A 61,368-nucleotide genomic window follows, 5' to 3' on the forward strand; every position below is an offset into this window, starting at 1 on the left:
AGAAATATTCCCTTACTCCAGGGTATTCACAAAACCCAACACATTGCTCAAGGGGAAAAAAAGCTTGTCATGCCACGGGTTTTCTCCATGGAGCATGACTCAAGCCCATTATGATTTGTGTTTCATCTCAGGTACAAAACTGCAGTGGGTGAACTCAGAGGCTGTGTGGCATCTGGGAGGACATACTACAAGTGGGCAAGCTCCGGCATTAGGTTGGGAGTCCCTCTGCAGCACTGGTTTGTGCCTGTTGCAGTGGAAATCTCCCCTGCAGAGCTCCAGCCTTGTCTATTTAGGTATTTCTACCCAAGCTTCCCACACAGCAGCGCGGGGTGAGGAACCGGATGAGTAAAATAGCGTTTGAACGTGAGGGAGGGAACAGGGGTAGGAGAAAATAACCCTTTGAGTAATTTATGAGGCACATTTATTGCTGTTATTTATAGATCTCTGTGGGGAATTCACATTGTTCCCTACCATCTGACATTATTTGGCAGTTGAGTGGTGCCTGCAAAACAAAAATACCCTAAGCCCCCCCAAAAAACCCTCCTCCAATGCCACAGTTTTGATTAATAATCTTGAAAGCTCAGTGTCAGCAAGTCCTCACACTGTCCCTTCTCTCCTCTAATGACTTACAGCTTAAAGGTACAAGGGCTTGATTAAAACTCTCATCATAGTAAATCAATGGTAGCCCAGGAAAAAGAGGTCCTTTCCCTCCCTCTTTCCAGAGAAAGTTTCCTCACTTGTGCTTTTCTGGCATTTGATTTTGCATGTGTGCAAAAACACTAAATCAATGCCATCAGTAAAGCACTCACTGGGGGTGCTTAGTCCTGACCATGGCAAGCTGAAAGCATGCTTTATTATGCATGCGCCTTCAATGTTATTTTTGGAGAGATTAATGAGTTCAGGTGCAGTAAAAATAGTGTACTGCAAACAAGCAAATTCCTCCTTAGCATACTGGAAGGATAAAGAACGACATCTGCACGAACACAACCTCAGCGATACCCACGAGTGAGGCTAAGCAATGGCACCACTGCTGTGCCTGTTTGGGACTGTGGATGTCTCGAGTGACCTTGACTGTTAGGAGCTGTTAATCCCAGCATTTACCTCGGCTGAGGCAGGAGGCACATCTGGAGAGGAACAGGAGAAACCTTCCAGCCCCAGTTATGCCTGTACATGGGTACAATATGTGGATCTAATTATAGGAGTATGGTTCGCAGGAGGCTGGAAAGTTGATGTTGATTCGTCCAAGCCTCCATGCTAGCAGAGTGAGGAAGGGCTCGTTTCCTTGCCTGGTATCCTATGAGAGGCAGAGTTTTTTCACTGTTTCTTAAAATATAAAACCTCAGGAGGCTTCAAGCTGTCTCTTGGTCACAGTGCAGCCCCCTGAGCCCCTGTAGGGTCTTTCCTGCACTCAACCAGCACAGATGCTGTGAGTTTGCTAAAGGAAAGGACAAAATACAACTGGCCTAAAGCAGAAACGTGGGATGGTAGTTCATGACAGAATTGGCCCAGAGCCTCGGAAAGCTTGGTCCTATCACCAGACAAGCTCTAGAGAGGGTAGGAGAGAAAAGTGGAGCAAACCACAGGGTCTTCTGTAGAGCTTTGGCCAATCCAGAGATAACTTAGGTCTCGGTGTTGAAATGTCCAGCTGGGCTTGAGTCCTCTGGGCCTTCACATTTCTCTCTGACCAAGAGGTACTATGAAACAGCCCAGGAAGGAAGGCCACGTGAAACCTCATGATGTGTCTGCTCTTTAAAGTATCACACAAAGCAAGCTGTTCCTGTGAGCTGCCAGGATTTGGAGCCAGAAGCCTGAGTGTAGCTGATGAGCTCTGACATTTGAATGTCACATAGTCCCAGTCCAACCTCCAGTTGCTGTCTGATTTGGCAAGTGGCTTCCCCTCCCTGCCCCAGAAACACAACGTTCACCTAAGGTGACATCCACCTCCAAACCTCTCTACCTTTGTCTACGTTTGTCCTAGAGGAGGAAGAAGCTACAAAGTGATGCATAAATAAAAGAGAACCTTTTCCTGCTTTGTTGATGTCATTAAGGGAGAGAGATGCAGGAGTTTTCATCATGCTTTGACAATCTTGTAAACAAAATCTTGCAAGGATCTGTAGAAAAAGTCTGTGGGGTGAACTAAATAATCTTTAAGGTCACTTCCAACCCAAACCATTCTAGGATTCTAGGACTCTGAAGGGGCTATTAGAAAATCACTATTAAAACTAGAGCTTTGCTGCAGAATTTTGTCTGTGAATTAAAAAATGCAGTGAAAAACAGATGAATTCTTATTACACTTACAGTCAATTTTGATTGGGAAAAAAAAGAGATTATTTCAGTTGTGTATGAACTAGCAACCTATCTAATGCAGGATAAAGTAAGATGTGGCAGGTTTTGGTGCTGGAATGCGTAACAGATATAGAAATGGCAAGGCCTGTGTACTTTGGATTTAAGTAGGACCACATCTGTTTGTGCAGGAAGTAATGGGAAGAGGAGGGAGAAACAGCCCCAAGAAACGAATAGAAACGGAGCTTAAATACGTGTATCTGGTGCCCTCCTGTGGAAATGAGCAACTTCGAGGACTGCAGCAAATAGCCGGTGATTTTAATGAGCAGAAGTGTTTCTGGGTTAGCGATTACTATTTGGACTTACAATAAGACTGATAGAAACTTCAGCTCGGTTAGCAATTTAACTAATCATTTTGCAAAGAACTCCCGTGTGATTTTCTGTGCTAACAACAGAGACAGCTTTACATACCAACTGATCACACTCCACTCCCATATCACCTAACTGGTAGTAAACACCAGTTTGTATTGGAACGCTGTACTCTGCTCCTATTTTAGGGACTGGCAGAAACCAAGACGTGGCTGTTGCACGACTGAAATTGAAATGTATGTGTACGATCTTAAATAAAGTTTCTGAACACTTGTCTCTGAAATCTGAATGAATCAAAGCAGAAAAGGGTGGTAATCATCATGCTTTGGAATGGAAATTCGGAAAGCAGAGCAAGCTGTCATGGGACAAAACTGTCTAGGTAACACTGATCTGTGATCTACTTTATTTGCAACCTTCCAATACCTAAAGGGGCTACCAGAAAGCTAGAGAGGGGCTTTGGACAAGGGCCTGTAGGGACATGACAAGGGGAATGGCTTTCACCTGCCAGAGGGGAGATTGAGATGAGCTCTGAGGCAGAAGCTCTTCCCTGTGAGGGTGCTGAGGCGCTGGCACAGGGTGCCCAGAGAAGCTGTGGCTGCCCCATCCCTGGCAGCGTTCAAGGCCAGGTTGGACACAGGGGCTTGGAGCAACCTGCTCTAGTGGAAGGAAGTTGGAACTGGAGGAGCTTTAAGCTCCCTTCCAACCCCAACCAGCCTGTGATTCTATGGAAAAGAGACTCCTCATTTTCTATATGCACTTACATATACCAGCAACAGGAATCCACATCCGTAGCCAAATCCTGACGAACGTAGGATCATTGGGTCAGATCTTCCAACAGTTTTACACCGTGTTATGTAGTAAATCTGTAGTAATGCAGTCTCATCAGTTCAGGCTAGCCAGGCTGTAAGTCAGACGAATAGCAAAGGGTCAGGGAGGGGAAGGCAATGCCCCCTTCCTCAGCACACAGTAGCTGGCTAAGCTTATCAATAGCCAGTGTGATGTTGGCTGCAGATCTATTGCTGTCATCAGTCCTTGGGACATGCTGCATCTCTGCAACAGGATGTGGCAGGACGTGGGGTGGAAGATGGCCAGAGGTGGTTTCAAACAGTGCTACTACCCCAGAGCATAGTCCCACATAGGTTTTAGTGGGATCTTCTACTGTGGGAAGTACTGGCGAGAAAAGAAAGGCAGGCCCATTCGCATCAGAAGCAGGGAAAAGAATTAACCATGAAGATTAATCCATGGAATAAATAACCAAGAGATTTGCTGCCATTCGAGGCTTCGCAAGTCAGCACTGAAAGACTCACTCTAAGGTGTCTGCCAAGTTTTCTTGGTTAATGGTCAAAAAAAATGCTTGTGAAAGAACAACACACTCAAGTGCATAATGGTAAATCCACAGTGAGAGTGCCAAGGCTGCAAGTCAATCACAACTCACCAGAGTTAGCAGAGGGCAGCTTCTCTGGTCTGTGTTACATGGGAGAAAAACAGATAATCCCCTCTTGTTGTAGAGCAGTCAGTTGGCAAAGTTTGCAGTTTTACAAGAAGGAAGAGGAATAGGAGCAGCAAAAAGGGAAACGGTTCTGCTGCAGATATTAGCCAGCTCGTGGAAAGGGATGGTGGCGGCGCAGCTTAGTGCTGAACAGAATTAGTTTTGGTTATTTTCAAGAAAATAAATGATTTGGTTTTCTCTGAGTGTTGGATTTATTGTTTAAGGGAAAAACTTTTCCTGCTACCCGTAAAAACAACGCAGCAAAAAATTGGGTGATTTTCTAGGTTAGAGAGGAAGAACCATTAGTGGGGGTTTTGTACTTTGTTACTATTTTCTCAATGCGAAAAACGTGGGAAAACTAATATGATAAACCAAACAATTGTTCATTCTTTCCCTCTTTTTCCCCCTCCACCAGTAGCTACTTATGCAGGGAATGGCTGCACAAAGCCAAAAAAGTTATTAACCACAGGGGCAGGAAATGGCACAGAAGAAAGAGAAGCATTTCAGAGGAAGAAAACCCCCGCCTTTTATTCAAATCTTCCTTACCTCTGCTTGTGGACAGCAGACTTCGGTGAGAAAAGCCAAAATCTGTTTTAAAAAAGAATATTTAGGGTTTTTTTTCCTGTAACTAAATTGATTGATAGACAATGTTTATGGCTTGCTCTGTATTTCATTACAGAAGAGTGTCTTGTTAGGATTAAACTATAACAGAACACATTCAGATGATTCATATCTTTTTAACATTGAAATACTACCCAATATATTAATATAATAGAGAGGATGTATGTGTATGTCATTTCTCTGTCACAGTAATCATAAGCCCTGTGCATATTCTACATTTATTACATCCTACATCATTCTTTAGATGATCCATGTGCCTCCAGGGAGTTTTGTCATCTTCATTTCTGCATGTCCTGCTGCCACCTCATGGCAGTGAGCTCAACCTTCACCTTCCCTCCTAAAAACGGAGGGGAAACTGGTCCTGAAGCTGCTATCCCTATAGAGTAAGCAGCTAAAAGCACTAAATGCTTTAATTTTTAGTCATAAACATCTTGGGAAATTTAGGTTAATTAAAATTAGCATTAGTTAGTAGGATTTTTGTCCTGCACAAGCAATCTGTAGTCATATATAGTATCTTAGGGGCCTGATACCGTGTTCCCAGCCCATGAAAAGTGCCAGTTATGGCAATCCATGGCAAAGGTTACCCAACAGTGCGGTGTTTTGAAGTGCAAAGCAAGCAGGTCCCTATTGCCAAGGAGCCTCGGGGGGGTATGCACTCAGACACCCTCAAATTACTGTGGTGGAAGGTATTCAGCTGCAAAAACATTGGATTTAACTGGTATGAACAGTGCAAATTAACCTTGTCTGCTGCAGAACCAGTTGGGCTGGAGAGAGGCATATATATATGTTTTTATATAAATATACAATGTAGATATAGATATGAATGAGCCCTAGGTCAGAGAAGCCTTGGCTTTGACAATGCTGCACCAGGTCTCAGCACACGCTGAAGCAGGACAGCTGATGCAAGGACCAGTGACAATTATTGCTCCCAACACCCTGCCACTAAGGAATAAATCAAGCCACATTGTCCTCAGCTCTGATAACCCACCTCTCCTCATGAGCTGACGGCCAATGTTCCAGGTCACTGAGGCAAATTCATTGTCTACTTTCTTTCTTCTCCTTTTAGCCACTAATTTTACATCAATGTTAAGATCAGATGGACCTGTACTGAGTTTTATGCATGTGGAAGATCAGTCCATGGGATGCCTGCAGAGAACCAAATCAGCACATACTTCATGAGCCATGAGCTAGGTCTCACTGCTGCCAGCGTAAGGAATTACCTGGATTAATGTGTTGACAAAATACAGCTACTCCTGTGCTCTTCTGCAGCAGCAAACCAGCACTGCACCACTGACCTGAGTATCTTCCTGAGATTTCTCACTGCTTGGCTCCTCAGTACACATTAGGTTTAGATCTGGCTGTTGATGACTTCTTCCTGACCTCAAAAGCTTCTATACGCTTCAGTTCATACTTTTTGGCCTGTTCCAACATGGACCAGGTTCACTGAGTCCCTGGAATTTATTTCCTGGGGAAGAGGATTCATCTTTTCCAATTGAGGAGCTGGAGGAGGAAATAATGATAAAATAAAAACAAATGGAGGCTCTGCAGATGTGTGTTAACTAAACACCAGTGCTTTAGGTTGAATCTATCTTATCTTTCACTGGGATATTATTGTTGGACAAGCTAATAAATCTCATTCACAGCTTCCCATCAACCCTGTTCTTTGAGATATCACTGCATATATGCTAATATCTAATTTAAGCTGCCAGTAGCCAAGCAACTGCACGTGTGGTGACAAAGCCAGGATCCCCACATTAACCTTAAGTCTTTTTATTAGTGGATGACCATCACCCCTTCTCAATAGATAAAAGGAAACCCTCTTAAAACTTCCTACTGGATAGGGATGCCAGGTTTAAAGCCCTGTGGAGAAATCTAACTGCATTTCCCAGAGCACTTCAACACTTGGTTTTGTTCAGATGAGGAACAAGAGCGAAGTGTCACTGCAAAGCGCATTGCAAACTCCAGCTGTGCTTGGATTTGGGGAAAGACCACCGAGAGGGTGGTGGATGCAGGGATGCAGCAACCAAGAGTCTGAGCTGCTGGGAGTGATGCTGGCTCTTTCCAAGCCCTCCCGCAACCCGCTGCCATCTCACAGCATCCCTGCAACGCAGTAAAACCCAATCACCACCAGTTTCACTGGCACTATTCCAGCCAGCTCTAACACTCCCCATACAGTTATCCGTGTGTGGCTTCTATTTACAGCTGTACTTTCTCTCCCCTCCTCCATCACTTTTAGGAGGGTCCAAGCAGAAACACATTGGAGGGCTGAGGGCTACGCCAATAGTTTTAGCTTCATTTGTTGGCATTTCATCAGTGATCTCTGCAATGCGGAGGCAAATGTCTCTGCTTTGCCAAACGCTGTTTTAAACAGACAACTGCCCTGAGAAGAGGCTCCCTTTTCTCTAAAGGAAATTACACTGTAGACCACTGGTTCCTCTTTACCGTCTTCCAAGGAACCCTGGGACCTTATCTTCACCTTTGCTGCTGTACATCTCACTCCTACACAGGACCATTCACAGCTCAGTTTTTATCTGCTGAAGGCACCAGTCAAGGTACACAGTTACACAGAACACGTATCGCCTTGAGACACAGATGCACCTAAGTGAAACAACAACATTTTGTCTTTATTAGGAGTTCCCATGGTAATATAACACAGAGTTCTTAAGGAATAAAACACAAGACTTGGGGTTGGGGTGGTTTGCTTTTTTTTGCCATTGAGACAATGGTCAAATATCAGTACTTCTTTTTGTCTACACACATGATCAGCTTTAGCACTTACAGCTCCTCCACTCATGGTTCACAATCACAAATCCAAGGGTTAAATCCAGCTAGTATTAAATCCTACTTTTCTTTACTTTTAGAGCTTCAAGTCACTGCGGTTAATTACTTAAGTCATCATCTTTTCTTTTTCTTTAAGCATTTACATATGACATTCATTAAACAGACACAAAGCAGACGAGCTCTCACAGGAAAAAACATGCTTACACAGCCTGCAAAATATCTTTTTTTTGTGATTTTTTTTTTCCTCTTTTTGAAGAACGAATTCAAACTAAAAAGTCATCATGAGGCAGTGAAGGAAAACAAAAACTAAGGAAGACTTAAGTGAATACTGAAGAGCCGCAAGTGTTTCGCAGAATTCGAACGGATCTGCAATCCTTTTCCTCCCCAACTTGTTCCAATTTGATTTTAACATACAGGTGAAAAATAAAATGAAAATAGCTGCAATATATATTACGTTCACGGATTACTTTAACAAACAAAGTGCAAACTCTTTTATGCAAAACTAAAAGACCCAAAGAGTGAAACCTAAATGCGAAATGCATGGATGAATATGGCGATGGTTTTCCTAACTTTTGCGTTCAAAGGGGCCTGAAGGAATTAGGTGCTGAAGCTGGGAGGGTTTGGGTACCTAAGTAGCTTCCAGATCCTTTGCAAATCCCAGCATTGATACTTCGTAACAACAAATTTGGTACTTGTTTCTTAAAAGCCTTCATATATATAGTTTTTTCCCTAAAAGAACCTGTAAACACCATTTAAGAAAATACAACTATGGAAAAACAAGGTCAGTGTACGTGGCCAAGTACAGATAGAAGAGAAAGCAGAAGATGCAGCCAAGTGCCAGGGCAGACAGACAGTGGAGGTAATGCTGTGTTAGCTGTGGGTGGCAAAGCTCTCTGTGCTGAGACAGGCCAAGTCCTTGGGACTACCAAGCCCTCCAGCTAAGTGTAAGTGGGAATCTAACGGTGCAGATTTATTCTCCATGTCCTGAAAATAATAAGCCTCCCATACCAGGGCTAAAACACCTTCAATCCCAGAAGATAGCTAAATGCCAGATCATGCTGACTGCCACACAAACTGGGGCTCCTAAATTCGTTGAAGGACCACTCATGGCCTCTGGTTTCTCAGATCGGAGGCAGCAGGCATCTGAAGAAGGGTGGGGAACCACCAGGCCTTCCAATGAGTATTTGCACAAAGGCAGATTCCTAAAGGAATGAGCGACTGTGAAATTCGTACCACGTACGAGAGATTCTCAGCTGCTGTTAACCCATCGAGACTCCCAGTTACAACAGCTGGGCATCTGGACTCGAACTGGAATTGCCACAGATGCTCGGGCACACACTCGACTGACTGGGTTTTCGATGAGAGCTAAAGATAAGCTCTCCTAAAGTTCTGAATAACCACTCATCGATGGCCAGGAAGGGGGAATGTGGCTGCTACAGAAACCTTGCAAGCAACATGTTGCTCTTTGCCCACGCTTATCGATTTCCATCTATCTCCAGGAACAGAAGATAAACTAACTGCTAAAAGCTTCTCAAGAGACTCTATCTCAGTTCCTCAGCTGGTGTCCAGCCCCTTTGCACCAGCTCAAGACCTAGTACACTGAAGTGAAGATCATAGCTTATGAACCTGCTCTGCGCCTTCCTATTGCAGCTAAGTGGCAAGCATTGGCTGGAATGATGCAACCAAGGAATACCTGAAGTACCAGGGTGGCAGTGACACTGGTGGGAGTCTGTAACTTGAATGAGGTTCAGGAAGGACCGGGAAGAACAGGGGAACCCCCAGTTCTTAGATAAGGCTTCGTAAACACAATGAAACAAACATATTAAAAACACACACACGAACATAAAAAAAACCCAACCCAAATGTTTCCTCAAGGACCTGATTTGCAGCAAAATCCAGAAGGAAAAAAAGAAAGAGAAGAAAAATAAACCAAGAGAACCAAAGTCCCCAAGGATTCTAGCTCACCCGATGGCTGGGTGCGATGTGCTCTGTCAATTCCTAGTGCTGGGTCCTGCTTCTCTCTCGGCAGCAGACAGCAACCTCAAAGGTGGTAGTGGGGAATGGTTACAGACAGGCTGGGATTCGTGTCCCTCCGTGTTTGCCTAGCTATTCTGCTGGAACACAGAACCCTACAGAATATCCAGTTTAACACCCTTAAACTACTCTTCTGCTTGACATTAAAAAAAAATCAAAATAAAATAAAATTTAAAAAAAAGAAAAAAAAAAGCTTTAACATTTATTATTTATTTATTCCTTTTTTTTTGTGTGTGTCTTAAAGGCAGCTCCCGGGAAATTCACTTTATCCTTCCTTTATTAAAAGAAAGATGCTGAATGGGACAGAGGCCACGGATCTCAAACATCCTCTTTTACATTTACTTTTGCATGTCAGAGGTGTCAAAAGAGGGTTTATTTCTTTAAATGTGTAGGGGCTGAAGGGGGAAGTGAGAGGGGGTGGTGAAGATGAGGAGGGAATCTGAGGGGACTGAAAGAGGCGCCTTACTTCAGCCCCCCCTCACTGGTTGCCCGCAGTAACCGTCACAGGCTCTAAAAGGATCAAGAAGGGTGTCGAGGTGCCCCCGGCCCCGGTGCGCTGTGCGGGCGCAGAGGGCTCGCTCCTTAGCCCAAGCTGGTGATGTTGGCACGTCCACCCGGTGGTGCCACGATGCGCTGGGTCGTGCGGCGTGGGATGTTGTCATCGATCTGTGCCCCTGCAGCAGAGAGAAGCAATGTCAGGTCCCCCCCAGGGCCAGTGAGGGCTTTAGAGGAGTGAACTGCAGGACAAGGGAGGTGGGAGAGCACTGCTGCATTGAAACCCATTGAGACCTCTTAAGCCAGGCTCCAACTGTGTCCTTCCTTTGGAGGAAAAGCCCTTACTGGCCTCCAGTGCCTTCACTGATCTCAATAATGCAGATCAGTTCCCAAAGGCAAGTGCAAGGAGGATGGTGCCAGACTCTTTCCAGTGGTGCCCAGCAACAGGATGAGGAGCAATGGCCATAAACTAAAACACAGCAAGTTTCACCTCAACATGAGGAAGAACTTCTTTATGTTGAGGGTGGCAGAGCCCTGGCACAGGCTGCCCAGAGGGGTTGTGGAGTCTCCCTCTCTGGAGACATTCAAACCCCACCATGGACACGTTCCTGTGTGACCTGCTCTGGGTGGCCCTGCCTTGGCAGGGGGTTGCACTGGATGATCTCCAGAGGTCCTTTCAAACTCTAATGATTCTGTGTGATTCTGTGAATTAATTCTGCTGAAACCTACTCTGCATTACTGTCTCCTGAGCCACCCAGCCCTGCACAGGTAAGAGCTGGCTAAATGGTTTTCTCTTGGTGAGCCTTTGCATTCCTTTTTATAGCTTTCCCTTATTGCACTGGAACAGCACGCTGAGAAATCAAATCTGCCACATACCAGATCCACAGCTGGTCTCAGCTGGCAAAGCTCTGCTGAACTTTGTGCCATCTGCCCAGTTCAGAACACTATGGGGTACTCAGCATTCATGCCACAGCATGAAAATAAGCAGGACTTTATGACAGAGCTCCTATACTGCTCTTCCTTCCTTCCTAAACCTAGAAGTGTTCAAGGCCAGGTTGGACGGGGCTTCAAGCAATCTGCTCTAGTGGAAGGTGTCCCTGCCCGTGGCAGGGGGTTGGAATTGGATGAGCTTTAAGGTCCCTTCCAACACAAACCATTCTAGGATTCTAGGATTCTATGGTAAAGGGATAACCTCCAAGCTAAATCCACCCCACAGTCTCATTGCCTTCCAGAATTAATGCAGGGTATGGATGTATTTCAAAGCAATATATAATTTAGCCCTGTAGAAGTATGTACCAGACAAGCTGAATCCAGACTGGTGCAGGTTCCTCACGGGTGGGGCCTGCTGTTTGGCAGGAGATGTCTTAGCTGACGACGCTGGTGTGACGGTCTTCGGTGTCACCGACACTTCACAGACGGGTCCGTCGTAGAGGCCTCGAGGCACCCCCCGCAGCTCAGCCAGCTGCAAAACACAGGGTCAAAGCAGAACTAAACAGCTGGCCAGATGTTGTTACGACAAAGACACACACGTCAAGATTTGTCTTTGGTAAGAGGATTGGAAAGAGAACATCGTCTCCTCCGCGCTGATCCTCAGGCGGTAGCTGGTCTCTGAAGCAGCATGGGCAAAATGAAAGGTGCTCTGGACTCCTGTGGCTTCAGCCAGTTGTTAACTGGTGTGAGCAGCCTACAGAAGACAGCCACTCTGTCCCCTGCTCCACAAGTTCTGCCCTTTAATGATCTCAACTTACCTGCTGTTGTATTAAAGGCTCCTGACAACTCCCAAACACAACTTATTACTCACCCCCAAAAAGCAAAACAATGCTGAGACAGAGGCAGGTCTGCAGGAAGAGGAGCCAGGCCAGCTTCACACTGCCAGCCTGGGAGCTTTAGATTGGGTTAAATTCAATTATTCCAGTTGAGATGCTGCCCAATTGGATTTATAGGTCAGACACATATTTCTGTGGGAGACCAGAACACAACAGAACCCACACATCTGTTCTCTGCAGGGCTAAGTTATTTGAGGTTGTAATTTGGATAACTTGCTATTTCTTCAAAAGACCAATTCAGGAAAGATCATTTGCAAGGTATGTGAAGATCACCTATGGTGAGCAGAACTAACACAGCTCTGCTTTTGTCCAAGAGAGGGTAACACTTCAAACATCAAAAGACTTTTCTCCTCAGAAATCTGACTTCATCCAGAAATAAACTTCTTAAATTCTCAGCAACTAAGCTGCAGCTGAGTTCAGTGTCATCTCCTCTGCCAGTTTTTACCAAGTAAAGGCATCTCAAAAGGCAGTTTCTGTTCTGAATGGGTGTATTTTACAAAAACACTTTCCCATCCATTTTAGCCTCTTAAAAATAGACAATTCTCACTTTCAATCAGGCAGTAGGCTGTGCCTGTGACTCACCAGTCACCAGACAAGAGCATCTGATCATATCTGACAGAAGGGAAAGCAGCATCATGTATCTGTAACAATAAATTAGAATCCTAAATTGTTGCTGAAAGGTTTGGTAGATAAATGCCATCAATAACTTCTCTTGGTACTTCTGTGACAGAGGAAGCCTGATGGGTTATTTGCAGATTGATTCGTGTCCAAACTGGACAGTTCCTAACAAATGCTCTCTCGAGGGGTCCCAGACAGGGAAGAATTAAAAGAGCAGAAAAACACAATTTGCAGGAAATCCAAGCTCAAGCCAAAGCATATTCCTGTAATGACTCAAGTGAATAGCAAAAATGAAAGAGGAATGAGATAAATATGGCCCCTCTCCAGGGAACACTTTCTGTTGCAGAAGTGTGTGCCTGTTGAGCCAGGGGACAGCATCTGTTTTCCACTCACTTTAACTCAGGAGTTGCAGTGAGAGAACAAATGTGCATCCAACCATTTGCACTCACCCTGCTCCTTGCTTTGATGCGCTTGTAAACGAAGTCAGGGAATGGTTTCCTGGGGATATACCGCCCGGATCCCTCGGTGACATGGAGATTCCCATCCTCCAGCACAATCTTCCCCTGGCTGATAACCACCAGGGGAGACCCACGGCACTCCATGCCTTCGAAGATATTGTACTCCAGAGACTAGAACAAAAAGACAACATGAGGCAAACATATTCATGCCAGCAAAGCCTGCTGTGCTTGAATTAACAGTCACCAGGCCTGCTAATGGCCAAAATGCGAGGGGCAGATGGAAGCAAACTCAACAGCATTTACCTGAGCTGTGTATGCTGTGGTTTAATAGCAAGGCTGGTCCTTATTATCAGTCTACATTAAGGATTCACTCATGCACAATTTCCACTGCAACAAGATTCATGAATAGGAAATACAGTTTCAAATGAGAGTACCTCAAAGCCTACCTCTTTAAATGCATTTAGGCACCTATCTCTTCTGAATTCATGGGAATTTTGGAATCAAATCAAATAATCATACTAAAAACAATCATTTTGAAAAGCAGTATTTCAGACCAGTGTTTTGGTTGATGGGTCAGGGACCAGGACAATCTTGTTTTACTCTAATGGGATTGCTCATCCTCAATTAACAGGATTGGAAACACTACACCAAGGAAAAAAACAAGTTTCAAAGGAATCACTGGTAAATGGTCCCACCCATGAAGCATCCTGGATTGAGATGCACTGCAACACGTTATTTAGGGACTGCTACTCTAGTGACCATCTTGGAGACAAATCCAGGCCTTTTTTACTGAGTTAATGATGGAGTTTGCTCTTGGAGTGTGTTGTAAGTATGGGGAGGGGTGACTGCAGATTTACAGTTAGCTAGAATGGTGGTTAAACCAACACTGAACCGGGCCCAGCCTGGAAAATGTTGTGGCAAAGGAGGAGGCTTGGTCAGAAGGTTATGAATTAGGCTGGTTCCAAGAACAACACTATCTTCCTCTCTAGCTCCTAATGTTTCCTTGCCAGACAGTGGCAAGAGCAGTGTGAATTCTTGGAAAATATCTGTATGTTGCTCTAGCATTTAAAAAAGTAACAATCATCTGATGCCACATAATCACTACGTTTCCTTGTGTCGCAGCAACCGCTCTGCCTGGCTTTCAAAGGGGCCTTTGTTTTATACTTGACCAAACTAGGATGCCTTGACTCTGAAGGCATCACTTGTACCCATTTCTCCTCCAACACAAGGCACATGTGCAGTGTGAGACAGAAAAAAATACCCCAGCAGGTGTTACACCAGGTATAAGCCATGATGCAATGACAGGGGAAGAGGTTAGAGCTGGATGTGTAAGGTAAAAAGATGTGATTTCCTAGACAGCCCTTCAAGCTCTAAACAAACCACTTGCAAACGAGAGCTCTTCATCCTCCATAGTCTTGGCACAATTGAAAATGTAGCCTTTGGCAATAGCTCATTGAGTGCTGAGGCCTCTTACGTGGTGCAAGAGATTCAGGGGCATCTGCAGTCCTTAACGTATAAAGTATTTCTGAATAGCTGCTCTACTGTGGAGATGGTTCTCCTTCAGTCTAGCCCAGATCTAAGGCAAAACCTGACTGTGCTGGAGCTTATCCACAAAAGATGAAGTCTCTGAGTTATGTGTTAGCAAACTTGAAGAGTGCAATTCATTTCCTAATCCTTTCAAAGGCAACGACTTTCAAGCACTCCAACCAGCAAGCTACTTCCAGCTCTCTGAGCCACTCATAAGCACAAACCCAGTTTAGACCATTAAATTTGGCACCTAATAGCAGCATGTCCCTGGGCTCCCTCCTCTAAGCCATTCCTCTCCAGACTGGAGGTGTGATAAGTCTGGAAGCACCTCTAAGGTGATTGAAGTGACCAGACTTCTGAGTCTGGATGCCTCTGTCAGAGGTCTAAGCACAGGCTGGATAAATCCAGGCCATCTGTGAGCAATTCTGACACCAACTTAAGTCACAGGGAAGTGAACCAAACCTTTAAAAAACGTTTCTTTGTGCATGTGCCCAGGGATCCAAGTGTGGAAGGAAATTTTGCTCCTTCAACTCCAGAGTGAATGAAAGCATTCATGGAAAAAAGGAGGGGTTTTCCAGGGAAACATTCCATAGGTTCATCGCCAGCAGTGAAACAAATCGTCAACAAATGCAAACAGTGGCTGCTTTCTCTGAGCCAGTGCTCGAATGTCACAGGGAGACTCCAACCAGCCCCGTGCACTGAGACCATGCTGCAGTTTCCCACAGGGTGGGACAGATTTTTATTGTAGGAGCTGGGTCTAAGATACAGGACATAGCTGTGGGACACAAGCAAACAGTGCCTCTAACAGTGCCACCACAAAGCCACACAAGAAACAAGGGGAAGGTCTGGTCAGTCTGGGTTCTGCCTTGTGCCTCCCTGTGCCAACTAACATTGGGATGATTGGCAGTAAAATCATGTTGAAGTATGCCTACACACACATGTGCCAGATCATGGTGCAAATCCACTCAGACTCAATGATCTGGATCAGATCTCCCAGGAAGGTGCCCACAAGCTGACAAGCTTTGCCCCCAACTAGAAAAGGGGCAGTTCACATTCCCACTACTAGCCAGCCAGGCCATAAATGGCACGTCATGATAAGAGGTCTTTTGATACTTTAAAGAGCTTTCTGTGTGCTCAGATTCAAGCATCCAAAGCTCGGAAAGAGCAGACAATCTCTTTGCTCTGAGGGGAATCTGTGGGTATTCATGTGACTTCAGATTTAGATTCAAATCATCTTCCTTCTGCTCACACAACTGAGCCCTGCTGGGTTTAAGACCAGGGAGGGCTTGGGGCATCGAGAAAACAAAGCCCTGAGTTATCATGAGCTCTAGTTCTTGGCAGCACAGTCTGGCACTGAAGGAAGAGAGGAGGAAATGAGCAGCAGAGCTCACATAGTAGAAAATATCCTTACTATGTTATGAGTCTTGGCAGAGATTGTCTTGACACTGTCGGGATCCCAGATAACAAGATCAGCATCCGAGCCCACTGCAATACGGCCCTTCCGTGGGTACAGGTTAAAGATTTTAGCTGCATTTGTGCTGGTCACAGCAACAAACTGGTTCTCATCCATCTTGCCAGTCACCTGAGCAAAGACAAAAGGAGTCACTGCATTAGCCAGGTGGGGACCACTCCAAAAAGCTAACAGCTGACAGCACAACAGATTCCAAATGATCTTTACAGGGGCAAAAACCTGAGCAGAAAGACAATAACAAACATCTGGGGTGAGATAAAAACGCACTTAGGTGGCTTTTTCAGCTCTGAATGTCTAGTTGCAGCCTAAGTCTGTGACACATGTGACATACCACAGCCTTATCCCAGATGATGGACATCCTCTCTTCAGTCCCATTGGTTCCTTCAGGGATCAGGGTGAAGTTGTCCTTCCCAACAGCTTTCTGAGCAGTGTTGAAGGTGCAGTGGGCACTGCCAGTAACTTGGAGGTCTCCACTGGAGAAGACAATGATAGGGATTTAAGATATGCTACTGTCACAGGTTTACTCCTGAAGGTGAAACAGCTTTTTGCTTGCTAGCAACAACAGCTATTATTTTTATTACCCACTTGTCTCATGATGAAGCACAAGTTGTATGAACACAAAGAGCTCTACTCACCAGGACAGTAGTGAGTTGAGAAAATCAGGAGTGGTTGGGTCAGGACTCAGTGGTGGGGAAGTAACAAAAGCTGCTGCCTTAGCCCAATTCTTGCTCCAGTAATGAGATCCATCGGTACCCAAGCTGGCTGTGATGGGCTCTCCATACACCACAGTGCCTACAGGACAAGGCATACAGACAAATCCACTGTGAGCACCAAGAAACATGCATTTCCAGCCTGGCCTCCAGGCATAAAGCATCCTTCTGAAAAAGGACAAGTTGGGTAAGTTATGGCACCACCACACACAGCAGGGTTTCTTGGTAATTCCTCTTAAGTACGTGACCACAGAGACATAAGTTTGGGTTGAATTCAGTGATGACAGATGATCAGACATGATTAAACTCCTAGGTTGTTCAATGCTCCTCAGAAACTGTGTTATGTTACCGGGGGCATGTTTTCACAAGCATCTAGAGACCTCTAAAGACACACTGAGCATTTTCCAAAAATCAGTCCCTCGGACTAAGTATCCAAACAAGTAAATACGTGAGTTAATCACAAATACACCGTTAGTGCTGAGAGCTTGGAGCAGCGAAATGTGCACAGTGCCTTTACAGAACTGCTGAGGTCGGCACTGATTAACTGTGCTTGACATGGTGACTGCAAAGATCCTGAGCCAAGAACCTTGTGAAAGAGGCTAAAGGGAACTGTAAGTGTGAGGAGATCCAGCCTGACCTAGAAGGGATGTGGAAGAAAAAGAATGAAAGAAGTACTTTTATAAATGTGTATGTATTTTAGCTCTAACGAGGCTGGGTTTCTTGGAGCAAGCTCTGTGCACAGATCAGAGAAAACTCCTATCAGGGAAGCTTCCTGCCTACACAGAAAACCCATCAGCGAGGAAGCATCGTTTTTTCTGGTTCACAAATGCAGCTCAGGGAAACTTGAATGATTCCCCCAAGGGTACTTGGTGTATCTGTGGCACAACTAGGAAATGAAATTGGATCTTCTGACTCCCTGTCCAGTGCACTAACCACCAGTGCATCCTTCCTCTTCATTAACATTTTTGGAACCACATGAAGGAACAGCCACGATACTTTGCAAGCTGGAATGCACCAGCGACATCTGCACACCAAGCAGATGCAAGATGCTGCAACTTCAAAAGCGGTGCAAGCTGGTAGCCTCCCAGATCTGCTCACCAAATGCAACCTTCCTGAAATCTCCAAGTGCCAATCCATCTGGCTTCTGAGCCCGGGCACTTCACGTGTTTGTGCCTGCCTGCAAAACACTTGCGTAGTTAAAACACTAACCCTAAATACTTCAATCAGAAAAGAAAGGCAAAGGCAACCCCAGAATTGGTCAGCAAGGTCTTACCTCATCATGCAGAGTGAAAAAATATGACCTTTCTTTCACCATATTGCCTGAGCTACTGTTAGCTCTATAGGCTCCCAAGTTAGCTGGGAAAGAGCACACTAGCTAAGGCAGAACGATGCATTAACTGGCTTCACGCTGCTTCCAGGACCACACCGAAACAGGAGGTGCAGGAACAGCCTTTGTCCGAGGGGATTCACCAGCAGAGGAAGAGGATGTCTGACATCACTTGCCACAAACAGGGTTACAAAATCAGAACAAGGCAAAGCACACGCTGACTATTAATGGGAGGCCTGTTGTGGGCCAATACACTGGGAAGATTATTCTGCAGGGAGTGATGTTTTGAGCTCCCAGATCTGCCAATGGCACAGTCTGTAGGGAACCTCCTCCATAGGAATGCCACTGGGAACATCTGGCTTTAAATAATGTGCGTTCCTTTCCGTTCAGCAAATCCATTCTGTTTTGTTTTCGCCTTGGGTAGTCTTCAGTTATGTTTCCTCTGTTGCTTGGGAGGGCAAGGCCAGCGTGTGTGGCCCTCCTGGGTTACCCAGTTGGATAACTGCACAGCATTTAAATTGAATTATTTAAGTAAAAGCAACAGAGAACGGTATGCCACCGATACCCCAAATTCTCCTTATAAGGAGAAAACACAATCTGAATGAAAACTGTCTGTTCTGGTTCACTCGGGAGATGAAGTGAGTTCTGTGGATCATTTATCTGGGATCATTCTGTGGATCATTCAGCATCTTTCACAGGCAGGGTAACATCCACCCAAGTCAGGTTGTGTTTTATGGCTTCTGCAAGGTAAGTGTATGGTGCCTCATCCCAATGCCCCTCTCTACTTGCCTGCTAGTGGTTTCAGTGGACAATGGGCATAGCAAGAAGGTGGTTTTGTTGATGATCCATCTCTATGATGCATGTCTCTCCAGTGCTTTACCTAGAAAAAGGAAGGGATGCTTCCCTGGCTTACAGGATTGAATTGCACGATGACATCAAGCTGTTTTCTGCGGTAATGCAACAGGCAGTCACTTTGCTGTGTCAACACATCTTCTCATTTCAGCATGATCTCCACTAATGGAGTTGGGAGAGAAAGGTTTATCCCAAACAGCTTGAGCTGCTTCCACACCATGAACAGAAAGAGATGCCTTGGAAATCAGTCACCCTCATCAACTCTGAACTCATTCAACAAGAATCATGGGACCAAAATACTTCTGAGCCAATAGACAAACACAAATGTGTTTGTGTGGTAGGAAATAAGCTCTTCTCACACCAAACACCCAGATGGAAAGTGATGTCATTTGTATATCCATTCAGGCTTATTCAGACTGCATAAAATTAAATCCAATCCTTCAGAGGAAAGAAGGGGGAAAATCATCCCTCCTGCTTACTCACCCACTCAGAACTGCTTTAAATAGAAATGAAGGGTTAGTCACAGAATAAAGCGGGGAGACAGGCGCTCACTGGGATCTATGACCCTTGCTCCTTTGGGGGCAAGACAGCAGAGTCAGGACTCTGGAGCAGCTACTGCATCACTCAGAGCAGCACAGCTCCCTCAGAGACCTCAGTTAGAGAGAAGAGACACAAGGCAGCAGCATCCACGGCATGGCTGAGTGTTGCATCCTGCAGCAGAGTTATCAGAGGTGATTGCACTTCCCAGCCTAACCCAGACTACTGATCCCAGTTCCTGCTTGGATGCCAGGCTGTGAGTTACAGCACATGAGGAGTATCTATCTCACACGCAAGGAGCACAGTGGATAGCTGGAATCAGTAACCTCTTTGGCTACCACAGCACTACTCCAGCTGAATCCAATAGGGCTTGTGAGTCAAGACCTTCATCGGGACTTTTGGAATCACTTCTGATCCCAGGAAGCAGCTCACAAGACCACAGCAGCTGGAAGGAAGACACAGCTTGCAGCCTCCAGGGGGATTCATTAAATGGAGACAGCATGGAATTACTCTGTGATAACACGAAGGCACATGGCTCAATGTGGTAGGATGAGTGTGAAGAGAGAAGTTCTAGGCTGAGCAGAAGAAACAGCTCCTGGCACTGATACGACCACTGAGTACACGTCTGGGGGTGATGAGACACAACCAGTTGCTTGGGACTTTTAAAAAAGAGCCTGGACGATAACACTGGAAAAAGAAACCTTTCCTGTAGAGATGAAGCTGATGTTGGCAAGGACTTGAACTGCATGAGCTAATAGGGCACTTCCATCCAAGGGAAATAACTTACCCTTTTTCCTGGCTTGAGCAATGACATCAGCAGCACTTTTGCTCATCACCTTGGTGATATAAAGGGGGCAGTTGGTTTGGTTGGCGATGGTTATTGCCCGGTTCACAGCCTCTGCCTCCACCTGAGAAACAAAGTTGGCAGCAAGTTAGTACCATCCCACGTGTCAGTGTATCCCATTCACCTTCCAAGGGTCACAGCCTCTGCTTTCATGGGAAAACAGGGTGTGCAGGGCTGGGATGAGAGACTTTCCTCTCTCCTTTTCCACCTCTCCAAAGCTGAGACAGAAAAATGTAGTGTAACCACGACAATCACAATGACATCAAGCTGAAGTCCTCTCTCATTGCTACCTTTTCTCCCAGGCTGCTTCAAGCAGACTTAGGTCCTAAAGTAACACTCCAGGTGCTCAAGGTCAGAATGATTAAGCCCCTTCTTTAGCCTAGACAAAAATAAGCAACTAACTGTTGACTCAACAGAACTGTTCATGCTCCAGCCCACACGGAAGAGAGATGCTGTGCCACATACTCTGGTAAGCCACGTTTGCAAACAAGCCTCCTAAATTGCACCCTGCACTACAGTATCTGGCTTGGGATCTGACAGAGTGTGAACCACCCCATAAATCAAGCACTTTTTCTTGCCTGTGTAGAGAGATAACCTCAGTGAGACTGAGGGTCACTTTATAACTACAGCCTCTGAATGAACGTCATCCCTCTGCAGGCTTTTATGGCTCACACATCCTCATCAAAGCAGTCCAGATGACAGATGTAACAGCAGGGTAATGCTCACAGTGCCTAATGCCATGGAGAACTGAGCCTGCAATACCACTGACATCTTCCAGGTGAACGACAGAGCAAACTTAAACCCAGACAATCCAACACCTGATTCCCAAATGCAAGAGGCTCCCAGCACCTTGCACATCTGCTCAGCACCACTGAACATCTGCTCCATGGTGATTTCTGACAGGCCACCAGTCCCAGAGTCAGAACACACTGGCTGCTGGCTCCCAGCACCATGCCTGGTCCACCAGAAGTATCTGAGAAGAGGAACCCACCAGCTCAGGAAACCGTGTGTTGGCCAGAGTGATGTGCAAGTGCCCAGCACAGCTCTGCTCACACTGACAAAGCCACCACTTGAAACACTGCTGTTTGCAGCTGGGCTGCTCAAGGAAAACAACCTGACAAGAGCTGAGGGAGTCTAAAAGAAAACGAGCCCCCCAGACCAATAGGTTAGGCTCTCGTGCCAAAAGGGTTAAAGCCCTGGCCTGCCACCACGCCAGGGCTGGTGACTAACCCTCCCCAGGCAGCGTGCTGCACACAAGGGGACGTTTTTTGGCCCCGCTGCCCCATGCAAATGGAAAAGACTGCAAGGAAGGGTGTTTCCTCCAGGCCATTTGATTCAAGCATGCCACAGGCAGCAGCACTTGCAGGGAAGACAGAGGCTGAAAGGAAAAGCCAAGAAAAGCATTCTTGTCCCTCCTGAGAGACAAGGAGAGAACTCAGACAGACCAATGCTTCCAGGCAATGGCATCTGTTTGCAAACTGCCCATTTAAAGCCGGCCTGTGCACAGATCTGTCACTGTTTCCATCCTGTGCCTTAGTTTCCCCACTTGCAAAGCAGGGATGAAACAACACACACCTCCAGACTTCTGACCAAAAGGCATTTGAGCCATTGATAAGCAGGAGGAGAGTATTTTCTGCACAGAAGAGGACAAGGCTGCTGAATTCATGCCTTGTGCCCAGATGCTATGGTGACAGGCACATAACAATAACCCAGCAACTAGTCCAAAGGGGAATGTTTGCAATTACCAGCATGCAGCAGAAGCCCTAGCACAGCAGTTCTCTTGGAAAAAAGAGACAGACATTTCCTGGAGCACTGGGACTGCTTGTGCTTCCAGCGTTTTTGTGGCTGAAATAAAAACAAGAAATGATGGATGGCTCCGAAAACTCATCAGAGAATGATCCAAGCTATGAGGGGAGAGCTTTCCACAAAGTGATGGGTGATGCTGACCTGGGACAGTGGGGTCTGAATTAAGGCTCCCTTTCCTGGCTGGAATAATGTGCTGAATATGTCACCTTGGCTCAACACAGGTTACTGAGGTGAGCAAGCCAAGCCCATGAGTCAGCAGTGAAACTTAAGCCTTAATTCATGCCTCCTGCTCAACCTGGGAATTCAGAAGATGTGAATGCTCCAAGACACAAACACACACGGCCAGACCCTGGATGCTTCACTCTGACCTCAGTCTCACTGCACTGAGTGGGAGTTTGGTTTTAATAAATACTTTAGACCTGTTCAACAACTCCTGCTAGTTTGCTGTAGGTGGAGGTCTGAACTAAGCAGCTCTTCAGTACAGTGACAACCATCATAAAGTCCTTAGGACAGGCTTTACACTCCATAAAGGGCAGCAGGAAAAGCCAATTGTAGTGTTAACAGCACCCTGGAGGGACACCAAGAAACATCCACCTCTACTGCCCCATCCCTGGCAGTGTTCAAGGCCAGGCTGGACGGGGCTTGGAGCAACCTGCTTTAGCAGAAGGTGTCCCTGCTCGTGGCAGGGGGTTGGAACTGGAGGAGCTTTAAGGTCCCTTCCAACCTGAATCATTCTATGATTCTACTGGAGTCAACAGGAACTATGGGTCTGCCGCCTCCCTCAGAATCTGGCCTTTATCAGCAGCCAGCTTAAAGGGAGTTGTATGTTTTTAAAAACACAGAGTTACTCCCGCGCTGACATCGCTTCCTGCCCTGCTTCCTATGGCTGTCAAGGAGGAGAATTTTGGAGCAACTGGTTCCACTCCAGGCAGACAGCACGGCCGAGTTCAGCCGCACAGAGCCAGCCCGGTGACACTGGGAAGAGGCTTTACTGATCCCCATCTGAGGCAGCCATGTGTCCTCAGGCAGCCTTCCTTGCTGCAATGAGAAAGAACGCATTTGTGCACAGATGCAAGCACCCAACCGAGCCAGGGAACCACCACAAAGCTCCCACTCCACTAAGGATGAGCTTTGAAGTAGCCAGACAAGACTTGGCTAGTTTGATGGCCAGATACTTCAAGGTAAGAAGCAGCCTTCCTTTGAAGTCAATGAAAGTTTAGGGGTGCTCCACAGATGAGCCCCAAGTGTCACGTCAGCATTTGTTCCCACTCTCCTGATGCAAGCCAAGAAATATGTATGAAACAATAATGCAGGGGTGGGTGGAAAGCTCAGAGCGAGTGTTTGCTCACAACTTTCAGGAAGCAAAAAATCCCAGCTCCCGGAGCCAAACACAAACTACTGTGAGGATTCTCACACTGCCCAAGTTGAGCATTTTTCTTCTGCATGAAGCAACTGAGTGATTTATATTCCTACTGAAATGTCTCTGGATGCTGCTTGTCTGAACCAAGGGGAGGAAATAGAGAGGGAGCATGAGGGGCACGTGTGGATGATCTCACACACCCAGCTTCCAGCTGCCACATCTGGCAGTCAGCAAAGCCCCAATAGCTCTGAGGGACAAAAAGAACAGCTTCTACATAGCAGATGGACTTCACAAACCCAGAGTTCCATGATGAGATGTCTTGCTTAGAGATACTGAAAGACTAAAATGAAGAATGCAGTGGGAACCCACCTGAAAAACAGGTTTTAGGTTTTTAGTCTTGAGATTTATTTCAAAGACTTAGAGTGAGAGGGATTGGGGTGCTTGACCCGTGAGAAATCAATGGGGAAATATGAAGGTTAACTATATTTAAGTGCTGGGCTAAGATCTGAGGTGGTCCTTTCCAACCCAAACCGTTCTATGAATTAGCTCCCCTCTCTGGTACATACTTTCTTCAGAAGGCACTAGTTACTAGTTAGTCCCTAGAAGTGTCTAAGCCTCTTCCCTTACCCCAAGCAGCAATAATGTTTACAACCAGGATAAAATCATGTTTCCAGCCACATTCATCCCAATGGGAAGTACTTGATGGCAATGCAGAAATATTACAAACTGGGGGAGTAAATGCAACAGCAGTAAAGTCCTCACCTCCTCAGGTCTGCTCAACACATGCCCTTCAGGGCCTGTGATTCCCAGTTCCAGGATTCTTTGCTGCTCCTAAGGCAGAGAGAACAAAAAGAGCAGGAAAAAGATTTAAAGCAACATGCATTTCTTCTTGCAGCAAACACAGCTGTCTGAAAGAGGTACAAGTGAGATCCCAGGCATCTGTGCTAGCTAATAATCACATGGGGCTTTACATAAGGGCCTTACAACCAGAGGCCTGTCCAACTTCCCTTGCTGAGAATAACCAGAGCTCACAAAACCCTTGCTGATTTGTTCACAGGAAGTCAGAGAAACCTTTTATTTTGATTTGCCTGACCCTGGGTTCAGAGCCCCTCAACTTCCATTGCTCATTTGTGTCTACAAAATCATCTCCAAGATACGGCAATACAGTATCTCATGAGAAATATCATCCTGCAACTGCAGGCAACTGGGCTCAAAGACTCGGGTGGGCTCTTCCCCAGTCAGACAATGAGACATAATGCATAAAATGAGCTAGAGATCCAATTAAATCCAAATACATTATTGACATTTCTTCTTTGCTGCTGCTTAAAGGAGAAACGGATCCCAAACATCATCATCTTGAGTACTGTATGAAGCTATTTCCCTTCCTACACTCCCTGGTCTTTATGTTTCTGCAGAACAACTTAATGTACACAGCGACATTCACAGCCAGACACCGCCTTTCACTTATGGGGAGAAAGGCAGAGGTGGCCAACATCCACCACAAACTGAAAGCTGCTACAAAACCCTGCTTTATCAATAGCAATGAAGGGGGTAAGAGTTGATGTCCTGCTCTGCTTACATCCTTGATACACCTATGTCATGCTTTCAAAAGTGGTGGTGATTTTCTGTTTGCAGAGAAGGAATGAAGAGTTTCAATCCCTCCCAGCATTCTGAAGTCAATAATCCACAGAACAAACATCCCATACCTCAGCAATGATGTCACCGTTCTCAGCATGCACTTGAGCTGTCGCGCCAATATCCCGGATCACACTCAGGACCTCGTATATCTGGAGGAGAGAAAACACACATTACAATACACCCTGAGCATACACCCAGGTACACACCTATTATAAACACTTCAGACTCCTCCAGCAGACTGAATTTTGATGATTGGAAAAGAGAAAGAGAAGCATTAAGAAATATAAGATGGGGCTTTCTGGATGGAAATGATCCATTTTCCTGCCTACAACTGAATTTCCCAACCCGTAGCGTTGCATGCTACTGATGCAAACAAGCACTATTTAAAAGTCAGGTTTGGTATATTGGCCACACTGGATGAAGAAACAGTAACTGCACACACCTACATCTGGAGGGATTTTAAGAGCTCAGAGGGTTATACCCGTTTCATGCCTTCATTTACTGCTGCCTGGCATGAAATAAAACCCCTTCATTTGATTTTCATGGAGAACCTGCACCCACCCCTCTCGCTGCCTGGGACAGGAGCAGTGTGATTTCCCACTCTGAGAGGGCTCAGGTTGAGTAACCCACAAGAGACGCTGGCTCCGTCAATGGCCACTCATTAAAATGCTCACCAGAGTCATTAGAGATAACTGGCACCCACCGCTGCCTCCTCCACTGTTCCAGGCTCCCAGGCATTCCTCTCCTCCCACATTTAGAAATATAAACTGCCCATCTACACAATTAAATGTACCCAAATGTATCCACCAAAATAGCAAATGGCAATTCCTTCTTAAGGACTCACAATTCTAACACTAAAGCCAGAAACCAACTTCTGGACCAGAATCAGTTTGAGCTGATAAACACGCAGAGTAGTTATGCCAGAGATACCACTCACTGTCCTGCCCTGTGCCTAGGCATAAAGCAGCAACTTATAAAACTGCCACTGCTTCCACACCAACGGAGCTGGAATGAAACCTTACATCTCTCCCAGTGAGGGTTTTGCCACTGCTTTCAGGGTTTGCTGTTGGTTGGGGTTTTTTGTTAAGAAAATAACCTTCCAACCAGAGCTCTGGGCACTATTGCCAATCTTAGGTACTGTTACACATAGAAAGATTGAAGCCAGAAGAGAATATCAGATCCCAGTGTACTGAAATTAAACCTTTCTATAAACCAGCGCCCAGCTTGCAGTGACAGAAGCATGCGAACATTAAGCCCTCCTACCTGAGAATCAGTTAGCTGAAAGCGATCTTTGAAAGCCATGTACACCAAGAAGGAGTTCACACCTGGGAGAAAGAGAGCAAATTGCAGGCACAGATAAAGCAACATAAACCACACTGCTTGTCACAGAGAGAAGACATCCCCACCTCAATCAGCCCCCCACCAAGCAGTAATGATGGGGAGACAAATAAATGACTTTGCTGTGAAAGGTGTACACGCATGTGCATGCACACACACGGACTCTCAAGAACATCACAGCGTAAGGCCAGGACCCCCTCTGCCACATGGCACCAGCGTGTACCCCCTGAGCCCTCTACAACAGCAACTGTCCAAACCTTCATGGCTGGAATGAGCCAAGTTAATGTCAGCGCCCAAACCAGCTGTATTGGGATGTGAAAGTAAAATATTTCACAAGAGCCAGTCCTAAAAACTCGGGGAGGCAGTCCTAAAACATGAGGAGGGGAAAGGCTTTCCTTAACTTTCAAGCATTGAACTTACCATGATCTTTAACCAGAGCCTCCATCTCCTCCTGGACACCTTTATGCCACTCGGTGATGTCCACATGCAGAGAGTAGTCGCAGCAGGATTTGCTGTCTGCCCATTCTCGCCACTGGTCAAATGCAGTCAGCAAACTGGTCCCTGGCTCAGGAACCACATGATCAACTGGGAAAGACAACCAAAGCATTGGTAAATGGCCAGTGCAGTAGCTTTCCTAGATGTCCAGGACAGAAAGTACGATCTGCAGAGCCTGCTGCGAAAACAGGACACCCCCTTCCCCCTAAAATATCTGAGTTTGAAAGACCTGGTTTCTGAAGTCCCACATCTGAGAATGCAGCCAAGAAGCTGATTATGGAGCAGAAGCTGAAGGAAATAGTTCAATTACTACAGCCTGTGCACTGCAATTGTTTGTGAATGGAGCAAGTGGAACTCCCTCCTAAGGGCAACAAACACAAACCACTGCAGAGAGCTCTATAAACACCTCTCCCCTGTTTGGAAACAAATGAATAATGACACAGGCAAAATCCCCTGGGAGCATCAGTCAGCAGCTTTCAGCACTCAGCACCTCACATCCAAGCAGTGCCTCTGTGCCGCTGGACATGCTAGAAAAGGTGTCCAAACAGTGTAAAGATGCTGGCACATACACAGTGTCAACCAAGGTCTCCACATGGATCAGAGCTGCCTTGTGCTATGCATCCCAACCCAGCACACCTTCCAGAAACAGTGTACAAGTGAGGACTGGAAGAAGCAGAACTAACAGTCTGTTGTGGCTGGAGAGACATCCCTGACGAGATGCTGCTTGCCTCCAGCATCTGCCCACTCTGATCCCTGTTCCAGCCTAACATATTAGGTCCAGCAGCAATTAGGTTCACAGGCAGCTATAAGATACTCCCCCAGTGCTACAGGTGCAGAACAGCCTCAAAGGGTAAAAGAGATCTGGATGTGAAGGTTTAGTTTTCCTCCCAGTAATTTGAAGAGCATTCAGATTTTCATCTGAACACCCAGATCTTTAAGATCTTCACTAGAGACAGTGAAATAAAAGCAGCCAGCCAGCATCTCAGAAACTGAGCTGCTGCTGAGAGGAGGAACAGCCTGCGGGACTTCAGGGGTCACAAACTGGGCAGGCACCGTTGAGGAGGACAGAGCCCTGCTTTGATCTTACATCAAATCACACACACACAAAAGTAATTGCTGCAATTATCAGCAGAGAGATTCAAGCAGTTTATTTTTAACCTTCCTGGTGAGTATCTGGGCTGCCATCAGCTCAGCAGTTGGCTCTACATCACAGCTGGAATAAGAGACGACGTCCTCGGGCCCTACTTGTTCCCAGTGAAGAACCATCCTTTCCCCAAAGCTGTGTCCACCCTTTGTCCCTCTTGCAAAGGTGACTACGTGACAGACAGCAAAACAGCAGTTAAAATACCTGTGCTTTTCCAAAAGGCTTGTGTTTGCCCCTTTGCTAGCCTGCAAAGGGAAGGGTGGGATGCAGCTCTTTGCTGATACACCAGCAGTACAGCTGCAGCTTTGAGCAGCAGTGGGTTAGGGGTTCAGAGCAGATGGTGGCCTTCCTGTGCTCATACAGCAGAGTCCTGCCCACCAGAGAAATCTGTGCTACGAGTGAAAGCTCTGAAATGTGCCTGGTGACTGGCATCAGCTCAAGGATGTGCCTTTCGCCACCCTCGGGAGAAGCAACCCAAATTTAACCAGATGATAAACTGGCCCGTTTTTAAAGAATCATCCCGTTTCTGTTCCATGATCTCCTCCTCCCCACTGGTCAGAAACCTTCCACTAACTTCCAGACTGAATTGTTTCTTCTTGGCCAGTACGCAGCCCCTTGTCACTCTGCCAAAGTTAATCTTTAGCTTAAGTAGTATGAAAACCAAGGAGAAAAATAACATTCTCTCTGTGTTACCAATGGGACACAGAGAAAACCCAGGTTTTCACAAACGGCCAGTGCCTTAACACAAGAGCTGTCTTCCTCAGCCCACTGGCTAATTCAAAAGCAAGAAAAGCCCATTTAATCTCCAACACATCACAATAATAAATCCATCTCTACTTCAGACAAAAGGTGCCCTAAGAGCTCTGTCAGCCCCAAAGATGATACATGCCTGGAGACACCAAGGGGTTAACACAGTGGAGTCTTGCCAGCCCAGCATGGAGCCCCTAGGAATGACTCTGGTGTCTAGGATCAGAGCTTTATCACCATCTTATTTCATGCACTGCCCAAGTATGACTAATGGCAGTTGGTGGAGGGAGTGGGAGAGGGGGTAAGGGAGCTCTATCAGATCTTTAACAAAGTCAAACCACAGCTGGTTACAATAAGGAGAAGGGATGGAGGTAATGGTGCATATGTGCAAGAAAATCAACTCTGGGGATTAGGAATATCTCATATGGAAGCTGTGCTGCTGATACATCTCATAGCAGCTCCCTCGAGCTCCCCGATAGCCAAATCACCCATCATCCCCACCAAACAGAATACAGTTTGTTTCCATAGGAGCTTTCTGCCAGCCAAATATTACTGATCAACCACTTTGTTATATTCACATGGAAGAAGTCATCAAGAAGGCGGCCTGAATGTGCAAGTTAAGCCAACGGCCTCCAAAAGCCTGTGATTTAACCAGTCCAAAGAGACTCTAGGAAGGAGCAACATCATAAGGCATACCATGACATAGGGAGAAGGACATCCCTGGACCTGACACATAGCACACTGGAGCAGGAAGAAAGCTGTGTTGCCACAGGTGAGGCAGAAGCAGTAGATGCTGAAGTAAGACATGAGGAAGCTGGATGTAACCCTAAGTGTTAGTCTAGAGGTAATTCAGACACAAATGCAAATGTCTCCTCGATTTTACCATCCCTTGATACAATGGAAGGGGATTGCAAGATTGCAAGACCATGGCTACATCCCTACATGTGAGGGTTGGGGTTTTTAGGAGTCCCAATAAGTGAGAATGAGCATAGATCCTTTAAAGGAGAAGAGTGGAGATTGATTCTTCGCCTGCTCTTAAAAGAACTGAGCATTGCAACTGCTCCTGCCTATTGGTATGGAAAGGAATCGCCCACACGCACCTCAGAGGAAGTTCTTCCAGTCCTCAGGCACAGCTCAAGAGCTCAGAGTAAAACAAAAAGCTTTTCCTCTAAGGTCCCTGTGCTTCAGAGCAGCACAAAGCAGCTGATGAAAGCTCCATCCGCTGCATTCCCACAGCCCTAGGTTCCTGGGATGACCCTTGGGTATGATCTGCCACAGGACCATGGACACGAGGTCTTCTGACCCACTGGAGCACGCAGCAAACCCAGCCATGGAGATTACCCGGGAGGCTTCCCATGCGGAAAGCAGCGTGCTGTCCTGACCTCACTGACCCACTTCTCTCTAGGGAACCCAACAACTTACTGCCCCATCCTTCGTTCCTTCATCTCAGAAACCAGGAATGTTCAATTCCTGCAGCCACTCGAGTGGCCTCATGTCTGCAGGACGCACTCAAGACAAACTGTTGCAACAGACCGTTGTCACCCCTTTATTCTCCAGACCACTACAGCCTTGATGTCTTCATGCTTCCAAGCCCAGATGTTTTCTTCCTGTTGCTGATTATTGCTGTGCAAATGATGTCAGCTGCTGAGGTCTGAAAAGGAAGCTGCCAGCTCAGTTTAACCTCAAAGCTGACTCCAAAAACAGAAACAAAGTGAAAAAAAAAAAGAGGAAAAGGAAAGATCACTTAAGTATCACTTCATCAGTACTGAAACCTTCAAAGGAGGAATTAAAGAGCTTGTGGTCCTTGTAGTGGCTCCCTGAATCAAGAGTGAATTTCAGCTCTAATCCTAATATTTCTCTTTATTTAACATCACTCCCAGCAAGTTACATGGCAGGGAGGAGGTTAGGATTACAGTGGTTTCTCAGCTATGAACAGAAAACATTCTGTGGATTTCTCTTTTAACCTTCTGAGACGCAGAATCCAAAAACGCAACAGCCTGCGGCTTAGGAGCAAGGAAGCCCCTTCACATCAGCAAAGCAGCTGCTGTTAGAGAAAAACATCAAAAAAGGATTTTGTATTTTACAAATCATCCAGGTTTTCCCTTGGTAAAATCCTGACAAGAGTCCAGAATTACTGGATAGTCTGTTTATCTTTTTCCCAAGCTGAGCCTTCCCCTCCCTTTGGGAGGCAGTGGGATCTGAGCACCTGCGTACCCACCACCGTTCCAGCCACAATCACTAAGACTTAATTATCCCTCTGATGTGTCTGGTTTTGCTCTCCCTTCATCCCATACGGCTTCACATTGCTTACAAGGTGCATCTGCTCTTACTTCCAAGGATTTCAGCTCCCACCCACCCATCATCCATGAGCCTGTCTTGCTCATGATCCTTCACTCCTCCTTGGACAGATTAATCGGCTCAAGATTAAAGGCAGACAATAAGCTGGAGTGAGACAACACCACTAACCACTGTTAGCTTATCTGTGTGGCTTTAATATACCAAAGCTGGCATCCAGCCACACTCAAATGGTATGTGTCCAGTGAGCCCAAATGGTTGAATGCTGGGAGGGGGGGAAAGATAAAAACCACCAGTGCATCAGACACACAGTGTTAAATGAAAGGGGAAGGCAAAAACTTAGAGGAATTGATTTAAACAGAACTTTCCAGGTATGGGGAAAATAAAGTATTGTTTTAACATAAGCATGAAAAATCTAAGTAGGGTAAGAGGAGTGAGAGCACCAGTTTATAAAGCACTAGCATTTACTGATCACATCACTGGTCAGTGCATGTATTAAAGGTTGGCTTTAAAAACATCTCTGTTCTTTGTTCAGCTGCTCTATCTCCTCCCTTACTTTAAACCATATCAACCCACCAGCTGCGGAGCACACTTAAAATGGTGCCCATCTCAGCTCAAACTGTGGCTTCCTAAAACATTGCATCACATCTTGGCTCCCTTTTACCAACTCGGATATACTGTGGCTTTCTGGTCCTGGAGAGCTTGTCCAAAGCAGGGAGATAGCTGTGGCTCCCGCTCAGACCCTGAACAAGTGCCCAGCTTGAGAACGGAGGCAGCTACTCTGCATGAGCATGAGGGACCAAACACAGAAGACTGGGGAATTTCACCAACAGCCTGCAGGATGTTTTGAGACTGAAGCCATAAAAAATCCCATGTAATCTCTCCCTGGCACTTGGAAGCTCTCAAAAATGCAGCTGAAGAGCCATGCCTTTATATTTTTGACCCCTCGCTAAGCTCAGGAGAAATTATTGCTTCAGTGGGAGAGCTGAATTCAGCTCTTAGCCGTGCCTTGCAAACCAAACTTTACTTTTTGGATGATGTCCTCATGGGTGGGGATTAATGGGCTTTATAGCTTCCTGGTACTGTGGCATGCGCAGGTTTTTCTCTTTTGCATCCTGTCTCATTGGAGCAGGCCTTGGCTTGCTCAAAGCCCCTTCCTGCAGCTTCTATTAATAGCCCTTGGTTCCAGCTTTCTCTTCTAAAAGGTCTTTTTCAACTGGTTTAATGAAATTCTTCATTAAAGAAGAAGCACACATGAAATTCTTCTCAGGCTTCAGCTAATGAACATCACTATCAGGAAAGACAAAAGCTATTTGATATGGACAATATAAATGTGAATGAGGGTCAGATGTCACAAAAATTGTGTGTAATAAAACCTTGTATGCAGGGCTCCAGCTGCTATTATAAACTGCAGTTTTGCACATTATTTCCTGCTCCTACTAGCATTAAATGTGCCTATTGTTTAAAAGGAGTTTATAAGGTGAAAATCCTCAGCGTTTAAGCTTAACTGTTAGCAGACAGATTTCCCTACCCAAAACTTTAAAGAGCAGCTTGATCACTCTAAGCATATCTGCCTGTTTAATACTACCTCATCTCCACAGCAACTGCATGTGATGAAATCTTGTGAATTTATTGAGTTGTACATTCTGTCACAAGCCATTTTATTGAGAGGCTGTAATTAAATTCAGCCCTGGTAATTGCACAGCTCCCTGTTTAGAAGTCTGGAGTTGCTGCTAGTCTATGACTGCAGTAGTATTCTCCTGGCACTGGTGTGAACTGGGAATAATGCTATGAAAGCGAGCGGAATAAAGTCAATATACATGAACTGGAAGTCAGGCCCTTGACCGACCCCAGAAGCTTCACAGATTATCCCATAATCACGGACCTTATTTCATCCAGAGACTTCAAACTCTCAGCAGGTAAAATACCACAGTCCCGTCTACTATTAGTTATGTATTACGACCCTTTTACATGTAGAGCTACTAAAAGCTGCCTTATCCAGTAACAAAGCTGTTCACAAGTCAAGCCTCGCAGCAATAAGACTTCTGCTTCAAGTATTGAAGCACAACTGCCCGCTCACTAGCTCTGCATCAATTCAGGCTAGAAAAAGACCTCAGCATTGCTTCTGAGCTCAAAAATCCCAAACCAAGTAACCTACAAGAGCCTCCCATCTCCTACGTTCTGATTTCCTACCCAGTTCTTCCTCTAAACCACACTCCAGGTCATGTTTGTGATCTAGGACAAGGAAGGATAGCAACAAGATCACTTTTAAGGTTACCACAGCTGACGTACCTAAGATGATACACTTGAAGGTAATGAGAAGTCAAATGAAGAATTTTCTTAACATCCTGGATCCAGCCCTCAGACTTTAGCTTTGCATTTCTGTGGGGATTTATTCCCACTTTGTTTTATTGTTTGGCTTTTTCCCCCCAAGAAAAGGTATTAAATAAAGAGATTATTCCAAAGAGTAACACCACTCTGCATAGAACAGCATCTCCCATGTTAACACAGCTACAAAAGGGCTGTGTCTGCCAAAGCAACAGAAGACAAGACAAGCTACATAATATTACATGTTGTTTTCTGTCAGTTTAGATACAGTTTATTAGACTTGATGTAGAGAAATCAGAAACTGGAGCAGGCTCAGAAGAATGAGACATATCTGTGCTGCACTGATTACATTTTCAGACTGCAATGTTCTGTTAGTCCCTCACTGATGTCATACAGATATTTCACTTGTGTCTTTTTTGCTGATGAGGTCCAAAGTATGATTAAGAATTTAATGCCAGCTGGACACAAATGTATAGAACAGGAGGTCTGTATGTCCAAACAGCAATTCATAAACTGCTTCAACAGCTGGAATGACAACACATGAAGATGAGATCAAAAAAGGCTCCACTTCTTTAAGTACAGGTTTATTGTACACCCAAGCTATGCTTGAATCTCAGGAGGTCATCATGACAGAGGAGGAGGAGAGCCAAGTTCAAAAGGGATATTTAAGTGATTCCAAGAGTCATTCTTCCTTTTAGGCATATTCCACACTTGAAGCCCATGAAAAGCAGCACAGAGGACTTCAAAGACTTCAGTATAAAGTGGTCTGTAATCCTTCAGGGAATGGGATTGAGAAAACCTCTGTTTGTAGCTATGGATTTCAAGTCCAGGCAAAACACAACTATAACAACACATCCAAGGGGCAAAAGTTTGATCAGAAACAAGAGGACAAAAGATCAAGTGCCGTAAGCCAGCTCTGTCCCTCTCAGGGCAGTGGAGATGTACCCTGCCCATCAGGCTTTTTCCACTAGCCAGGAAGCTGGAACAGTTCTGGATTTGGATCATTGTCTCCAAGACCAGATCTTGGCTTCCCAGCTCCATTTCACTGCCCGTGGTTGTCTCAGGGGGGTGCTGGAGATGAAGAGGAACACAACTGCAGGATGGGAGTTTTTACAATGGAAATCTGTGATGGTTCCAAGAGGGTTTTATGTTTTCAGGATTAGAGAGATTCATATTTTCCCCAACGAGATAAACTAAATGCAAAGAGTTCTGACTCTGCAGAATCACTTCGTTTTAAACAGCTTGTAAGGGAAATGGGGGAAAAAAGATTGGCTTGGTGAACCTGTCCTTCCCCTCTGTGGATTTGCCATATAAACATCTCCCCTCCCTGGACAAGGACCAAACGCTTCCTCTTCTCGTGGCTGAGACGAAGTTACATCATGTTTTGAGGAAGAGGTTCTCATCCATCACCATCGGACCATGTCCACTGCTGGTAGGACACCAAGAGTCCCCACTGTGTTCTCAGTTAAACCACTGCTGGTTGTCAAACACAACTATAGACAAGGAAGCCAGAACTGAAGCAGAACCAAATGTCCATTTGTCCATAGACAAAACTGTGGTGGGATCTTATATGGGGATGCAGCAGAACCTATTTTCTAACAAACCTGTTGTAGGACAGAGCTCAAGCAGGTACATTGACACTGCACATGTCTATTTTCTGAGCACACCTGCCCATTTGCTAGTTTTCTATCACAGAATGGTTTAGGTTGGAAGGGACCTCAAAGATCATCTAGTTCCAAACCCCTGCCATGGGCAGGGCCTCCTTCTACAGCTCTGTAAGGCTAATATTGCCTGCAAATTAGCTATGGAGATTGCTGTAATAATTAACCTGTAGGAGCTCCTAACTAGATCATCCTTTGTTTAAATAGGGAATTCTGTGACACAGTCTCCAGCTGTCGAATTTCCTTCCTCCAGGTCTGAAATAGCCCTGCCTGGCCTCCCAGGCAGGCTGGCAGCTTCCCACACCCATGAAGAACCCCAAGTTTGGGGGCACAAAGCACCATGTTTGACGCACTCTTGCGCATCACCTGATCTGGCCAAGGCAAAGACAGACACAAAGCCTGTGGCTCTTCCAACCCAGGACCACTAAAGCAACCTGGTTAAGAAAACTCACACTGCCAAGACGCTGCCATTTATGTTTTCCATGCACTAAGCTTTTACAGGCAACTCTTACATTCTAGACCCTAACTTAATTTCCTGTCTCAAACATGAAAACCAGACTGATCAATACCTTGAACTGGCCCTGAATCCATGCTGAGGGGCAGCTCGGTGGGAGTCAGTTCCACACTGCTCCTAGTTTCCCCTTTTACAGAGTGTTCGCATAGCAAAAGAACTAACTGCTTCAAAGAGCAGCAGAAGCAAACTCTGGTGTTGGTACTACGACCTAATTCTACTTCATGTAAGAACATCCTGCACATCTCCATTTATCTCCAGCTAAGTTTGTACTACAAAGACTTTACAAAACTTCTTCAGTTCACAGTGGATAAAGAGTGTCTGCACATCAGTTAGGAAAGTACTTTGTACCCCATCAGTAGCTGAACTCTTCTCTTTGGACACTGATATAAATCCTGAGCAATCTTATCTGAACTAAAGAAAAGTCTGTTGGGAAGTATCATGAACTGACACATTTCTGGAATGAGGTTTTGAAGCAATATTGGGTTACACTATCTCGTGCTGTGCTATCCTTTGGGAACTCTCCCCTTTCTCCTCCTTTGCACAAAAGTGGTGCTGTGTAATAAGATGGGGTCGTTCTCAAGGAACTCCTTTACCAGCTCCCTTTGCCTGTAGGCTGTACCAGGGAATTTCATGCATATGTAAAACACCACCGAGTCCCCCAGATTCCAAAAATATACACACTGCACATATGTAAGTGCTTTGGGAACAAAGCAATCTGGTGGAAAGATGCCCTAGAAGCCATCAGAAAGGGGAACTTCCAAAAGCACGGCCCTTCTTGAGGGGCTCTGAAAACCCACCAAGAGATCTCCCAGTTAACATTCCCACGTTGAAGTCTAATGGTTCCTCTTCTTACTTCGAATAGGCTTTCAGAATCCAGGAAGCCAAACGCACTTTATGCACACAGGGCTCACCTCGTCTCCCTCACACAGGGTTTTTCCTTTTATCCATATCCTGACAGTAACCAGAGCTGTGCACCATGCGCTGCACGGACTGCGTGTCTGTTGTCTGGGAGGGACAGGGACCTCATTCCTAGGTGGCCTCCAGTATTTCACACATCAGGCTCCCAGGCACCTCTACATAAATATAATCACTTCACACTCCTGAGGGTCTAGGTGAACTTAACTTACTTGAATTCAAGCTTAGAACCCTTCAGCAACAGCCACCTCCCACTACTGACAGCTAGCAACTAGCACGGAGAAATTCAATGACATCCCCATTGTCCCAGACGTAATCCTAACACTAACCATGGTGTACCAAAGGAAGAAAAGAGTTTTCCCAGAAGCCATAACTCTTCAGTGCCCATCGCTGCATTCCTTTCAAATGCACAAAGCTTCCATGGGAGTTCGGGTTGTGCAAAGATGCAGGCACAGCAGTTTATAAGCCTGACTGAAGCATGCTAGACAGGAGGAGCTCATTTGCATGCCTTAAACATCTCTCCCTCTCACCAGAAAGATTAAAAGAAAATCCAGCTTCTAAGAAACAGATGGGATCTACGAACTGAAGGCACAGTGGCTGAAGGGAAGATGGAAAAGACAGCACTTGCCCAAATCCACCCCAAGTGAGAAACACCCCGTTTAGTTTTAGCCACCACTTCCACCACACATCACTTGCTTCCTTCCCCTGACACACAAAGCTAATTCCCAAAGTGGAAAGTTCAAAGCTCCTGTCTGACCAGGATGGTTTCTGCTGAGCCAAGCTAACGGAAGGTAAAAGAACCCAAAGGACTGAACAGTGGTGGGAAGGCAAAAATCCATGCCCAGAAAAAAACAAGCCAAGGAAAGAGCTAGAGGCACCATTTCCTGCTGTTTCTTCTAAGGCCTTGTCTCAACTTGCAGGTTTAAGGATTAAGGCAGGTTATCTAGCAAGGTTTAACACACATGCCCTGAAAACCCATCACCGACAGCTAATGGTGTTACATCGGTGGAGGTGGATAATTGTGTTTTAAGATTGCTTTTCCATCTACAGTTGATAGGCTTTAGGTAGAGCACCCAAATTTACACCTGCACCCTTCGAAGTACCACATGCCTTTTCCACTGATGTAAGGGGCTATGTAAGACATGACACACTGGTGATATCCATTAGTTCTTTACTTCTTCGTGTTACCTATAAGGCATGGGACTTGGGGAGGAGAGCACTGGGGGTGTGAAAGCAAGAAAAGCAGCTCTTCAAACAAAAGAACATGAACCTTCTCCATGCAGGGGGAAAGCAGCACTACTGATCCCAACCATTATATGGAATAAGAGGTATTAAGTGCTATTGCATAAACAGACAGCACTGGTTATTTCCCCTGAGTGAGTGCCAAATCCCTCTTTTTGGATGCATGGAAAAATCTAGGTCAGTCACATCTGCAGGAAGACGGCTGCACTCAGTGCCGCTGCCATTTCAGGATCCATTTGTTCCCAACTAAAGCAGAGGCTCCAGGCTCCAGCATGTGTGGGATAGCCTCCATCCACACGGATGGAGCTGGTCCAGAGCAGAACAGAGCAAACCAAACAGAGCAAAGGCTCTGCTCACCTGCTCCCTAACAGAACTGGTGTTGCCAAAGAGATGGAAGGCTGGGAGAGGAGCAAGGGCCAGGATCCAGAGCAGCTCTGGGGAAGGCAAATGATGGGAATATAGGCAGAAACACCTACAGATTGACTGACAAACAAGCTGTGCTGGACTGCAGTGGCTTCAGGACTCCAGCCCAACACCAGACACTGCTGATTCACCTCTCGGCACTAAGAAGGAAAGACAGCCCAGCTGGTGGGCAGAGAAATCAGCCCCAAAGCCTGACAGTCAGGGTTAAAGACCCTCTCACACCACAGGCCTCCTGCATAACCTGAGGCAAAGCTCCATAGCTCCTGAAGTGCTCATCTGTTCCTCACAGGAGCCTTTTCTCGCAGCAGCAAAGAGATGACAAACAATAGTTGCAGCCCAAAGGGGAAAGCAAAATAATAAACCACACATAATAACACACAACGTAGGCTGAGGAGTGAACAGCTGTTTCCTTCTGTGCTAACTGGCAAGAGACATCAAGGACTTGGCAGATTTGCTTCCTGCACTTCCAATGAGACCCCTTTGGAAAGCCCATCAGAACAATAGAGGCGATCCCATCCAGCGTCGCAGGGAAGCAGAGCCAGCCCTGGCAAGCCAGGCTGTCAGCCCAACAGTAGCTGCACACACTACTGCAGGCAGAGATGCCTGATGGACTTCAGAGGGGTTTAAAAGCTTGAGAAGAGGAGCTCACCACAGGGGAGTGCCCATCTTTGTTGAGGGAACTGACTTTCTCATGAATGGTTTTAAGCCTGCTCTGAATGAGAGCCACCAGCATCACAGCAGCAAGCTGGGAGTCAGTGAAGCAAACAAGATTCAGCCTGAATCAGTGCAGAGGCAAGGGGGGGGGGTGTGTGTGTATAAAAAGCACCAAGAGGAGCGGGGGAGAGAAGAGAAAGGGCCAGAGGAACTCTGCACTCCTGTGTGGTAATGGCATTATCTTAGTAACTGAGTTCAAGGGAGCCTCTACCCATGTAAATCAGCAATAATCTTCTCTGCGAGTGGAGATTTTCATTGTATTTCTAGAGAATTAAACATTTTTTTGCTGCAGAAGAACCACCACCTGCTGCTAGAAAGTGAGACAAGCCATCCACCCCAACACAGCCCATCTGAAGTGCTAGATCCAACCACACAGTTCCTCTTTTATCTCTGCGACTGGGTGCAAAGAGACACAAAATCCAGGCTGGTGTCTGCGGAACAATGCAGCTCTGTGTGCACAGAGCTTGGGGAGACACTGCAGCTCTGTGGTGCCTGCCCTTGGCCTCAAAGCACTGGGGTGCACACTGCCAGCTCAGCCACAAGTTACCGCATGACCACTGCTGTCACCTCCTTCTGTGTCTGTGTCTGTCCTCCTTTGCCCACCATTTACTCTTGCTTTCCCTCAGGATAAGACTAACCCCAATTATATAAAACAGCAGCACCCAGTAGGGTAGAATATGATCTAGTCTTCACCAGTGGGTCTAAACACCATCCCACAGCACGCTGCCCTCGTCCTTTTCTAAAGCCTACTCTAAGCTCACAATATTGCAGGTTTAGACCCTGATCTCCTTTGGGAAGGCTCCATTCTCTCAAGTCATGCTCACTTCAAAAACCAAGAGGTGAGGAAGCATGCTACACTGGAAACACTCCTCCTAGCAAGGTGGTGATCTTCAGGATGACCCAGGAGACCTGGTGTCAACTCAGTACAGATTCGACTGTAGCTGAGCTGAGCAGCCAACACACTCCTGAAAACCTCTGCCATGCTGCACATGAGTTCTCTCTTTAATAGTAGGGTGTAGCATTAGGAAGCAGACTGTAGCCCATGTGAAGTTCCCCTTCATTTTCTGAACCTCCCAAGATACCAAGGCTCATATCCCCAGTGTACGTTCTCCATGTTATTAGGATAACTGCTAGTCAAGTTCAAAAGGCAGCTGCCTTCCAAGTCACCAAACCATAAAGAGCTATAATTTCTCTCACTGTAATTTCTCTCTATGATTATAACAGTGGTTGACTGAGTCAACACAGGCAATGTCAGCAAGCAATTTCCCTCAAGGCCAGCAGATCCCCAGGAAGAGGCATGGTCTTTGGGAGAGCGGGATGAAATGTGCGTGGGAGCTGGGCTGGAGAGATGCAGTTCTCACTAGGCCATTAAACACACCAGAGGATCAGAGAGACAGGGGATATACACAGCTCAGCTTCACCCCTTCTGCTGAAGCAGCAGAGAAAGGCAATCCTGCCTCTGCCAAAATCAGGGGGAGTTTTACCATTGATTTTGATGAGGATTTCACCCATCACAGTTAAGAAGCCACCAAACTACCATCAGGCTTAGCGGGGCCACCCTGTTCTTAGCAGTGGTCCCTTCCTTTTGTAATAGCTCCAGGGACTGTTCTATATCCTAAGGCATCAACCTGTCTCAGGCTGGGACAATAGGGGCTCAAAAAAGCCATCTTTAGCTCAACAAAACTGTGGCTCCATGAATGAGGAAGAGCCTCTTGTAAAGGGCAACTTCAGACAGAGTCCTTTTCCCAAACTCTGGAAGGACTGATCCCTTCTATGAAAAACAGAGGAGCTTATGGAAGCTACCCCGAACAAGCTGGAGCCTAATACTCCTCTCTCCTCCAAAGCCTTCTACGGATCATCCTGGAATCTTCCCTTCAACCTGTTGCCCAAACTCTGCATTCTGACATTTTAAAAGGGTGATAATCCAAGTTTTATTCCAGAGAAATGTTATCCTGAAACACATGCAGCCCCTTTCACCCTTGGCTGACACATCCACACTGAAACTGGCTTAACGCAGGGACAGAGAAAGGATCATGCAAACTGTCATCTAGAAAACACAACCAATCCTATCACGATACATCATCTCTCAGCAAAACCAACTCTATTTCCCCACACATGAGCAAAGTCAGCTGGAGTCTTGCCTTTGGCCCTGAAGAGAGCAGAGACAGAAGGATCGCAGCTGGAATTCCTGGGCAGGTGGCCTCTGTGAAATGGGCAGCTAGAAAAGAAACCAGCCCCAACTCCTGAGGGAAGCCACGCAGAGGAGGGTGCAGGAAAGCCAGGACTGCAGAGCCCTACGGGAACGGAGGTGATGTAGGGCAGAAAAGGGCTAATTCAGACCATTCACTCCCTCATTCCAGCCGACCAGAGGATGAGCCAGAAAGCACTGGATTGGAGCCAGACCTGCATCCCACCAGGACAGATCTCCACTGGTTCCACACAGAAAATGGGGCTGCTCCATTTGACACCACTTGAAAGTCAGATTCTCCTCTCTCTGATGCTCTAGTAATGAATTTACTTTAAAGGGGAACGGAAGCAAATGAGAACAGGGCTTGGAAACAATAGGTTACATTCTTGAACTCCTGTATGCTTCCCTTGGATGTGTTTGCCATGAGAATTAAAGGAACAACAACAAAATTGAGCTGAGCTTAAAACGAAGTTCACTGAAACCAAACCGGACACACAGGGGGAGCTCCTGGCATTGCTGAGCTCAATGACACCACTCTGTTCCCTCGCTGCAGCCAGGATTTCACCCACAGTTTCTATAAACCCAACAACCAACAGAGACCCAGCCAAGGTTCTTGGTTTAATCGCACTGAAAAATGTACATAAAACAAATATTTCCCTCCAGTGATTGTAAAATAAACAGCCTGGAAGTGCCCTCCTGCATGGAAACGTGAAACAAATTGGAGCAGAAAGCCCACTAACCTGTTTCCTTGCCCAAAATGAGGGCTACGTATAAAAGAGAAAACCAGATGGAGTGAAGGGCTTTGTAAATAAATCATAAAAAGTTTGCTTAAAGCATAAACGAAGAAACATGGATGGGTTTTCCCACAAAAATATACAATGACAAACATGAGTGTGTCATTTTCAGGCCGAAATTCGGTTGTGATGAGTCTAGCTCACTAAATGCTATCCCATTTATCATGAGGGAACAAAAATGCTGCCATCAGCCACAACTCAACTCCCACCTGCTTTGGGAAAAACCAAAGGCCACCCACCAAGAGCACACTCACTGGGGCAGCCCTGTGTGCTTCATGGTGGAAAACCCTTCCTGCAATGGTATAATTTTGCTAAGAGAAGAGCTGAGCTGACACAGAGCAGAGGCTCTGCAGCTTTGAAGTCTGGTTGGACTATTTATCCCCAGCTCCAGTTGCTGGTACCCACCCAGAGATGTCTCTCCATCATCCTAAGCAGTCCAGTTACTGTCGTTGCTGCTATGCTTCAGGAAGATGGGTTTCATTCAGAGATGATTGTGTGGTTTGGTTTCCTAATCCAAGACACTGAGAAAGGCAGTAAGGTCAAGTGTAGCCACCAGCCTCCTCTGCATGGTTTGCCCATAGTCATAATCTGCATTGTGCTGATTTTTCACAGCTGTAAAAGGAGAAGCTATAAAATGGGGGCCTCTCCTCCAACTTCCCTATCTCAGCCATGTGTTACAAACACCATCTGATATATATATATAATTATTATATATATATAATTCACTCACAAGGAGTGAATTATTCAGACCCTACAGTCACAGAGGCAGTATAGAGGTATGCCTACAGGGAAAGGTGCAAGCATTTCTGAAGTATGAGGCCCTGCATAGGCAAAATAGAGCAACCAAAGGGCCACTGCAGAAAATTTTGCCTAAGCAATTTCTGCTCCAAATGTTTTAAGAAGTGGCCCTGGGGGAAGTGATGCTGTGGGAAGGGCAGATGCAGATGGCAGAGAATGGTATTTTGATCTAATTCAGCTTAACAAGGAAGAATAAAATGGTAATTCAAGTGTGAACCAGGTGTACTAATGACAAAGGAACAACCAATGAACAAAGTCAGTGAACTGAAGCTGAAAAGAAACCATCGTTTCAGTGTTATTAAACTGACAAAGATTGAAGACAAACTGGATATTAGAAGCAGAATGAGACCATGCACAGCCACGCTCCCACTTCATGTTCTCCACACATGTGAGTTATCTTCATACACAGCACTCTAAAGTGATAACATTATGAAAAATCATTTCCTGGGTCATTTCAAGGTTATCTATTTAAAGCATTAGACCAAGTTCATGGGCCAGAGACAACCTCTTTGAAAGGTTCAGACCCAAAATAAAAGATTTGCTTTTGAAGCACAAACAGTCCAGCTGCATTTAGACCCTTGGCTCCTACTCCCAACCTCCACGTCAATCAATGCCCACCCACCAGAGCATCACTCACAACCAGCCCCTAAGAGATGAGGATGTTCTAGTCCATAAGGAGCTAGGTTTGAACCAAGGAGAGTTAGGCTGATTCCTGGCTGTGCCTGAGATCTCCTTATATCCGTGGATCAGACAGCATTTCTCTGTACTTTAACTCCCCTCCTCTGAAGTGGCAGCACCTCAGAGCACATGAAAGAGTGCAAGATGCTCAACTATCGTATCACTTTACACCTTTATCCTTGATCCCCAGATGCGGCAACAGACTCCAGGGCTCTGCGTTACAGTTTACACGTGATGAGCTCCACTGCAACACAGGGCTGTATTTTTTGCCTCTAGCTCAACCAAGGTTAACAATGACTCACTCACGGAGCTTTAAGATCCTGGCTCTGACTAGCCAAGCATCTGTAGCCAACACAAATGGGGACAGACAGCCTGGAAGTCATTCATGAGGTATTTTAGAGCCAGAGAGGAACACTGGGAGTGTCTGATCCTGCTGTCAGCAGAGCAGTCTGTCTGTCTTTTTATTTTGAGGTATTTTCATTTCCCGATTTCTCTCTTCCTCCAAAAGAGGATACGAGCACCTACGGCACAGTGCTAACTCAAATCCTGGTGCTAAAGCTGCGTACATACATGGGTATGTGCAAATCTTCAAATAGGTGGCATAGTTTTCAAAGACACAAAGTACACAGGCATCAAACGTCTGGGTGTGAACCATATGATGGACATCTACCCATAGACATCATGAAGAAAGGAACCAGGGCACAGCAATGTGAAGAATCTGCTGCTGGTGCCAGAAGTCAAAGTGACACTGGTTTCAGTAGGAGCAGACCCAAGAATGTGGCTAAGTCAGATTCCTGGGTCTGAAGTAGCAAGGTAAATCCTTACAAGTAGCAAGGTAAATCCTGCCAACAGAGAAGACAAGTAGAGTGACTGACAGCTGCAGGAAATCCTGGGGTCTTGCTTTGCCATGGCTTTTCCTACCCCTACACAAGCTTATTCTCAGCAACCTGGTCCAAAATACATAAAACTTATAGAGCCCCCAGTTTCTGAACTTGTCTGAGAAAGAGAAGTAAAGCTTTAATGGAAGAGAAAAAGCAGCCAGCTTACTGATCATGGTGGTGCCCCCAGCCAGCGCAGCCTTGGTCCCTTGGAAGAAGTCATCAGCAGACGTCATCCCTTGTTCCGGCATCTGGAAGCGGGTGTGAACATCAATCCCTCCCGGAATCACCATCCTGCCATGGGCTTCAATAGTTTTCACTCCCCCTGGCACAATCAGATTCTCTCCTATTTGCCTGGGTAAACAGGTTTCAAACAGCGAGTCAGACACAAGCAAGGCAAACAGCCTGTAAACATACACCCCTGTGCTACTTAACCTGGCTAGTGCTTTCTTTTTCCATATAAAGCAACTTACGGGATCAGGATACATACATAGAATCATAGAATGGTTAGGGCTGGAAAAGACCTTAAGATCATCTAGTTCCAACCCTTCCCCTTGAAGCACTTGTACAAGTGAGAGCAAAGTGTGCAACTACTTCAGGACCTGAGGGCAATATTAGACTTAACAGGAAGGACAAGAAACCACAGTGGCAGATGATCACTGCACCAAACCCAGCAAGAGCCTCTGAGCAGCTTTACTGGGGCTGGACTGGGGTTGCCAAGTGCCAGTTCAACACTTGATTCTAGCTGCCCAACAGCATTTCTGATGTTAGCATTGTTTTGGAAGCCCTGGAAGAACTTTTGCCTCTATGTCGTCTAATTTCATGCATTATGTAGTCCCTGCACAAACATAAACCCGTGCAGATACTGGTTACCAAATCCCTGATGAGACCCTCGAAGGTCTCTCCAGTCCAGCTCTTCACAAACCTATTTTTAGAAGAGCAACAGTGGATGATACATTTATTGCAACTCATTAGCTGACTTTGGCTGGCTCCCTTAACTTTTAACCTTGATTAACAAAGCACATGTGCTGACCCTTCAGCCAGAACAGGAAAATTCCTTGTTTGTAACCTCTGCCTCGTCCTAGGAGTAATTTTCCAAAGAGATCTGTAATATATTTAACATGCCAGAAACATGTTTCAGGACGGAAAACATAGCAGCATGCTGGAAAGAGGTCTGAACCTCAGTCCTCAAATACAGGATCAGAGGAGACTTTAAAACAGTCTTCCAATACCTAAAGAGGGTCTACAAGAAATCTGGAGAGGGACTTTGGACAAGGGCCTGTAGGGACAGGCCAAGGGGAATGGCTTTAACCTGCCAGAGGGGAGACTGAGATGAGCTCTGAGGCAGAAGCTCTTCCCTGTGAGGGTGCTGAGGCGCTGGCACAGGGTGCCCAGAGAAGCTGTGGCTGCCCCATCCCTGGCAGTGTTCAAGGCCAGGTTGGACACAGGGGCTTGGAGCAACCTGCTCTAGTGGAAGATGTCCCTGCCCATGGCAGGGGGTTGGAACTGGATGAGCTTTAAGCTCCCTTCCAGCCGAAACCAGTCTGGGGTTCTGTGATTTTTAACTTTAAGGGGGGTTGGACTGATCCTTGCATCACAGAATCACAGAAGACAGCGCCTCAAGGGACCTCAAGAGGTCACCTAAGTCCAGCCTCCTACCCCAAACCAGAATTAACTGTATTAAGATGCTGAACTCTGGCTTAAAAATATCTTAAGTCATAACCCAGTAAAATGTTACAACACAGATAACTTCTAACATATGTGTCATCTCAGCATGGGGCTGTTCACATGGCTAAAATTAAGCACAAGCATCTCCTCTGACCCATGCTTTAGTAACAGTGAGGTTTGGGCCCATTTGCTTATTTAATTCAACACCTTGTTTTTAAAGGTGTTTTTATCCTCCATCAAACACCAGGATATACATGAAAAACTCCTTTTTCCTTGCACTTTAATATAGGTCACAGAGTTATCCCTTGCTAATCTGCAGTACGTTTCTGCACATTTCCAATTGCAACATGGTATCAGGCTTCACTTACTTTATCAACCCATCTTCCATGTAAATGTCTGCATAAAAAGACTGGTCGTCATTCACTATTTTACCACCTTTGATCAAAAGACGATCACTCTGCAACAAAGAAGCACAGAACAAGCCAGGGTTATGCTGTGAGAAAGCTGACAGTCTGCAGTGTCACCTCAGAGATAAAAGAGATGGAAGCATCCTCTGCATTATTCAGAAGTACATGTCAAAACACAAGTCAACTGCTGCACTTTCAACTGGGAAGATAAAAAATTTTACTTCATCTGCAAGCCCTTTTATCACACTAATGATCCAAAACAGAATGAGAATGGAAAGGGAGGTGGGTTCCAGCAGGCTTGTCTACTTGGCAGCTTCACCCATACCTGCAGCTTGCAACCATCACCTCCAGCAAAGGCATTAAATAATACTGTGAGGGATGTGTAACAGCCAAATCTCTTGTTTTTCGCCTTGCCTTGGCCATATGCACACTTTCCTATACGCACCCACACACTGGAGTCAGGGCTTGGCTCACTGCGAGTCAACTGCTGTCAGGGAGATGGACCAAAAGTCTGTTGCCACGAGTTACACAATACAAACAAACTCATTTTGGCCAACTGAGTGATGTTTCGATGCAGTGGATCCTCTTGCTGCCTTTCCAGAGCACCACTGCCTCATGGGATGGAAATAAGCTCAGATTAAGTTGAAGAGAAGGATTTTAAAAAATGGTTATTAAAATGTCCTCAAATTCGAAGACAGTTTGGCAGGAACAGAAAGGTAACTGCAACCAGGCAGACATCAGATGTGCCTGTGCCTCAGCCCAGGCTACATCTCGGTTTTGCAAGGTTTTAGGACAAAACCAAACTCATCTTTTTATGCAATAGTCATAAACCAGAGTGAAACACACTTTGCAGAGATCTGGGTGAGGAGGAAACTTAGAAGTAATCGCTGTGTTCCTCCAATTCCCTCCCTCCCTGTATTACCAATGCATGTACCTAAAGCAAAGCACATACACGTTACGCAGCGTTCAGTTTAAACTGCACCATGGCTCTTGCATCTGCACTTGGACTTAGTCTGATTCTCCTTCCTCCTCCCAAAAACACCTTGGTAAGAGAACAAAGAACCAGAACAGCACTGTCAAAGACTGGTGAAACCAAAACCTGACTTCAAGGAGGGGTGGAAAGCAGGACTTTGACTTGGTGGTGCCTTGAACTTCTGCTAAATACATGTAAGACAGCGACAGTGGTGCTCAGGGCCCTTATTTTGAGCTGGAACTCCACTGGTCAAACAGAAGAAAAGAATGAGGCATTTTGCTAAAGAGCTTATAATAAAACTGAACAGTTGGAGCACCTGGTTCTCAACTGACACAAGCTGACATGGCTCTTCAATGACAAAAGGGCGATGTGAATTGCATCAGCTACTGATTTATATCATTATATCCATCTTTTATGTAACTACTAAACATCTACGAGATGTTAAATGTCTCTTCTTCCCCCTCCTTTTTTCCCTTCTCCTCCCTCCTACTGCTGCAATGGAGAGTTTCCCTGAGTAACGCCACCCATTTAGAAAAAAGAACAAAGAAAGAAAACCCCAAGATTTAAATATAGAATCTGCTGCGGATGCCAATAAGCCTGAATGAATTCACTTGGTGCGTGAAAAACCCGCTTGTCTTTCAATGCCAGCCTCTACAGCAAACTGTCCTACATGTTTACCATCTCCAGAAACACTGCAGTATTGATGCCCACCTCTAGTGCAGACTCCTTGTGCTATTGAACCAGCCAGCTACCAGTGAAACGGGGTTGTTTGGCCATGGGTGTCACTGACAGCCCATGTCCTAACGCACTGGGCAGCAATTAGAAAAGAAGAAAAACATAAATACATCTAATGAGCAACAAAACTGCAGCGTGGAACATTGTAATGCTGCTGGCAATGCTTCTGCTGCGGCTGTGTGGTGGGCTCTGAAACCAATGTGAACCCCTCTGCTCATTTCCACCACCTCGCAGACAAAAGCGCTCGCAGCTCGCACCCGTGCGAGGGCCTGCTGCTGAATCTGTGCCTATTTACCCTGCTGATGCAGTGAGAACAGGACAGCCAGGCAGGGATTAGCCTTCTTCTCCAAGCATCTGTCTCAGGGGATGAATTCCAGGTTTATACAACAGCAAATCAGACCAAAATGTGGTGTTTTTTCTCTCCCTTATCTTTGCACAATCGCATCGGGTGCACGCAGCATCAATCAGAGCACTCAGTCGTAAGGAAAATGCGTCACACTACTTTTGGCTCATGACAGTGATTCAGCTGTAGCCTCCATCGTTATTTCAAGAGGCATCTTTTTAAACTCTCTCCCATCAAGACTGGAGGAGGGAAACTATCCGCCCTCCCCAAAAAAAAGGGAGGATGCTCCATTTCTCACATAGCGATTTTGTGCATCCCCTGCATCTCCTACACATCACTTAAAACGCAACTGTGCAGCCCAGCAGCTCCTGCACCAATGTCACACATCAAAGCTCCATTTCCGAGCTCACTTCCCTGCCTCCGAGGCTGGGGAAGAAGGAGGATGAGGATGGGTGTGTCCATGGGGCTGGGAGAAGGAGCCGCTGCCAATAATGAAAAACTCTTGTGTCAAAAACATAAACGGGCTCTAGCAGCCCGTTAGATGCGAAGATCTCCCCTTACATAAGAAGTTCGCATCGTTAGAAACGCAGTACCTGCCCTGAATCGGCTCCCACCATGAGGGAACTAAGGGAGGGGTTTATATAACGGCTCCTTCCCTTCTCCCCCAGGATCGCACCGGGGAACGGGCGCGTTGCGAGAAGCTTCTCGGGGAAGAAAAACCGACCCCGCTCCATCCCCAGCACCAGCCGCGGGGCTCGGAGCCGCCTCCGCCGGGCGCTGGGGGCAGGAGGGCGGCGGGGGCTCCATCCCCGCGGCGAGGCTCCGCTGTCCCCGGTGACACCGGCGCTGCCGCCCGCCTCGCCCCGCTCCGCGCTCCCCTCTCCGCGCTGCCGCAGCCTGATCCCATTATCCCGCCGGGAACCCGCCACCGCTCCCCGCGCACACAAAGGGCTTAATCCCCGCGCACCCCTCCCCCGCTCCCATCCCCGTGCGCTCCACTCACCGTGATCCGTGGGATATTTTTCTTCCCCTGATAAGACATCTTGGGAATTCGCTCCCCAATTTAGTTATTCAATAATATCTCTATTATTTTTGATGGGGAAGCGGGGCCGCTGCTGTAGCGCTATTGTCTCCCGTGCAGCAGCTGCTCCCCGACCTCCCCTCCAGCAGGAAAATTAAAAAAAACAAGAATAAAAGAAAAACCAATCCCCCGATCCCAAATGGACGCGATCCCAAGGAAGGGAAGCGGGGGAAGGGACGGGAGGGGTCCTCCGGGTAGGGCGCGGCACAGCGGGGAGGCGAGCCCTGCTCTCCGCAATGGCAGGAAGGGGAGAAGCAGCCAGCCCTGCGCGTCTCCCTTTCTTCCCTCTGCCCGGAGCCCAGCCCAGCCCCAGCCCAGCCCCGCGGAGCTCAGCCCAGCTCAGCCCAGCCCCGCCGAGCCCAGCCCAGGGAGGGGGCAGCGCCGACACCACCAACAGCGGCGGCGGCGCGGGTTAAGACCATGGCGCATGCGCTCCGGGGCGCCCCCGGCCGCTCCCGTCCCTCCCGCCAGCAGGGGGCCGCGCAAACTCGGGCCGCCATTGGCTGAGCGCCTAGCGGGGATGCAAATGAGACGCGGCCGCCGTGCAATGGGGAAGGGAGAAGGCGCCGATATGCAAATTAGCGCAAAGGAGACGTCACTGCGGGCGCGGCGCCGCGCGCTGCTGGCGGGACCTGCAGCGCGGGAGAGAGGAATCGGGAAGGGGGGCACCGGGCCCCACTGCTGCGGCGCGGCGGCTGCCGGGGATGGGATTGGATGGGATCGGGATGTGGGGACGCCGCCCGCACCCCGCAGCGGGCCCAGCACCTGCCCGCACCCCCGCGGGCTGCGGACTTCCCCCCCCTCCTTCTTTCTACCTCATTCTATTCGCCGCCGGGGCTGCGGAGAGGCGGGTGCCCGGCGAGCCGGTAAACGCGCTGCCCTCCATCTTCTTTGTCCCACCCCGCCCTTCTCGGCGCTACCCGAGCAGAAAGCTAAAGCAGGGTTAGCAAACGGGGCGGGGGGAGGAACAAGGTTTGCAGCCGCTCCCGGCCCTTTGCAGTGCCAGCACTTCTGGCACGCTTCGGGAATGCCGTTTCCCACACCTTGTCCAGAAAATACAGCCCGGAGTGAAGTCCCCTTCCCTAGTCACTGACCTGAAGCTTTAGTGCCAGGGCAATCGGGGATGGGAGCACACGGCCACGGTGGTCCTCTCCCGTCACTGACCATTCCTTACTACTCCAGTGTTGCAAACTCCATGCTCAATGTTTCAGTCACACTTGGAGGCTTAAATTTCTCAGTCCCTGTTCTCCCTAAGCTGGTGCTTCAAGGAAAGAAACGCATTAAATGGCATAAATATTGCCTTGTTATTTACAGTGCAATGGAGAGAGATGGGGCTCATGGCCAGAGCATGGAACTGCCACTCCAAATACATCTGCTTACCCCAGTTCCTCCTACACCAGTCGAGGAAAGGCACAAGGCACCTTTTGGAGAACTCCTAAACAGCACAAAGCCAATTCTGCTCGAAGGTTCTAACAGACAATTAGCGACCACAAAGACTTACCTTCTTCCCTCGCTCAGGAGCACATTTTACATCACACAAAGCAAATAGCAAACTTCTCCCATCACAAAACGTTGTCATTGCTACATACCCAGCTAGTTCCGTGCCACACACCATGCACGGCCTGTAAGTAGTGAAAACTTCTGGTATATTAGTGCAATAAATCATTATAAAGGCTACATCTGCTCAGAGAGATGACTATCAGGACCTTCTCTGTACATTAGTTCACAGGAGGCTGCAAGGAAAAGAGTAAATATGCTTCTCCTGGGTACAAGTAAGGCAACACTGAGGTAACTAATTTGCCAATCAGTTAATATCCAATTAGTAGCAAATGAAAGCGTGGCTCATTATGACAGTAGCAAAATCATTCATTAGCCTGCAGGGCTTTATTTTGGTTTAATGATTAGAATAGACAATACTAAAGGAGTTATCCTGCCCCTGTCTGATCTGTGCTGGGAGAAGTTTTGAAACCTCAGCATGTTTTTGCTCAGAACATGGAAGAAAGCTTCGACATCACACTTCTAAATTTAGACAGTGCAACTGTTCCTTTTTTCCTCTCTTTAATGGTAGCTTTCCTCCTCAATTTTAGATCTTAGTGGTTTCTTGCCTCTGCTTGCTAGGCAAAAGAGTGTCTTGAGCTATCAGAGAGGAAGCAAACACTGCCTAGGGCTTGAGAGAGAGCATCAAGGCCCTTGGGCAGCTGGTCAGAGGTGCCAAGTCCAGCTGCCCTGGCAGCAGTAATGTGGTTAGGGAGAAACAACCACAAACATGGGTGCAGGAACCCAAAAGCTCCAGCACTGACTCGCCCCCTGACCGTGGGCAGGTCATTCCTCCACATTATGCTAAAAGCTGTGGAACTGCTGTAGTGGTAAAAGAAACAGAAGCACCTTTAAGGGGATGATGCCGTCAGCACACTAATATTTCTAAAGCTATTCTCATCTGCTCCAAGATAACTATTTAAAATACTTGGGTTTAAAAGACAATCCTTACTGCACCGGGGCTAATTGAGAACAGCAGTTCTTGAACTCTGGAAACATTCCAGAACTTGAATCCAGTAGTGACTAGGTTCAGAAAGCAATAACGAATCTTCAGTTCACACTTAGCTTTTCCTTCCCATCACCATGTTGCAAGAACCTAAGTAGTACAGAATAAAATACATTAAAAAGATTAAAGGGCTGAAAAACATGGTTGTTAATATTCAACATCTACACAGCACCAGATTTTCAATCTTCCAGATGATTTAGTGTGTACCTGAGGAAGCAGAGCTGAGTTCCCAGGTGTATCTTCTCGCTCCATTACCCCAATTGCCAATATGGCCCAATTTTCTTTCCTTTTAGCAATGAGCTAAAAGGGTGCCAAAATAAATAATTATAAAGTGATTAATGTAGTTACAAACCGGCTAAACAAAGGCAAGGAACACATATTAGCTGCTGTATAAACACGCTTGATGGGAGGTGACCAGGAGGGAAGGAGAAGAGCTGTACCTAAAGGACAATGCTGGGCTGAGAACAAGTGGGGAACTACCAAAAAATATAAAGCTGTCCACCTGCATCTTTCTTTGCCTTTATAAAAGCAAAAGGTTCTTGCCTCTGGTAAAGCCACAGTCATCCAGCAGTGCCATCACCTGCCAAGGTACTGCGGGAAGTGATGGGATTGCTAGATAACGGTGGTGCACTTTGTCTGCCATAGGGCCATTACTGCAGGCTGAGCAGGCTAAAATTAGAAGGTGCTAGAGAACAAGCACTGCCAAATCTTCCCTGCCAAACCTTAATGAAGGGAAGCGATGAGGGAAGGCTGGCCAGGCAGCCCAGCTCCTGCCTGCAGCCACTGCAGGACCAGTGAGGCTGCTGCCGCCAAGTCACATCGGCAGTGGAACAGCAGAACATAAACCACCTTCAGTTACACTTATCTAAGGGCCCTGACAACATTCCCCAAGTGGCAGAACAGGGGAGGAAACGCATATAACAGAGCATTATGCCCACATTTGCACTGCCAGCCTCTACCTTTGCCACAGCCAGAGCTGTGCTCTGCACAGGCTGAGTGTCTCTGGCCTGTCCTTAGCCTTAGGGTAGTTAGAATTATAGAATCACAGAATCAACCAGGTTGGAAAAGACCTTTAAGATCATCAAGTCCAACCTTTATCCCAGCACCGCCAAGGCCACGCCTAACCCATGGCACTGAGGGCCTCGGCTACACGGGGTGTGAGCACTTCCAGGGACGGTGACTCCAGCACTGCCCTGGGCAGCCTGTTCCAATGCCTGAGCACCCTTTCGGATACTCCTTTTAGCTGGGTGTATCTTGGCCAGTGGACACACAGGGTTGCTGTCAGCCATCTCTGCACAGATACCAGCTGGTGAAGGACATCTTGTGCGGGCTCTTTGCAACAGAAGCACATATGAAAGGAGCGTTTGTGTCTAAATTTGTCTTCTGGAAAAGTCTAGAGGGAAAATGGCACAAGAATATGAGACTCTCTGCACAGCGATAGTCTGTGCTAAAATAAAGCATCACAGGCATCAGTGGAAATCAATTTACAGCAGCTCTGAATCTTAACTTTGCAGGTTCTACAGACTACCATAATGCACTTAGCAGGGGATTTTATTGCCACTGTGGAGTTACTGGATGGCTGGGACAAAGCTGTAAGAAACCCTTTCTCTAAGGAATTGCAGTGTAATTGCCACAAACCCCCCAGAATTCCTGCAACACCCAACTGCTTTTACTCCTACTGATTTCTTCAAGGTTCATCCACAAGGACATTTTACTGTGCAATTATAAAACCTGCAAATGGAAATACACATTTTAAAACTGGCACGAAAAGAGGGATCAGAGATGGATTTAAAGCATTCCTAGAAGTATCTGCAGTTCTAGCACTACAGCATCGACAAGCTCTGGATTTCCCTTTGGGCTTGTTACAGCTCCTAATCCCTACTCCCTGTGGGAGAATTCCCCCTGCCAAAGTCAGTGAGGCTCCTCTTGCTGCAATCAGAGGCAGCAGGACCAAAAGGCCAAAAGAGCTTTAGTAAGTTCACTGATCAGATGATCAGACCCTAATATTCTGTCCCGATTCTGCCCTAACTGCTGCATCAGCTCCGAGTCTCAGTGGCTTGAAAGGGGTTTCCCATGTATCCAGCAACCCCCTGCATCTTATGAAGTGTTGGGAGGATTAAACACAGGCTGATATATGGCAGGAGTACATCCACCCTTCCCAAAAGATGATGAAAGTGCTGTGCATTATTCATCACTATACATTATACCTGCCAATGGACATCTTTTGTTTTAATACCTTACAGGAAAACATTAAAATCAAGTGTCATGATAGGGAAATGACAACAGGTCAAACACGCTACTACAAGGAGGTAAAAATCATACAAGTTCTTAGAGAAACAGCCTCATCTTTTTTGCATACAGACTGTCTTAGGTTCTGAGGGTGAATCCGAGATTCACTTTCCAGCCACACAAACAGGTCGATAGAAATGTACATATGATCTGCAAATTGAAATTAACTTCCCAATTGATTTTGTTTCCTTTTAAATCCCAGGAAGCCTTGAGAAGGTTCAGAAATAACCTTTTAAGACCAGAGTTCTTGTCATAGAGTGTTTCTTAGAGTCAAGTCCCGAGCATTTCAGCTGCTCTACAATCTTCATTGTCCTTAACCAAGCCCGAGCCACTGCTCCACAGTTCATTTACTACCACATCATGTTATTTGGAAAGAGACAGTCCTCTTCAGGGTTCTGAAGGGATCTGACAGGGATTGCTCTATCATTGCTGTAGGATTATTTTGCAAGCAATGATTACTGAAGCAAAGCTGGAAAAATGGCAGGCATTGTAACAAATGTAACTCAGAACTGCATTTCCAGCTCTCTGGAACACCTTCTTTCTTTTACACAACAGTTCTGTTAATGTTCCAGAGTGAACATATGATTATTTGAGCTCTCAACAATGCCCTGTTACTCATTATTTCTCTCCAGGAATGAATAACCATGATCCTGAGAGCTCTGAGGATTTAGGAAAAAGTCTAGTCATGTCAAAAGCTTCATGACACTGTTTTTCAAGTGATCCCTCTCCTGTCAATTGTAAAAGAATAGTATTTTCCTAGTCTCTGATAATATCTATTACTTATTACAGTAGGGCACAGCTTTGTTGGTTTAGATCAGTAGTTTATATCCAGTGCTCTGCACTTCCCAAAGGTCCATAAAATATTCCTAAGGGATGCAAAAAAGGGGACTGTTGCACAGGGGAACCACCTGAGTCACTGCAGTAACAAGATGGCAATGGGAACTCCAGCTACCAACTTCAGAAGAGACCTGTGATCCCAGGCCTTGTACCTGTGCTGAAGTCTTGGCACCTCCTCAGGCTCTCTATGCAAACTCAGTTAAGGCAAGCCCTAGGCTTGCTTTGAACCTCTTGCAATCAAACCTTGCTTTTCCCTGCAGATGTTCCCTAAGAGACCATCTCTTTCCCAAAGAGCTGAGCAAGGCAGAAGGAATAATACCAATTATGCACAGGGGAAATAGAAATGACACAGGTCAAGCAAGCAGTGGCCAATGGTTTTTGGCCATTAACGGTCTAAAGAGGGAAGATGACCAAGTTTAAGATGGGAAAGAGAAGCACAGGGAATTCTCCAAGGCCTGGCAGCTGGAAGAGGCAGAGCTTCCCTCAGCTGTGCTGAGCTGCAGACCTGTTGAATAGGTCACACTGCCTCCAGAGGCCCAACTGCAAAGCGCTGCTCAAAGCAGGCTAACAGAGCCCTCCTGGTGCCTCTGGAGATGATCTTAACCCTGAATGATGAGGCAGCATGGCCCAGAGGCAATACAGCGAGGCCATGATAGATGCTACACAATACCCTAGACAGGATAGACACAAAGAGATGTTATTACCCTTATCTTCACCTGCAGAACGATATCTTGCAATTTAATGTGGAATAATTACATTCCTTTTTTTAATCCTCTGGACAGTGAAGACCTCAGGAAAATAAAAAATAGCTTGTCCATCCTCATTTGTTCATTACTTCAGTGGAGATTAACACAAGACCTTTCTATACAGTGACAGAAAGGATGGCTGTGGTTCTAAACCCACTTTGGATCCAATCACTGGCACAAATACTTCCACCTATCTCCACTTCCTCCAGTTGATGGGCACCCATTCCCATTAGCTCACGAGATGGATTTTTCGTTGCTGTTTTTTGTTCCACCTATTGCTAAAAATTGCCACTCTTGTCAGTCTCAGGCTAAAGAAAAAGCAGCAGGAAGATTTCCAACCTATTATGAAATAACTCAAGATCCTGTAAATTAGCATATATTTAGCATATAATTTAGATTCCTATCACACAAGGAAAGAGTGGACGGTCTATCCAGAGAGAACCTATTTCAGATGTGTTATTAAATGCTTAAGACAGAGGCTTGAAAATAAGGTGCCAAATTCAGCTGCAAAACTTCAGAAGCCTTTTAACTCCTCTCTGAAATCACTTTAATGCACCGTTTCCTTTCACGCCACTTCCTGCAACATCAGCTCTCTTTATCTTTCCTCTAACACGTTGAGCTTTGGTTATAAACACATTTCTATTAACTACACTCAAGCAAAGCCAGTTTTATCTGCTGAGGATGTAACCAATGATTCAAGCCATGGATACAGTCAGCTGGAAAACCATCAAAGCTAAACCACTCCTGCAATAAAGTGCCAATCCATAGCAAGGCATTGGTAATAAAAGGCTGCACTTACCCAGATGCTCACAACCCCTCACAACACAATCCATTGGCATCAGTTACGTAAAAGGTCATGAGAAACAACTCAAGTGGTTTGCACTATCCCATTACTTCATACCTTCAGTTAACACTTATATGACAATCTTTAAAATAGAACCAAAACCCCCACACTTTTAAACCAATGTGATTAATAGTCTGCGTGGACTTGTCATTTTTCACCATATTGTACTCTAAGGTTTTGATTACACCAGTACCCTTTAATCACAAAATAACTGATCATTTCAGGATTCATTTATCACCTGCTTAGACTTCTGTCCTTCAGGACATCACTGCTTCGAACTGCCCAACTTAGTCCTGAAAGTGTCCTGAATTGCAAAACCTTTGACTCCCCAAGATGAAAAGGTGTGTGCCCTTCATCCTTGAGATGCACCTTGGTTAGCCCAACAAGACTAATTCATCATGGAAAGTTACTCAATTAGTAGACACTTGAACATGGTCAAATCAAACCATAGGCATTTGTGTGGTTGGGTTTGGCAAATCAGGTCTGAAGTGGTGAGGAGCACATCCCGCTCCTAGGTAAAGGTTGGTAAGTAGCACTTCCTAAAATCAGGGCCTACCTTTGTGATCTTACCATAACAGCAGTTGTTCACACATGTAAACACAGATGGATGGAGCAGGAGTAGGAAGAAGCAAAGTAAGATCTGACTTGGGGAGAATGAGCCCCCAGTAACACTCAAAGTAATATTTCACATTTCTGAAAGCAGGAGAAAGTGGTGAATGAACCAATATTCTAAATGCCAGGTAGATTTCTGCCCTGTGTATGCAGCAGTAAAAATCAGGGGGCACATCCTAGAAAGAGTTTCCACAAGAAAGGACTGCTCTGTAAAACCACTGGGGGACTGCTCACAGAAACTCTTCCCCTGTATGCTGGGAGTTTATCAGCTTGCTGTCAGTGCTTCATTCATTTCTGCTCTTCCAGCCTATGCAAGGGAGCCAGCATTGTCAGAGGAACGCCCAGCGTATTTCAAGGCTCAGATCTGAATCAAGCTTGTTTAAATCTATTTATCGAGGCAAGCAAACATGCATGGTCAGCTAGACCTATGGGTTAAATGGGTTTTGCCTCAGGAAGAGGATAGGCTTTATTACACCATGGCACTTAGAGAGGGACAAAATAGCTTCAGGAGTCTTAAAAGGCTGGGAGGAGTTCGGTGGGTTTCTAAGAGCACACCACATTCCTGTGAAAGTCCCAGATATTCCCCAGGCAAAAATTCCCACTGCAGCCAGAGGCCTTGATTGAAATTGGCATTGAAATACAGCTCGCAGGGGTCACTCTGGAGCCTGCCCTCCCCTGGGAGGAAGGGGTAGGAGTTTCCCCTGGAAGAAGCTCGCAGGGATTTGATCCCTGTAGGTGGAGGCTCATTGATGCTCCTTTGCTAACAATTGCATTTCTGTGCCCGTGAGCTGCAGTCACTGAGCTGGGTGGGGCATTCTGCTACCGTGGTGCTGGGGAAATGCTTAGGAAAGACAAAAAGTCCATCTCTATCACCACACAGAAGGCAGTGCAGGGAAAGGAAGGGTGTTTGTGGGTACAGGGGCTCCTTTCTTCTTCTGCCCTGCTCCCTGTGCACATACACACCTGCAGAGAGCACACGGGTAACATTAGAGAAGGCTCTAGGAGAGATGCTGCTTCTTAGAGGAAGACACTGGCTGCCACATACATGCAAGTGACATAAAGGCAAGAAAATGCAGGGTGGAAAGGACAGATCCCTTCTGCAGCCTATGGTGTGTTCAAGTGGCACCTCACACATACACACACACATATATATAAGCACCCACCTTGTCATTCAGGTTCTGCAGCGCCTCCTTCCCAGTGGCACTCCTGATCTCCACCTTTCTCCCGAAATCAACAGATGGTTCCCCTCCCTTCCTGCTCTGCCTGGAATAGACGGACTGAGCATCCGGACCCAGGTGGGCAACATCCTTCTGCTTTGCCACCACTTTGTTAGATCCGCGGCCCACCGAGAGGGAGTCGAAGTCAATGGTCTTGTTCTCCAGGGAGCCTTCCACGGGGCAGAACATGCCACAGAATTTCTGCCGGGGCTTGGGACTGCCCGAGCCCAGGTTTTTGAAGAAGGCTGGCACTTCTTCCTCCTCACCCTGCCGCCCAGACTGCTTCTTCTCAGCCATGGCTTGTGTGGTCTCCCTGCTAAGGGAAAATAATAACAGCAGTAACCAGGAGGATCCTTCACTCACACACACACAAGCACACACACACGAAAAAAGGAGAGGAAAAAAAAAAAGCAGCAAGCGATTGCTCAGGGTCCTAGAGATACGGCAACATCAATTGCAAAGGGCTGTGCCTGGCAGGTCCCCTGCCCCCATCGGTGCAAGATAGCCTATGGCTCGCTCTGGTTTCTGTGCTGCGGTGCAAAGTTGAGGGAAGGTTGGGGCAGATCCTGCTGCAATCAAGGGAGGAGGTTTCAAGTTCCCAGCATCCAGATGGGGAGGGAGGGAAAAGGAGAGAGAGAGGAGGGGAAAAAAAAAATAAATAAATTAAAAAATCCTCACTCTGCAGCAGAAACTGAGGATTGATCCGGAAGTGATGCGAGTGGTGAATTGGCAAATGGACTCGATCAGGTTGGAGCAGCAGCGCCCATCACACCCTCCCTTTCCCCCTCCCCTTCCCCGGCGTGCTGCTGCTATCGCTACAAGTTGCCCAGAGGCTGATAGGGACCAAGCCCCCCCCTCACCTCCGCTGCTCTGGAGGCGTGTTCCCAAGGCAGGGCAGCGAGGAGCTCTTCCTTCCTCCCCCCAGCCCCGCAATGGTGGAGTCAGGGAGTGCTCCGGGAATCCTTTTGTTCCTCACTTTTCTCAGAGCAGCGGAGCCGGAGGGCTGGGTCAGTGGGAGGCAAGATGCTGACTCATCTTTCTGGGTTTCGGGGCATTGCTGGTGCCTTGACTCAGGTGGACCCTCTTCAGGGGGGTGAAAAGGTCTGATTGATGGCACTGGAGAGAGAATGAGAAAGAGACACAGATGGGCGAGGGGTGTGGGAACCAAGGGAGACAGGAAAATGAGCCTTTAACCAGGACTTACCTCCAGGAGCTGAAATTAGTGACCTCTCGAGTCAATTAAGCCTCTGCAATGCCAGCAGCCCCCAGGCTCTCCCTACGGAGGATCAGGGGAGGCATCCAAAGGCGGCTCCGACTGAAGGCAGGTTTCTAGAGGAGGAGACAGCGCAGCAGCCCCTTCGCTGTCCCGCTCTTGCCCGTGCATGAGGGGCAGTAGGGGGGCAGAGGGGCGAGGGGCAAAGGGGTGAGGAGGTGGGAGTGAGAGAAACGGGGACACACACACACGACATAGGGTGACCCCCCCCACCGGCGGGCCGGCCGCGGGCGCTGTCCCTTCAGCACCACCCGGCTCCGGGGGTGGCTCAGGGCCACATCCCAAGCCCCCAAAACCACCCCACAGAGCCTCGCATGAGCTGCTGGACTCTATTGCAGCCTCCTGCCCCTCGTGGCTGCGATAGCTGCTTGTGTCTGGGATCCTTTTTGACGTATTCTCTCGGGTTTGGACCCAAATGAACTGCTCCAGCAGCAGGTGATGAGGAGCGAGAGTTGGTTGTTTCTGAACCTTAGTGGTGTCCGAAGCGAAGCGCTTGGTTCGATAGGGGACCCCACATGGCTCTGCAAGCCCAGCTGAGCCCGTGTACGGGGATGGAGAGCCATTTTCATCCCAACGGTGCTGCACACAATAGGTTTGGCTGGGCTGTCTCCACCTGATCCATGTTATTAGCACTGCTGATGTGGGTCTTCACGGCTAATCCATATGCAATATCGCTCTGAACCGAACCCAATCACCAAGCTGTTCGTTCCTATGCATTATTCATCAGGGTGCATCTTTGCACACGCATACATTAAATGTTAATTTAGAAGCATCTGTGTCCAAATGGTTACCAAGCACCTTTGCAAGATTCAAGAAAACCGCTAAAAGCAAAAGTTAAATTAAAAAGGAAACAAATCTGAGCCTCTCTCCCTGCAAACCACACCCAAATCAATGCATCTGTACCAAAGGGTGGAAACTCCCTCCCAAACCAAGGTCATAAGCCCTGCAATAAATGCACGGCACAGCAATAAAAGACTCCAGACTAAAAGGAAAGAAAGAAACCCACAGCTTGGCCCTGAAGGATGAAGATGATGTGCTCTGGTAACTAATGAAGGAGGGAGAAACCCAAAGACAGAGGCGCTCCAGGGGAAAAGCTCCAGCTCCTTCCCCTTCTGGGACCACAGCAGTGGATCAGCCAGGGTTGTAGGCGCACTGATCTCAGGTGCTTTGTTGGAGACTGGAGGCCAACATATGGTCTCTCAGGTACATTGAAGTCCTGTATTATTCAAGGTTTATAAATATTAATAGTCCTACCACTGCTGATCAGGCAGTTCACAGAAGCTGCAGAGTGCTGACAGGGGCTCCAGCAAGCTGAAAGCCTCCAAGTGATTGTGTTGACACGTCCTGCAGTTTGCTGAAACGTAGGCAGTGGCTTTCAAGGCCAGCCTTAAATAAAGCTCATTCACCGCTTGGCACATCTTTGGGAGATGCTCAGATGGCCACAGGCCTCTGTGGAGGGGTGGAAAGAGAATGAGCCAGCCTAGAGGTGGTGAAGTGACCGAGACCAGAATGAAATCCTGCAAACACTGCAACTTCCAACCATTTCAGACCTGAGAAAGGTCACTCCCAAAAGCTGAGGTTTCTACCACACAGATCTGACTCT

General features: G+C 46.7%; 1 protein-coding gene across 4 annotated transcripts; it reads right to left on the bottom strand.

Moving 5' to 3' along the window:
• Nucleotides 1-7,365: 7,365 nt before the first annotated feature.
• On the bottom strand, nucleotides 7,366-59,793 carry DPYSL2 (dihydropyrimidinase like 2). 4 transcript variants are annotated; one of them, XM_030510203.1, is made up of 16 exons: nucleotides 59,697-59,793; nucleotides 59,353-59,608; nucleotides 58,439-58,808; nucleotides 46,235-46,323; nucleotides 44,368-44,552; nucleotides 26,805-26,969; nucleotides 26,310-26,371; nucleotides 25,115-25,195; nucleotides 24,171-24,239; nucleotides 20,186-20,306; nucleotides 16,608-16,764; nucleotides 16,304-16,445; nucleotides 15,913-16,083; nucleotides 12,966-13,145; nucleotides 11,369-11,534; nucleotides 7,366-10,251 (listed from the first exon to the last, which is right to left on the bottom strand). In XM_030510203.1, exons 3-16 carry the CDS (start codon nucleotides 58,787-58,789, stop codon nucleotides 10,160-10,162), a joined length of 2,031 nt encoding a protein of 676 aa, XP_030366063.1. In that variant the 5' UTR covers nucleotides 58,790-58,808; nucleotides 59,353-59,608; nucleotides 59,697-59,793; the 3' UTR covers nucleotides 7,366-10,159. The 4 variants fall into 4 exon arrangements, with proteins under 4 accessions (XP_030366063.1, XP_030366065.1, XP_030366066.1 ...); XM_030510205.1 differs by lacking the exon at nucleotides 59,697-59,793 and having other exon boundaries at nucleotides 59,353-59,670; XM_030510206.1 differs by lacking the exons at nucleotides 59,353-59,608; nucleotides 59,697-59,793 and adding an exon at nucleotides 59,171-59,243.
• Between the last annotated feature and the right edge of the window lie 1,575 nt (nucleotides 59,794-61,368).

Source organism: Strigops habroptila, chromosome 21 (assembly GCF_004027225.2).
Source record: "Strigops habroptila isolate Jane chromosome 21, bStrHab1.2.pri, whole genome shotgun sequence".
Lineage (NCBI taxonomy): Eukaryota > Metazoa > Chordata > Aves > Psittaciformes > Psittacidae > Strigops > Strigops habroptila.

Coding starts and splice junctions, on each gene's coding strand:
- DPYSL2 (XM_030510203.1), bottom strand. CDS start 58,789: ATGGCTGAGAAGAAGCAGTCTGGGCGGCAGGGTGAGGAGGAAGAAGTG. Junction 13,146..15,912: donor CTGCCAAGACTCATAACATA/GTAAGGATATTT, acceptor TTTTTGTTCTAG/TCTCTGGAGTACAATATCTT. Junction 10,252..11,368: donor GTCTGGATTCAGCTTGTCTG/GTACATACTTCT, acceptor TCTCTGCTGCAG/GGGCACAGATCGATGACAAC.